At 39.5% G+C, this 60,948-nt stretch overlaps 1 protein-coding gene across 1 annotated transcript; it reads right to left on the reverse strand.

The window, feature by feature from the left end:
• Positions 1-8,772: 8,772 nt before the first annotated feature.
• gabra1 (gamma-aminobutyric acid type A receptor subunit alpha1) lies at positions 8,773-60,659 on the reverse strand. Its single transcript, XM_036588093.1, has 10 exons — positions 60,459-60,659; positions 58,191-58,287; positions 51,611-51,720; positions 40,911-40,978; positions 33,634-33,854; positions 29,726-29,808; positions 27,030-27,173; positions 23,479-23,631; positions 9,309-9,511; positions 8,773-9,102 (listed from the first exon to the last, which is right to left on the reverse strand). Exons 2-10 carry the CDS (start codon positions 58,262-58,264, stop codon positions 8,785-8,787), a joined length of 1,374 nt encoding a protein of 457 aa, XP_036443986.1. The 5' UTR covers positions 58,265-58,287; positions 60,459-60,659; the 3' UTR covers positions 8,773-8,784.
• Positions 60,660-60,948: the final 289 nt, after the last annotated feature.

The following is a 60,948-nucleotide window of genomic DNA, read 5'->3' on the forward strand; positions in this document are numbered from 1 at the left end:
CGGCGCCACCGTGCCGCCCTGTTAATGGACATATTAAGATTATTTGGTTTGATGATGAAAGATATAGATTTTGTAAAAATGTATCCACTTGAATTCACCCTCCAAATAGACAACGAGCCAAATAACAGTTAATATGTTTACTCAGACCTGCACATGTACAGATATTCACACTTCTCTTAAGCTCTTTCATGTTGGCTCTTTATTCTTTATTGTATTCATTGTATTTTTATGTTATTTGTCTCTTAGTTAAATGTTTATTATCACTCTGTGTCTGTCTGGTCTGTTCAGTGTGTTAATGTCATACATTGTGTGACTCACCAAGACTGATTCCTTGTATGTGTAGGTGAAATAAAGTGATTGTGATTCTGATTATTGAAGGGTGGGACTGTAATGCGAACATCTTGTGGAGCATTATGGGATATCTCACCCACCTTCGATAGTGCTTTTCTATGCATCCAGTAAGAAGATGTGTTAGCACTGTTACACTAGTGTGTATTTGCATGAATTGTGTACACAGTGAAGGGTTCCTGCTCTAAATCTGATGAGATCAATCTGTGTTTTAGTGTCTCTCAAACTGTGTTTGAGCAGGAAAATCAGCAAACTGTGAAGGAATCCAGCCTATCAGGACTGGAGTTCTCGACACCTGCTTTAAAGGAATGTGCTGAGCAATTTATGGAATGTTTATAATGCTAATAGTTCATATTCTAACTATCATTTATTGTTGAACCACTGAAAACATTGCTAAACTTACGGTGTAGTGACTGATGGTTACTAAAATACATAACATCTGATTATTGCATTAGAAAATATTGGAAAATGCAGTACAAAATGGTAAATCATGACTGTACAGTACTGGGCAAAAGTCAAAGACCTTAATTTTTCATTAAGTACAAGTACTTCATTGTTCAGATGTTTCTGATGAGATTAAATATAAGACAACCTACTTGCATAATGAAGGAGAAAGTCAAAGTGAGAAAAAAACAGGAGTTAAAGCTAATCTTAACAACCACCTGGAAGAGCTGGTAGATCCCAAAACTGCAGTTCAAAAACTGATTGAAAGCTACAGAGAAAATGTGTCTCCTAACAACCACCTGGAAGAGCTGGTCGACCCCAAAACTGGCCCCATCAGATAAACAGCACTTAAAGCTTTCATCTCTGAGAGAGAGGAGAAAATCAAGCTGCTTCAGATCTGAAAACATCCACAGGTGTTTCTGTCCATCCTTCCACTGTGAGAAGACGACTCAGCGCTGTGGGTCTGAAAGGATGTTTAGCTGTCAAGAAGAACCTCACTGAGAAAAGGAGACGGACACATCAAACAAAGAAGCTGAACGATGGACTGACCACCCCAGAGTCCAGACCTCAACACCACTGAATGTGTTTGATTACTTCAGAAAATGATCAACCAGCTTCTAAGACTGAACTTTGGAGGTGTGTCTGCAGATTCTTTGAGGAGCTGAAAGTGAGTCTCCTGAAAAGAATGGAAACTGGAATAAAGGGAAAGAGTGACTCACTGACTCACACAGCTGAGAGTAGATTTAGCTGTTGAGGCTTCTGGGTAATTGCATGTTATGTTGTCTGCTTTTTGTTCCTGATGTTGAAAAATGAAAAAGGTGTGCTTAATGGTGTGATGTCCTGTCATGCCGTGTCCTTGTCTTCCTTTGTTTCCTTGTTTTCCTGTGTCATGTGCTTTTGTTTTGGTTTCCTTAGTCACACCCCTCACCTTTTTGTTCTTAGCTCCACCCCTGTCATGTCTCTCATCTTGAGTGTTTGTATATACACCGATCAGGCATAACATTCTGACCACCTCCTTGTTTCTACACTCATTGTCCATTTTATCAGCTCCACTTACTATATAGGTGCACTTTGTAGTTCTACAGTTACAGACTGTAGTCCATCTGTTTCTCTGATACTTTGTTAGCCCCCTTTTACCCTGTTCTTCAGTTGTCAGGACCCCATGGACCCTCACAGAGCAGGTACTATTTGGGTGGTGGATCATTCTCAGCACTGCAGTAACACTGACGTGGTGGTGGTGTGTTAGGGTGTGTTGTGCTGGTATGAGTGGATCAGACACAGCAGTGCTGCTGGAGTTTTTAAACACCTCAGTGTCGCTGCTGGACTGAGAATAGTCCACCAACCAAAAATATCCAGACAACAGCGTCCTGTGGGCAGCGTCCTGTGACCACTGATGAAGGACTAGAGGATGACCAACACAAACTGTGCAGCAGCAGATGAGCTATCGTCTCTGACTTTACATCTACAAGGTGGACTGACAAGGTAGGAGTGTCTGATAGAGTGGACAGTGAGTGGACACAGTGTTTAAAAACTCCAGCAGCACTGCTGTGTCTGATCCACTCGCACCAGCGCAACACACACTAACACACCACCACCACGTCAGTGTTACTGCAGTGCTGAGAATGATCCACCACCCAAATAGTACCTGCTCTGTGAGGGTCCATGGGGGTCCTGACCACTGAAGAACAGGGTAAAAGAGGGCTAACAAAGTATCAGAGAAACAGATGGACTACAGTCTGTAACTGTAGAACTACAAAGTGCACCTATATAGTAAGTGGAGCTGATAAAATGGACAATGAGCGTAGAAACAAGGAGGTGGTCAGAATGTTATGCCTGACCGGTGTATATATAGCCCTTGTTTCAGTCTTGTCTTTGCTTGGCGTTGAATGTGAATGTGTGTTTGTTTGTTCTGTGTTGTTCATAGCTTTTCTGTTGTGTTTTAGTTTTGCCTTGTGGTTCTGTTTCATTTCTTGTTTGTTTTTTTCTTGTGTTCTTGTTTTTCCTGCTTATTGCTCCTGTTTCTACTATCATACTTGCATCCAGCCTCATCTCCTGCTCTCCCAACATTACAAAAGGCTGTTTTGACTGGAAATTAAATAAGTGAAGTCTGGTCTCTCTGACTTTTGCGCAGTGTTGTATACAGTCCAACTGTAATAATAATGGATAAAATGAACATCATGTACTTTTATCTGTTTTATTCAGTGACTAATGCAGAGAATCAGATTCTACAGGGCCACATCATAACAAAAATCAAACATTTACAGAAAACGCATTAAATCGCCAACATCAGCAAACAAGCCGGACTCTCATGTATCCTCCAGAGTCAAACAAGCCTTCGTGTCAGAGATTCCTGTGTTTGTCTGCTAAGGTAAAGCTGTGTTCGCTGGTGTGAATGAGTGTCTGCATCTACCCTGTTTAAGATGATCAGCTATCGATGTGGCGGGACATTTGGAAACCTGTTTAAACATTTGTGCTTCAGACGTAAATTAAAATAATTAGATAACACATCAATAAACATAGAAATTAAAATGTTTATATAATATGTTCTGTTAAAGAATGTGTCTATTAGATAATGTTGAGTTTCTAAATCCACCTGTTTTCCCCAAAATATACTACGTGTAGGCTGTGTATTAAAGTCTGCAAATATTATTAGGTGACTTCACATGATACATTATGAAGTACATAATAAACTCAAATCTACACTTAAGTGGGAATTCCACTGATTTTTCTGGTTAATTATATGGTTAAGATGTAAACAGAGTGATTCAGAGTGGTTTGGTTTCTAGAGAAACTTACCGAGTCAGAACTGTTCACAGTGGTGGTGATAGGAACCAGACGTCCACCTCTAAAAGCTCCCTCACAGAAAGTTCCTACATGAAATGGTTATGAATTCACTGCCTGATGACTGAGACATTGTTTTATGATAGTTTAGAGAACTTAAACTCCATTCATGGTGGAGGGATACATGCAGGATGCTGTGAGGCAAAATAGTCCCCAAAGAAAACTTATTATTTCAGATTTTCCACTATTTTCATCATCAACATTCCATATAAACTCAGAAGACTCGTGTAGGTTCACTGGTGGTTCTGGATAGTAAATAAAATGTCTATATTTGTGTTGTAGTCATGGCGACCCCTGGTTCCTATCACCACCACTGTAAAGACATCTGAACCATCTCACACCAAACCACTCTGAACCTCTCTGTTTACATTTCACACACTGAGTTATGGAGAAATTAGTGAATTTTCTTTGTGACGTTTCTATGGAAACTCAATCTTCCATCAAAAGTCATCCTTGCAGACTCTGCACAGCTAGTCCTGCGATCAGAAATAAAGAGAATTGTATTTGTTTATTTATTTATATCTCTTTTTTATTATTGACTGGCAAAAAATATCCACAGCTAAATAGGGTGCATGGTTCATAAAAGAGTTGAGCTCCTTTTCCTTTACAGTATTTTTGTTCATTTGAAAGACAATGAGTAAGGGGGAGAGAAAGCTAATTAGCATGGTTCAAAGCTATCCTTGCATAGCACAAAGCTCACTACATAAATGTAAATTATGCCTCTAATGTGCAAAATGCATAACAATAGGTTGGTACAAACAATATTTATTATCTTTAGAACAAGTATCATCATGGAGTATTTATATATGCAGTGTGTTCTATATTTATATATATAATATTTTCCCCGTATGAACCACCTTTTGTTCTTTAGGCATAACTCTCTTTTCATATATATATATATATATATATATATATACTCATGTTTATAAAGCATTTCAGAAGAGTCTGGCTCCAAAAAGCAGTCTCTGATGATGGAATATGTTGTCACTGTCCACTTGCATACGGATCATCCTACAAATCCCAGAGTGCATTTCATCGCCAGTCACGAGTCCCGCCCTTTTTTTCCCATTTTGCTCAAAAATAATCCTTCAGCAAACATCTACAGCAAATTATACAGTGGGTTTGGGTGTCGTTTAACTGTTTAACTCATCCAAAACATCCCATACATAAACCATTTCATTATTTCAATAATAATATTAGCATATATTTAGCATATATACTATAGCTACTGAAACTCGGAGCACAAAAAAACAAAAATATTGACCAAAAAAATGTTTTTTTTTAAAGCTACTACATAAACTGACCCCAAATGAACAGAATGACCATAGTCTAAAGTTTGATCGTGAAAAGCCCTTACTATTCTGATATTGCTACATCAAAGTAATTGAAATAAGATATGATAACATCAGTGTTTCTTGCAGGAGACAAAACAACAACAAAAAAAGAGCTTTTACATGTTTGTTTTTGATTCATAAGTGCTTGTTAAAAAGGGACTGACATCATGCTACAGAAAAACAAAGGTAACACTTTACTGTAGGACAGTGTTAATAAGGCTGAACAAAGCCTACATAAGCTTGTCATGACAACTGACATAAACCTATATGAATATTCATAAACACTTCCAGTATGTGTTGTTTGTTATAAAGGTAGCATTTGTTAACTTTCGATGCCAAGTTGACATAACATTATATCGGGTCAGTTATGGCCAAAAGTATGTGGACACTTCTCCTAGTTATTGAGCTCAGGTGTTTCAGCCACACCCATTGCGAACAGGTGTATAAAATCAAGCACATAGCCTTGCGGTCTCAATAGACAAACACCAGCAGTAGAATGGGTCATACTGAAGAGCTCTTTGACCATAAATATGGCACTGTCATAGGATGCCACCTTTGCTACAAGTCTTCATGCTAGACCTGCCCAACTGTAAGTATGATTATTGTGAAACAGAACTGTTTAGGATCAACAACAGCTCAAACACGAAAGCAGTAGACCATTCAAACTCACAGAGTGGGGTAAAAATCATCTATCCTCTGTTGCATCACTCACTACAGAGCTCCAAACTGCCTCTGGAAGCAACATCAGCACAAGAACTGAGCATCAGGAGCTTCATGAAATCAGTTGCACACAAGCCTAAGATCACTATGCGCAATGCCAAGTGTCGGCTGGAGGGGTGTAAAGCTCCGCCACTGGACTCTGGAGCAGTGGAACCGTGTTCTCTGGAGTGATGAATCAGCTTCTCTATCTGTCGGTCTGAGGATGAATCTGGGTTTGGTGGATGCCAGGAGAACGTTACCTACCGGAGTGAACAACAGTAGAGTTTGGTGGAGGAGGGATGATGGGCTGGGCTGTTTTTCAGGGTTTGGGCCCCTCAGTTCCAGTGAAGGGTGATGTTGATGCTGCAGCACAAAGACATTTTACACAGTTATCTGCTTCCAGTTTTGTGTCAGCAGTTTGGGGAAGAGCCTTTCCTGTTCCAGCATGACTGAGACCCTGAGCACAAAGCAGCTCCATAAAGACATGGAGTGACCAGTTTGGTGTGGAGGAACTCCAGTGGCCTTCACAGAGCCCTGACCTCAACCCCACTGAACACCTTTGGGATGAACTAGAAGATTGTGAGCCAGAACCTCTCGTCCAACATCAGTGTCTGACCTCACAAATGCTCTTCTGGATGAATGGACACAAATTCCCACAGACTCTCTCCAACATCTTGTAGAAGCTTCCCAGAAGAGTGGAAGCTGTTAGAGCTGCCAATGGGGACCAACTCCATATTAATGCCTACGGATTTAGAATCTGACGTCCAACAAGTTATATAGGTGTGATGGTCGAGTGTCTACATACTTTTGGCCATATAGCATACACTCAAAGATGGTTCTTTAAGAGGTCTTTAGTAAAGACTGTGATTCTGTATAGAACTATGAACACTCAAAGACAGTTTGCATGCTTAAAGCGTTCTTTGCATGATGAAATGGTTCTTCAGATTGATGGAGAATGTGTTGTATATGGTTCTACATAGAACCTTTTTGGAAAGGGTTCTATATAGCATCCAAAACAGTTCTGCTATTGTTACAATGTCAAGCTTGTAACAACAGAAGAACTCTTTTGGTGCTATACAGAAACATATACAACACATTGTCCATCAGTCTGAAGAACCACTTCATGTAAAAAAACTTTTTAATCATGATTAAAGTGGTCTTTGCATGTTTACGGTTCCATATAGAACCATTTTCTTTACTAAAGAACACTTGAAGAACCATAAAGAGTGTAGTTGTTACATACACTTGGCATCAAAGTCTTTATGACAAATGATGCCTATTGGAACAAACTTTGGTAACATTTTACTATAGTGTACAGTTCATAAGACTACACGACACCTACATAAGCTTCTCATGTGAACTGACATAACCCTACATAAATGTTTATTAATGCATATTCGAATAGACGTCATCTGTCACAAAGGCTACTTTGATCACAATTGGCAAATGTAACATTTAGGGCAAATAATGTCTATTGGAATAAGCATTAATAAACGTTTATGTAGTGTTATGTCAGTTGTCGTGACAAGCTTATGTAGGTGTCTTGTAGCCTTATGAATTGTACCCTACAGTAAAGTGTTACGCAAACTTTTATAAATGTTTACGAAGGTTTATGTCATTTGTCATGATGAGTTCATATAGGTGTTATGTAGCCTTATGAACACTGTCCTACAGTAAAGTGTTTATTGAAAGAAATGACAGATTTGCCACTATGGTACAGCCTGTAAAAACACTGCACTAGCCTGCATGGCTAATGGTTCACCACGGATAGCATCCAGAACAGAACAGAACAGGCTCATCTTCAAACGGCATGTGAGACAAAAGGCAGTGTAGCTGGTACTTTCTGAGTAATGTTTTCGAAAGGTCAACCAGAGACAACCAACGCACAAAAACCTGAAAGTAGAGCGCCACCTAGGAAGTACCCTTTCAGCGAGTATCGAAAAGGCACTGCTCTTAACGTCCAGTGCATTCTCTCTAATGTAGCGCTAGCGGCTAGCAGCAAGAAACAGCAGAACGCAATGTCGTCTTCGCAATCTTACGTGTCCCTAACGTGCAACTGTGCCATGAAAACCATAAACCAACATAAAGAACTGTGATTTAATACTTAATATAAAATGCATTCCCACAATATTACAGTTTTACATTCTTTCTTAAAGTCTAGCCCGTCCTGAACACGCCTTCGAGAGGACATCTCGCTAATTTACACTTCCATACTAGACCTAAACTGGCATTTAACGGGTCACCAACTCGTTTACTTAAAAAAAAGTCACTTAAATGCTTCTTTATTTTTACACAAACATCCCTCAACGCAAAATACAAAGGCTCTCTTCGTCCACTTTCTGAGGTTAGTCACAACTTAATACTGACATCTCTAACTTTTGTAATATTTACATTAGAACTAAATAAATAGTCTTATACATAACAGCGGATGGTTCTACGTCTTTAATATCTTTAAAATGAGTGACTTCTTGTCCACTGAGACATGTTTGTTTTTATTGCTATTGAAACCCTATTTGAATATAAAACATAAGTGGGTTAAGCTCTGGTCTACTACAGAGAATGGAAGAACACTCAACCGTGATTGAAGGTAGCATCGTTTTTTAGTCGATTGCCAGACGGTAGCTGGTCACAGAAACAGAAAAAAACAAAATAAAAGTTCAGCCCATGCAAAAAACTCTGTACAGGACGAAAGCGTAATGCGACGACGTTGAGATAAACGAGTAACCAAAAGTAGAAGGATCCCCTTTTCCATTGTAACTCTACTGTATGTGCGTTTGTAGAATGATCTCTTGCGCAAGATATATACTGCTTATATACAGTATATATACACAGGTATACGTTATTTTTTTCCTTTTTTAATAGCACATGTTCAAAGTGAAATATTCATGTATTTTCTTTTTAAAAAAGCACGTTTAGCACATATTGCAGATTGAGTCTTTTTTCCAATCTGTTTTTTTCTTTCTTTTTTTAAACTAGGAAGATATGTTACACAGGAGCAAAGTGGAGACTGGGGGACTCGACCACTACTGACACAGTTTGTTTTTGTTTTACTTGTAAAGAGACATTCAGAAAAAGAAGAAAGAGAAAGAAAGAAAGAGAACAAAAGGATGGACGAGGATTAGTGGGGCTGCAGGGCGCCTTGCAGTTTGGGCTTTTTATTCAAGTAGGTTGCCCAGTAGACCAGGTTAAAGGTTCCGAAGAGCAAAGGGAAAGCTATTCTGGCGATCCTGTCGATCTTGCTCACGCTGTTGAAGGTTTTCTTCGCCTCCGGCGGCTTTGGCTTGGGCTCCTCCTTGGGTTCGGTGGGTGGTGGGGGTGCGCTTTTGGCAATGGTGGCCAAACCAGGGTCCCTGGCGATGTTGGGGGCGAAGGCTGTTGCCGTGGCAGCAGTGTAGGTGTTGTTTTTCTTCAGCAGGGACTCCTTCTTCTTCTTTTGCTGTAACGAGGGTTAGTGGTGGGCAGGTTAGCTTAGCAAGAAGATGGTTTTTACTGAAAAATATGTTTTCTTGGTGAGTGAAATCATCTTAAATCAAGCCAAGGTGCCTGAGATTACTCATTATGAGATGTTGGACACTCTTAAAGTGCTTCAGGGGTTCTTTAGTAGAGAATTATTCTGTTGGACTAAGTAACTGAGTGACGTACCTTCTCTGGCACCACGCTTTTCCCGTCCCAGGCATAGCCCCTTTTCGTGAAGTAGTTGACGGTGGCGAACTCGATGAGGGCAGAGAAGACGAAGGCGTAGCAGACGGCAATGAACCAGTCCATGGCGGTGGCGTAGGCCACCTTGGGCAGAGAGTTCCTGGCGCTGATACTGAGGGTGGTCATGGTCAGTACAGTGGTCACTCCTGCAAGTGGGGGAAAAAAACATTCACTTTTTAAGACTTTGTATTTTATTTTTAACCCAATGTTCAATCCCAACTACCTCCACCTGTCTAACTCTCTGCTACTGTATGAAAGCTGTCAACAAGGGTCTGGCCGAAGTGTCGTTTAGTCAATAAAATGAGCTGAAATTAAGATTCATCTGCAGTGTTGGCTGAAATCTCTGTGTTTTGTCTTGAGGATTTGTAAGTGTGCAAACATCAGATAGAGGAATAAATTTAAACACATTTGCAAGAAACATTTTTGCAAAATTATATATATATATATATATATATATATATATATACATATTAGCACTGCTGTCAGAACAAAACCTCGTATCTGCATTGTTTTTCAGTTCTTGACATTATTTGAAAACACCTGTTGCTCTTTACATTGTGTGTAAATTTCATGAAGAATGGACCAAAAGAAATGACTCAAAATTACTTGGGAAGAATTTGGTTCCATTGACTTACACTATATATATATATATATATATATATATATATATATATATATATATATATATATATATATATATATATATATCAGAAAATATTTCAATGCATCATGAAATAGATTTTTTTTTTAAATAACTTGGTATGATTTAGAGTTGTTTTCCTGAAGTTGTTCATAAAATACTGCAAAATAAATGACTCTTTCGAACAAGTATTGGGAGATATGGAGGTCTGTCATTGTTTACCTTGTTCCTCAGCAGACAGCTGAAGGGCCAACAGCCTTCTTCAATAATACCGTTAGTCTTTACTAAAATAATCACATGAAATAAGTTTGTGTTTCAAGCTCTAAATGCTTCAGATGTCTCAGTATAATTAGAGCTGGCCTAAGCAGTATTAAACTCTGTGGAGGAAGGGGATGTAGAAAACCATAGCATGTTTTCATGCACATGTGTGTAAAAACTACCAAAACATGAGCTGTTTTAAACGTATATGGGGGCATATAATATACACACTTCTGATTTGTTTATTTTGGGGGTCTTAGTTGTAGCAGTGTGTTAAACTAACCCCCTCGTGTGGAGGCTGTACCTTAGTCTGTCTGTGACTTTATGATGAAAACATTTACAATAAATACAGTTACTATAATGGCTCCAATACAGTCGTCACAGTGAATCTGGACAAATATCTGCACAACTCCTGTCAATATTCACAGATAATGCTGGTGTAGGAACACAAAACATGACCATAAACATGTTCTACTTGAACCTATTTAACTCCATAAAACATCCATGTTATTTTTAACAAGTATCTGATCATAAATATCCTTTATGCTAAATCTGTCCTGTTCAAAAAGCCAGATCCCACTGATTGAGGCATATGTGTGCCACATTGCACCTAATCACAACAAGCGTGACTGGTCAATGAGTGAAATCCATTAAATGGGTAAAGCATCAGTTGCCATCTCGCCGGCAGTCTGTGCATTAAAGTTTAATTAGATGGTGGAAGGCTTGCCAGTGCTGGAGGCCCACCAGATTTCCACTCCTCCTTTCCATTTACAGAGACCAAACCTCTCTCTGCCAGCTCTCTCAGGAGCACACAGAGAAGGTACGCAGCAGAATGGAGCTATTAATAAGTCTTTACGTTTAAGACTTTAGATAAAGTATGCGGTCAGAAGATAAAAAATATAGCACATAGTGAAGAATTATTCATGCGTCTAAAGCTGCCAGCAAGACGTATCTGGGTTGGCTAAATTAATTTACACCAAGCAGGATGATAAGCACAGCTAATTACGAGATTGTTCATGTTTTTTACAGCGCAGATGGTGACGCTTGAAGAAACAGTAAAAATACAGCTGGAAAAACCTTCAGTAAACTGGGCCCGTATTCCAGAAACGTCCTAACTCTGAAATCTGATCTGTTTAGTCTCCATGACGACTGAATTCAGGACAGTAGCTATTCCACAATAACAGTTCCTAACTTCATAATCTCATCATGAACTCCAGATAAGAAAACAGCATCACACAAACATCCTAACTAGACTAAACCTCCTAAATCCTGTCCTAACTTTAGGATGAACCCCAACAGGGTCCTCACTTCTGTTTAAGGTCCGTTTCTATGGTTTTTAGGCAGCTGAGTCAGCAGCATAGTTCACTACCAGCATAATGAGCTCCATTTATTTCTACTGTAAAACGCTGCTTTCACTGTGAGATGATTTTCTTTTCTAACTCTGCGTTTTAAAGATCTCAGACGCTGCAGACTCGATCTCCACCGCCCCTCTGATCACCTTCGTGTGTTAATGTTGATGATGAAATATTACAGTGATGGTGGTGAATAATGAGGAGACGGAGCTGAACGTGTGTCTGTTTATTAGGAGGAGTAACGTTAGCGCGCTCGGCTAAAGCGTTTGGGAAATGGAGACTGAAACTGTGGAGCGGTGACGCTCTGATAAACAGCAGTTTATCACACTTTAGTTTTGTTTGACCTTCTTTACATCAGTAACGGTAGCTGTGACTCACACTTTTAACATTATTTTGATTACGTGTTTACGTTTCAGCTGTGTGTGTATGGTCAGTTGCTCGGAAACAGATACAACTTCGGTCGAGTAGGTTAAGATTTCCTAACTTGAGATTTTTCATAAATACTCAAGTATTCCTTTATAAATATGTTATTCAGTGCTTATGCATGTGTTATGAAGTCCCTATTTTAGGCTCAAATAAAGCGCTACCTTACGTTCAAGATTACAAAAACAACCCCTCTCATGTTCCACTTGGTTCTCCTGCTGGATTGCTGTTGTCTTCTCCAGAGGATTTATTTACAGAAGTGTTGATGCCTCATTAGGATTATTACCATTTGAGCTCATGCATATTCAACGCTGCCTCAACAAAGCTTCGTGAAGTGCGAAGAACAATCGAGAGACGATGCCGCTTTCTCCGTGTCACGGCTTTTCCCGAGCGGCTCAGTGATTAGACGGCTGGCGTGAAAACCTGTGGAGGACCGGTATCGATTCCCTCCAGGCCGGCGGGCGTCTCCATCCACAGAAGGTCATGCTTCTGTAAACATGCTCTTGAGCGTGAGCAGTATGGCTCCGAATGACTTAATCTCCCTGTACAGGCGAACAGAGTGGACTGAATCACGCTGAAAATGCAGCTCGCTTTCGATTACCATCACTGCACCCCCGCCCACCGACTCTCCCTCCCCACTCTCCCACTCCGAGAAGCGCCAGGCAGTCAAGACTCAAGCGGAGGAACATGGCTGATATCTATTTTCTGGCTAAGTCTCTTAGCTGAGGCTGTGAAGTGATGGAGTGGGCTGGCAGTGTGCCGACAACACATCATCTCTAAGGAAACTGGGGGGAAAAATATGGGGGCTAATGTATTGGATTGACTTTCACTGCGAATATAATCCAAAACCAGGACTTCAATCAAGAACACACAGCACTCCATTCAGCCACTTAATAAACACCTGCTTAATAAAGCATAAAATTGTCCAAAACAAATAAATTACTGGGGAACAATTTACAGTAAGAGTACATCAATAAACAGAACGCTTAACCAGTAACCATTACCAAATGGTTAAGTAATGTCTTAATGAATCAATAACTAATGATAATAGTGATCAATACCATATTATACGTTTTTTAAGGGTGCTTGTAAAGACCAATGGTTCTATTAAGAACCATTAACACTCAAAGAACTATTTGCATGATTAAATGGTTCTCTGCATGATGAAATCTTCAGACTGATGGAGAATGTGTTGTGTATGGTTCTATATAGCACCAAAAAGGGTTCTTCTATTGTTACGAGCTTGACATTGTCACAACAGCACAACCCTTGGTGCTATATGGGACCATTTTTACTATATTTATCTATATAGAACCATATACAGCACATTCTCAGCCAATCCGGAGAACCATTTCGCCATGCAAAGAACCATTTAAGCATGAAATGGTTCTATACAGAGCTCATGGTTCTAAACAGAACCATTGTCTTTAATAAAGAACCCTTGAAGAACCATCTTTCTAAGTTTGTACTATGGGTAAGACAATGGCGATAAATCAAAACTGCCATTCATTTTTCTCAGAGAGACAACCAGCTTAGACCCAGAGTTCCTACTATGGAATTTTCTTTGAGTGTTCATGGTTCTAAAAAGAACCACTCTCTTTATTAAAGAACGCCTGAAGAACCATCTTTTTAAATTAATTTTTAAATGAATGTGACTAAACATTTGGGACAGTAGGAACTAAGCATTACTGAACAATTTACTGAAGTCTATAATAATGTCACCTAAGGTCTTAATTAAGTCTTAAATATCTACTGTATGAACACAGAGTATCAGTAGTTAATGGTTAATTGAGATATTACTTAAGCATTTAGTAATGACCATAAACGACTTAATACGATCTAAAATGACATTAGCTCCTATTTCTATGATAAATTGTTACATTGCTTAACCATTTAATACATTTAGTACTGTTTATTACTTTCTTAAGTACCGACAACTGATGTACTCATTTTATTATGAAGTATTATGAATTTTTGTTTTGATCCTTGTGGAAAATGAAAAAGCAGGCTGTGGAATAGAAACTCTAAATGTGAGTTATGTTCACTTTTGGAGCTACTTTGCGTCTGATTACATATTACAGCTCAGTTTACTAAGAGCTGTTTGCAGCGACTGGTTTTGGAATTGTTTCCTTTGTTTTAAAGCGGGTATAAATTTGAGAACAAATTATGGTCACATTAAGGCACATTTTGTGCTGTGCCTGCCCTTGTACATACATCTGACCCACACTTCCTTAGTAAGTCAAAAAGTATCAGAAAATGTGTGCTTGGTTACCAAATCTACCAGTGTATGCAGGCGTTTAAACACCTACAGTCAATGACATGATTTGCTGATTTTTTAAGTGAAAATAACACATCCTCTAACAGATTTAACGCATAATTTCTATTAATATTCTATATGTGTAAGACATAAAATATGTCGCTGCTATTGGGACAAAACCTTGCATCTCCATTTTTTTAATTTGAAAATGCCTGTTGCCTTTTACATTGTGTGTAAATGTCATGATGAATGGATCAAAAGAAATGGCCTAAAATGATTTGGAAAAAAGTCTGGTTCCATTGACTTACATTGACAAAAGTAAAGTAGGGTTTTCCTTTTTCCTGTAAAGATATTAATTAGGAGATACGAGGTTTTGTTCCGACAACAGTGATATACACCATAACTTTTCCACAGGCAACAGTTTATTTATTAATTTATTTATTTTTTTACATACCAATATGTTAAATTCAGCAAATAAACAGTAATTTAGCACTGAAATGTGCAGAAGTGTGTCTCTGTAGAGGATGTGTTACTTATTTACACTTCAAAAATCAACAGTACGTGACATTTCCAGCGTTTCTCCTGCAATGAAGGTGTTAATAGTGAGTCTGTGCTGCAGTAACAGCCTCTACTCTTCTGGGAAGGCTTTACACTAGATGTTGGAACATTGCTGTGAGGATTTGATTGAGCATTAGTGAGGTCAGGTACTGATGTTGGATGGTCAGTTCTGGATCACTCCAACTCATCCCAAAGGTACAGGATGGAGCTCCATCAGTCCAGAGAACACAGTTACACTGCTCCACAGCCCAATGCTGGGGGGCTTTATACCCCTCTAGCCCACGCTTGGCATTGGACATGGAGACCTTAGGATCATGTAGAGCTGATCCAGAGTGTCCCGTTCTATTGATCAGTGTGAGATTATGGAGCCTGTATTAGTAATAGGTGACCTTAAAGTAGCCTTAAAAGTGACCTTAAATTCACCCTTTAAAAAGTCTGCCTTGATACTTTTGGACAAGGTCCAAATAAACAATTTTTGCATCGTTAAGCAAATCAGCATTTTTCAAAAACTTTTCTCATGTGATGAATTGTTGACAATTACAATCCATGTCATTTAACAGAGTTTCTTTTACAAACGCAACAGGATACAGAACTAATTACACCACTAAGAGAGCACACAGCGCACAGCAATGCAATTAGCTAACAGCTAACGGACTCAGGTGGGCAGGAACCCATGGAGCTAATGGCGTCAGTGGACAAGGGCTATTATTCAGCTCACTGTGACAAGATGACAAGTTCAGACTATGTAAAGTGAAGACTGAAAAGGTAAAACGGCATTAACTGGGGGCTCAGCTGAGAACAGCAATTAAATCAATCACAGGACTGTTGGCTTTAGCTCACTTATTCAATGTAGAGATACTTATGTATAGCCTTGCCCCCTGTATGTAAGCAGGAACATAACAGAAGTGTGGAATACATGACTTTATAAGCTTTTGTTTTGTAAAAAAGATAAGTTTCATGAATATGACACCCTCCGCTAGCCTGCCATTTAACCATTATAGTTCACACTTGTCAAATTCAGACTTGTCAGAAATTGCAGGCGATCCTGACAGGTTTCGCATCCATCCGTTTCACAGCTCTGCCCGTCTCTGCCGAGTCTCTCTCCGTGTTGCTAAACTGTCAGAGTTGGTATTTTGAGTACTTTAGTTCATGCTGTGAAACCTACTGTCATTTTAAAGAATCTGGCAGCTTTTCCGTGAAGCAGAAAAAGGAAAACTTTTCCATATGTCAAATCATCGCTGTCCCAAAAAAATCCTCCACTTTTTGTTCTTTTTTAGTTTTCTGCATAATTTGAGCTCAGCGTTGTGTGAAAATGTGGCTGTTTGTTATGTATAAATGCACCGTCAGGATTGCTACTCTATTTCATTGTACTCTGAAATGACAATCAAGGATTCTACAGCTGTGGGTTCATAACACGACTTCTAAAGTCTTAACAGATTATAAAAGACTGGGCGTCTCACACTGTCACACTGTTTTTTGCAGATTTTTTGGGTAACTGAAATATTGGGGATCCACACTAAACCTTTAGGGATCACACACTAATCAACTTTTAAGCTGTTGTTAAGCTGAATGGTGCTCAATGAACTCAGGGGAAATCTTGCATTCTCCCATTTCTAGGATATGCAGGTAAACAAACATGTAGCGGCTGCTGCTGTTTTCTCTGCTGTTTGCACCGACACAGTTAAGAAGCAGCAGTAAACATGTTTGAGGATCATTAATCTAAACATGTAATCAGTGTGGGTTTTTTAGAGTTTTAAATGTACATAATTCAATCAATAATAACTCGATTGTGCTCGTGCCTTAAACTCAGCTCATTAAAAAGCTTCACTCCACACGTGAGGAACTTTTTGCCATTTTTCAATCAATCAATCAACCCAATCAATACATTGAGGGAGACCCTCATTTACAATGTAGCTGAGATTGAGAAGTTGTACAGTAAAAAATTAAATCAAATGCTATAATTAAATAATAAAAATCATAAAAGTAAAATTTAATAATAAGAAGGTACCAATAAATTGTAAAATCAATAAACGATTAAAATTACAATACAGTAACTTATCAAGTAACAGAGCAGACAAGGGTAAAATAAATAAGAACTTCCTGTATTTTCTTCTTTTGTGCCCTCAGTTTTCATTGGTTGTTGCAGGAATTCATTCAGATCAAGACTCTGGCCAGTTTACACTAGATTACACTCAGGCAGGTCGAAAAAATCAAACGTTTGATCAATTCTGACTGGCTGAAATGCGATTGGGAAGCAATAAATCTGAGTCTGTGCTGCTCACACACGACTCAACTCTCTCTCCAACTGTCACCTCTGACTGATCCAAAAATCTGCAGACTAGAGCAGCTCAGACTCAGCCAGACTGAGAATCGGGGCTAAAATCGGGGTAAAAGTCATGTAGTGTAACTCCGGCTTCAGTCTAAATCTAAATTTCATGATTAATGGACCATTAGAAATGTTCCAACATTGCTTTGAACAAAATTTCTTTACATTAATTTTCTCCTGTAAAGCTGCCATTTTGGAGATACTTGTTTTTCTTTGGACAGCAACAGTATTTAAAAATGTTATCACAACCCTTTATTCTGATAACATCAGGATGCATAACTACTGGGTGGGGCTTACAGCAGTATTAGGGTGGGGAGAATGATTGAGGATCTGTATCGCTGAGTGGTCAAATGCCAGAAGACAAATTGCATGAACCACCGTTTTAAGCACCGCCATTTAGCAAAATGGTTAGCTAGACTGCTACTTGGTCACAATACATAACAGTGTTAGGGGTAAAACTAGCAGTGCTGAATGTAGATGTTCCACAAAGTTAACTGAAGTTCTCACCCATTGTTCAACAAATACCCACAGATTATTTCACACAACATCCATTTCAGCTATTATTCTACACAAAATAGTGGTGAAGAAGCCAAATTGAAATGCAACATTGCTTAATCCTTTCTCATCATTGGTCTGGACTAAAGGAACCAGCAGTTATTTTCTGCTTTTTATTTTATTTTATTTCATTTAATTAAAGTATTTTATCGCAACTTTAATTTGATGTTAGCTCTTTTACCGTTATATTGTATTTTACTCTCTTATTGAATCATTATATTCTAAAATGTTTTTTTTTTCTTATAACCTATTATTATAGTTGGTTCTTTTACATACTTTTAATTTGTTTTCATGCATATTTTATCACAATTTTATGCTTATTTCATATTTGAGCCTTAATTTTTATTTCTTTACAAATCATCTTATCCATTTCATTTTATTTTTAGTTGATAAATTTCATTTTTAAATCTTTTTTTGGTTCTTCCTTAACCCCTGTTTAACTTGCTCGGCTACACTGTAAATGAGGGTCATCCTCATTGTACTTCTGAGTTGAAATAAAGGCTGATTGATTGACAAATGTCTCCTCAACAAGACTCAGAAACAGTGACTGTGCGTAAATCAGCAGATCCATCAGGCAGCAGCTTCGCACGACTCGGTAAACAAAGAGCTTTAAAGAGAGCTAATCTTTCCAAAGTCACAGAGCGTTGGGAAAAGAGGATCGGGGTCCTACTTTTACAAAATAAACTGGAACAGAACATTTTTAATTCACAATGCCTTTCATAACCACTGCGCTGTCATTGAAGGGCTTCATAATGGACAAATATATTCCAAATAGGTTTTACACAACAATGATTAAGCACTCAAATGCATATCCTCTTTAATCAGAACAATGTCTGAGGGATAAGCGTATCCAGAGTGGGATTTTAAATTGCCTATTTATCTAATGCGCAAACCTCCCCTTTAGAACCTATTGTTGAGTCTTCCTGCCTCAAATGAGAGCCAAGCGCCGGATTGTTTTCGGCTTTGTGCTGTGCTGCTAGATTCATTTGAGTCATCTGATTGAACAAAAGACTATTAATTTTTCTGACAAAAACTAACAATCGACTGCTCATCCATATAACTGCAGATAACAACATGTAGAAGGGCATGACAGACCAAGCAGGCCGAATCAGGCTGTTCATGCTAAGTCATGCTATGAGGTAGGGCTGGGCGATACGGCCAAATACATATGTGTACATCATTCAACACTGATTCATGCTTTTCCTAAAGCTTAGTTCTAAATGTGAAGTGTTTTTGAACCCTAAAGAAAACAAAAGCCTTATTATGGTGCAATATGTCAGCAACAGAACTCTAGATAGAGTGTGGTATTGTAAATAATATCACGACTGTGTATTGGACGAGCCATGATTTTGTGTCACCCTCAAATTTTATATTCCTTTTATGCAAGAGTTTTGCAAAAGTAGCGAAAGAAGTAAAACAACGAAATCCCTACTATGACTTTAAATATCCCCAATTTAGATGTATTCAATTCCACCCACTAGTTAGGACTCCCACAATCACACAAGACTACCAGCGCTAGGAGGGTGAGAGCTAGCACAGGCTTCCTCTGAGACCTGTGAAAAGCCACCACATATTTTCAGACTGCTGCTAACGCGGCGTCATTGGACAGCTGAACGCACTCGTAGGAAAGCGCTAACCACCAGTTCTGTTATGTCACACTTCTTGGCCTCCCGGCTACAGATGGCGGTAGCATCACCGGGGATCAAACTCTCCATCTCCTGATGACAGGACCAAATATATACTTTTAATATCAGCAGTGTCTTCCAACAAAAAACGTTCTAGCAGCTTAGAGAAAAGTGACTATTGTTATTGCTTACCAACCTTTCTTCAGTGGAGTGATAAAATAGAGTGGAAAAAGACTTTTATCAGATATATCGAAAAACTGATCTGTAAAATGTTCATTATCGTTTTCACCCGGGCTTATTATGAGGTTTCTTCAGTGAATATGATATATGACCACATGGACTGAATGTGATATTAATATATGGTAATGTCTTCTAAGAAAGATGCAGATTGTTCACTAGCAGTAAGAATGTAAGAGGAACAAGAGAAATTACTGATGACAACTGGAAAACGTTCAAGAAGAAATTCAACACGTTTCACTGATTACAGTAAAGCCTTCTACTATATCGACCAATTAAAATTATGGAATATCCTCCGGAGAATGGGTACACCAGATTATCTTACTGTTCTGATGAGGAACCTCTACACAGATCAACAAACCAGCCAGAAAATGGACACACAGGTTCCAAATTGGCAAAGGCGTCAGACAGGGTTGCCCCATATCCCCATACCTGTTCAACCCGTATGCTGCACATATAATAAAAGAAGCAGAATCCAGAATTCAAGATTGGTGGAAGAAACACCAATAACCTTTAATATGTAGAAATGTCATTCGTAGTTGAAACTCTGCTTGATTTGGGACCTAAAAGCCCTTAAAGAACAGAGTGAAAAGACGGGAGCTCAGTATGAAGAAAACAAAGATAATGACAACCTTAAAGGTCACTAGCTTCACCACTGGCGATGAAGATGTAGAAGTGGTGGACAGCTTTTACCTACTTGAATCAATTTTCAACAACAATCTAGCAGTCAAGAAATATGACACTTGGCAGAGAATGAAGGAGCTTGAAAAGATCTTCAAGTGGAATGATGTTCCTCTGCAAAGAAAGATCAGAAGTGACCAGGCTGTGGTCTTTTCTGTGGTTCTTTGTGGATGTGAAAGCTGGACAGTAAAAAGTGGGACAGGAAGGATTGATGCCTTTGAACTTTGGTGGTGGTGAGGACTTTTGGGAGAACCTTGCATGGCTGAATGACTGGGCTTTTATTCTGAGGTCACTCATAAATTCTAGTGGTTGCAAATTTTGAGGCTTAATTTGTTATCGAGCTGAATCTTGACTTCAGAATTGAAAATATAGGTATTTTTTACTCCTCTAAGCAGTAGTGAAGAATATGTTAGCTATTTAGAATGATGTTCTTAACAGAATGTAAAAACACTTACTACATGAAGCCTTATGACTGCTTCACGGATGTCTTAGAGCACTCTAGCTAACGCATCTGAGGGCTGCAGAGGTACTATCTTCTGTAAAGCAGCAGTTTGGGATACGACATCATCAGGAAGTAGAGAGGGAGGTAAAGTGAGGACAGAACAGCTCAGCCAGAGCTAAATCCCTCCTCTATGGAACGTGTTACATAATACATCACACATACACACAGGCCTTCAGACTTTAAATATCACTGTGTGCTCTTCGGAATTATGAATTATTTTGCATGCATTCTCTTCATATTTTCAAATTAGACCTAATTATAGCCTGATTATAATTAATTGCCACTAACAATGACATTAAAACTGCTTGGTAAGACTTTACTGTAGGCCAGTGGTCCTAAGGCTACATTCATTGCAGTTGACATAATCCTATTTAAATGTTTATAAACATTTCTTCAATAGGCATTTGCCAATTTTGAAGTCACAGTGACGTAATTGTGATCATCCGATATAGCCTGCCAGGTCACTGGATGAAAGATATGCCCACTAGATGAAAAATAAAAGCAAGAAGGTCTGAATAATGTATACCCTGCTCCTCTTAAGCATATTAAACAGCTCATAGATCATATAGGAACACATCTGGTATTTCATTTTCCAGATTCACTGCCAGTTTTTCACTGGCGGAAAAGGTCGCATTGTATTCTGACACAGCATACAAATACATTCAGCTCATTACGGACACATTAATAAATGTCATTAATATTTATTTGGACATGTCTTAATTAGATTTGTTTGGATCTGTGTGGTCAGCTTGCTAAATAGGTTATCTCTGCGCTCTCATCGTAATGATTACCGGGACTTCAACGGGAAATAGCCAGTCAAGAGTAACAGTTTTTTGTATGGTGATGCACCAAAATGTAAATCCTTGGCTGAAACCAAAATTCAGGACACACAGGAGCATAAAACAAAAACAGTTTGCTTAAAGTAAGAATACTAAGATAACCACAGTACATCTTTAGCTACATCATGTGCCAAAAAGGTCCTTGACAACAGAGAACAGTTGATCATCCAGGTCACTGAACTCCATTATTGTTAGTGATTCTTTGCTATTTCTCTGTGGTTTGTGAGTGTTTTCATCATGTATAAATGGCGCTGGAGGGATACTCTCCTTTCTGGTTCTGTTGTTGTGCTGTGTTCTGCGTATCAGGTCATGTTTTCAGGTCAAACCTGCAGTGGAGAAGGTATTGCTGTCTTGATGCTCCACAGAAGCAGAGATTACAAATCTCTTGTCAGATGTTCCTTGTAGAAAAGTATTTGCATATGGCTGATATTCTCACTGTTGATCTTCTGTCAAACTGTTTCAGCGCATTTCAAAAAATCAAAAAAGAGATCTTCTGAATATCTCTATAGGTTCTTCTAGACAATGAAATCTGCCGCTGAGGTGTTTCTTTAAAGGAAAACAGCTTAGTAATCTCCTATGTCTCCTCTAAAGGTTTAGAGATCTCAATAAAGTTACACATTGTGCTCAGGTGTGAAGATAATAATTCAAATTAAACTGTCATTTCTCCTTTGTCTCTCCTGAATGTCCTCTCATGTCTCCTGTTTGTCCTTTAAGTGCATTTTACAGTGGTTGAAATTTCTGTGCACCCCCAATTTTTAACGTTTGAAGTTGCTTGTAGCTCGCTGCAAGCGGTAAAAATATACTTGAAGCTTTGAGCATGGCGAGTGCGCACCTCTTCCATCGTTGTTCACACATGACAATGAATGCGCTTAATGCACATGGCAGGAATAAGAGGCCACATTAAAGAAACAGACACACCACCTGAGCTGCAGTAAAGTGTTTGTTAGGAAAGCTGCTCTGAATGATGTCCTCTTAGGTTGTTTTCACGTTACAGCTTTTTCCAAACCAAGCACAGCTCTGCGAGTTCGGTACACTTAGTCGAGTGTGAAAGCTGTTTTTGAGTTCGAGAGTGGTCCTGAGAACCAATCTCTTTTCCTCCTGAAATTGGTGGTCTGGGTTTCACTTCGTGCCAACTCTGGTGTGGCCCACTGTGCATGTGGAAGCTATCTGCTCTCAGTATCATGACTTAACAATTTATTGCATTATTTCCTTTTTTAGGTTTTGTGATGGCGGAAGGAGGACGATTATGGCCAAAAAGCGCTGTTCGTCACTGCTTGAGCGTTCATATCCAAGGAAAATAATAAAAAGCAGCAAACAGATGAAGCTAGAGCTGACCATTTTGCACACCTGCACACCTAAAAGTAATGTATGGAATTGCACAAGCAATCCACGATCCAGCAATAATGAGACCCTCCGCTAAACGAGCCCAGAATCATTCCTGGGTGCAGACTCAAGTATACAGGACAAGTGTGAAAATGCTCTTAAAAAACAAAACACAATGCAACAAAGCAGTTTGCACAATGCTAACTGCTTCCAATACCTGTTAGCTACATTAACCTCGCAGCTCCAGTTCTAAAACTAAAGAGGTAAACTTCAGACACCAAACATGTCTTGGCTGATCAATTACATTCAGGTTATATAAGGAAAACTTACTAATTAATTTTTGTTTTAAAAGATAAAACATATCAAACCTTCCATCTAGGATTTATTCAACATAAACAGAACTTGGTTAGCATTCAGTCATCAGACTAACTGGCCCCCTGACCACGTCTCTGTGAGGCTGAACGAGCTCTAAAGAGCGAGACACAGTTAAAAGCTTATTGATCTGTCTTTTCCCCAGAGATCAATTAGAACACTCACCGAACACAGTCCTGGCGGGGACCGACTCTCTGTTTAGCCAGAAAGACACCTGCGATAGAATCACCGTCATGATGCATGGCAGGTACGTCTGGATCACGAAGTAGCCGATCTTTCTCTTCAGGTGAAAGTGTGTCGTCATGACAACATACTCTCCTGGAGCGTGGATGAGAAGAGAGAGCACATTATATGTAGCAGTTTGCTAATTAGGATCTGTTAGAACTGTTAACAGAGATCAGAATCTGACTGTAATCAATTAGCAAATCCAGCACAGACAGTTTAATCGGGCAGCCTTTAAATACAGCTTAACTTTATTTCATTTTTATTTGCGACTGGACAAATCCAATCAAAAACAATGCTTGAATTGATTGATTTGAGGGCTGTGCTGACGTTGACTCTCAAATCTAGTTGCTATGTTCTTAAGCAACCAATACACTGAGATTTTAGGCTGGTTTCAAGGTTACAGTTAGATTTAGATTTAATTGCATTCAACTTAACCTTCTGTTACAGTTAAAACAAATTCAGTTGCATGTTACTAAAAGAAAAGTTGAAGATTTACAGATCATTTATAAATCATCTAAATTATCTTTCATTTGTTTTAATTTACATATCGCTGCTGTTGGAAGAAAACCTCCATTTTTGCTGCTTTTCAGTTTTTGACAGAATTTAAAAATGCCTGTTACCCTTTGCGTTGTGTGTATTGTGTGTCTGATATTTACATATTCACAATAGATATCAAATTATGTATTTATTTATGTATTTATTTAGCTGGAAGGGACAAATGTATCAGCAGAACAACAGAGCCACATTTTTAAAATGTTATTTTTCTTCAAATCTTATTTTTATTCATTATATAAAAAAATAATAAAAAGTGATGTGGACTCTCAAATGTAGTTGCTATGTTCTTCATCAACCAATGTACTTAGATTTTAGGCTAGTTCCAGGTGCAAATCATACACACCAAAAAAACATAACTATTAGATTTTCAGTTTGAGCCATAAATGTCAAAATTCTGTCAAACTATGAGGACAAAAAACACCCATTCTGGTATTATGATGGTGCTAAACTAATGCCAATTCTTATAAACAGTAACATTTAATGCTTGTGAAAGTCATTCTGTGTGTTTTCTTTGAATCTTGTAACAGTCATTATTATATATCTGAGCTTGTGTGTATCAGTGTTACAGTGACTCTTTCAGTAAAGGGTTCTGACACAGAGCTGCCGCTGTTTTACATTCCTAACAACTAACTGGAACACTGCTTAGACTTCCAGAAGGACTACAGGGATGTTTTTTCTCATAGTTCCACAGTTTGATTGGTTCTTTATTCTGTCACTTCCTAAAATTTGTGGATAGTTAATCTAACATGAAGTCCTAACCAATGGGAGAGCAGCTCAGCTGAATCTACCTAGATACCACAGAAAGAACAGTCCTGATTGGATAATTTTCTGTGGGGCGTTTTAAGAATTTACCCCTTTTGCTTTCAACTAAAACTGAAGTATTACTACATCACTTACCAGTTTAAATACAACAAGCAACAAACCTTTATATAAACTTCTTGTTTTTTATTTACATTTTTATTTATGTTGTTAATTCCATGATGGAATTCATGTTTTTGAAAGTGACTGTCCTCAAAGCACAACTGTAATCTGTCATTATAGCAATCTCTCAAATTATTCTCTGATGAGTCGTCTATCTTTTATCTGAGTCGACGGCTTGTTGAACACAAATTCTCTTGCACAGTAATGGCCACCAATTAATTGAGCACCGCGACTCAGAACTCTTACCACAAACCATTTCCAATTGATCCGTAATAAATAGCCTTTCTCGCTTTGACAGCTACAGACACGGTAATCAATATGTACTTATTCAACAGCCATGCAAAATTGATTGTTCACCTTCCAATCGATAAATATTGCAGGAAATCTCTCCGAGGGCAGGCACCCGCACTTGAAACAACACCAGCCAATAGACAACTTCAAACAGTACCGTCCTGCGCTTAACCTTCAGAAACTGCATAAATCTCATTAGCATGTTAATTAATCCTGCTATAGCTGGAATACAGCACTGCACAGAATCTACACAGCACCTGCCTCTCAGAGTCCAGACCCTCAAAATCCCCCAGTTACTGTAGTTTGTACAAATGGCTAAATCTGTACTTGTTAAAGAGGTGAAATCACCATAATGACAGCTATACACAATATTCACAAAGCTCTTTTCATACATAATACAATAATCAGAACTTACTGTATATCTTTACCATTTTCATGAGTTTGTTTTAAATTGTTTTATTGTATTTTGGATCATCTTTCATTTTGAACGTCCATTATAGGTCCTCTATAGGAGCTCAAATTATTAACAACCTATCAAACTCAGCTGATTTTGTACAACATCAGGATTAGATTTAGGTTTAAAGTTGAAGTTAAGGTTACAGTTAGATTTAGATTTAATTGCATGCAGCTTAATGTTCAGTTACGGTTAAAACATATTCAGTTGCATGTTATTGTTGAATGTTGAATGTTCAAAAATATCATATGATACCTGAAGACATGTTCACATTTCACCATAAATATCAAAATATTTATATTTATTTTCTTTTTTGTTTGTTTTTTTTGTGTTGTTTTGTTTTTTGCTGGAAAGGATGAAATGTACCAGCAAAACAGCAGAGCCACATTTTAAAATAAATTTTGACTGATATTATATTTTTATTAATTGAATAAATTATAAATATAAAAGACAATCTACAAATCATCTACAGTGGACTACAGTACAATTTTTGTTTGTTTGTTTTAATTATATGTACAAAATGCTATGTATAAGTAAAGGTTGGGAAAATGGCACAAACATAACATCATGACACATGAAGACTTTCACATTTTAATTTATATATATATATATATATATATATATATATATATATATATATATATATAAAACTTATTTTTTTTAGCTGGAGATTTAACACTGACTGATGGAGAAGACAAAGTAAGATCAGTAACCAGCAACATCTGAGCTTTAACAGTGTAGATGAATGTGGGCTCACTATTTGGCAAGCATCAGGTCATGGTTGTCATTTTGTTGATGTGTTAAAACTGCTTATTACTGATTTTTAAGGTGTTAATGACCTAAGTAATGACCATTAATAAAGTCATTTTAGACCATTGTAAATGGTTTATGAGGCCAGTTTTATTTTACAGTGGTAATAATTTTAGCAAAAGTAAAAATGTGTCTTTAAATGTGTCCTCTTTTCTGTTTATTTGCTTGTTTTAGATACACATTAATTGTAAGTGATTTCTTACTTGGCCAGTAAAACGGATTCGTGGGTTCTCTGTTTTAATATTCCACTCTGATAAACAGGGTCAGCCATTTGCTACAGTCTGCTGCCCGTATCAATCAGCCCACAGTAGGAGGAGGAGGGAGGAGGGAGGAGGGAGCGCTCTGCACATCCACGAGGGAAACGACCGAATCTGGGGCATCTGCTTCTGCAGATGAACTCACTAACGCGCAGCAGCTCTGTGTGCATCTGAGTAGTGAGTGTGAGACGTAATGGACTCACCAGTGCTGGACTGGACCACCCCCGAGTCCACCGTCTGCCCCATCAGGTCGTACTGGTTCAGACGGGATCCGTCTTCGGCCACCACCACCGACTGAGCCGCACCGCGCGTCCACACATATACGACCTCAGCCCGCGTGTACGCATCTAATCAACAGACAAACACGTTTTCATTTTATTACGTACAAAAATGACACATATTTGCCAGTTAAAGGGCTCAACAGGTAGAAAAACACTAAAAAAAGACTTTTTGCTGTTGCCTGCTGCATTGCTTGCTCTATCATTGTGTATATAGATCAGTTTCATCTGTCTGTGTTGTTGTCTGGATGGAGTGATGATATTTTTTAATCACTTGGCTTTATAAATGAGAATACATTTTTCTACAATTCTGTGTGCACTGCAAAATATGATATCTTAGTGAGTGAAATCATTTTAAATCTTGTCAATAAAAGTAATATTTCCAGTTGTGACATTGTTGTAAAAATTAATGAACACATTTGAGATTAAACATTTCGAGCAATCCACTGAAATCATCCCAATTTCCATTTACTCTATTTTTTTTTAGCTAATATTGATAATTTGGCTTGAATTAAGCATTCACTGAAACAAGTAAAATGATCTACCATTGCAATCATTATACTAGATGACTAGATAAAATGACTTAAAATGACTAAAAATGACTAGAATTCTATTAATAATCTTACAACATTCTTACAGTAATCTCAAATTGAGAAACAGTATATATATTTATTACTTTTAAGAACTACTAAATAACATGTGGTGACTGAAAGTGTTATATCCAGAATAGGGATGTGTGCAAACATTAGTAATCTGTTATTTTTTTCTTTCAATAGTCATTTTATATTAACATATTGACAATATGGAGTTACAAATATGCAAATAGAAAGCTCAGCATTTGAAAACTGCCATGTGAAACAGTAACGCAAGTACTCTAATACATTATATGGCCAAAACTGTCACATCTCTATGAGAATGGTATGATGTCTCATTCCAAAATCATGAGCATTAATATGGAGTTGCCCCCATTTACGGCTATAACATCCTCCACTCTTCTGGGAAGCTTTCTAGAAGATGTTGGAGAGTCTGTGGGAATTTGTGTCCATTCAGTCAAAAGATCATTTGTGAGGTCAGACACTGATGTTGGACGAAACAGTCTGGCTCACAATCTCCATTCCAGTTCATCCCAAAGGTGTTCAGTGGGGTTGAGGTCAGGGCTCTGTGAGGCCACTGGAGTTCCTCCACACCAAACTGGTCACTCCATGTCTTTATGGAGCTGCTTTGTGCTCAGGGTCTCAGTCATGCTGGAACAGGAAAGGCTCTTCCCCAAACTGCTGACACAAAGCTGGAAGCAGATAACTGTGTAAAATGTCTTTGTGCTGCAGCATCAACATCACCCTTCACTGGAACTGAGAGCCCAAACCCTGAAAAACAGCCCCGCCCATCATCCCTCCTCCACCAAACTCTACTGTTGTGCATTCCAGTAGGTAACGTTCTCCTGGTATCCACCAAACCCAGATTCATCATCAGACTGACAGACAGAGAAGCTGATTCATCACTCCAGAGAACACGGTTCCACTGCTCCAGAGTCCAGTGGCGGCACTTTACACCCCTCCAGCCGACACTTGGCATAGTGCATAGTGATCTTAGGCTTGTGTGCAGCTGATCAGCCATGGAAACCCATTTCTTGAAGCTCCTGATACACAGTTCTTGTGCTGATGTTGTTTCCAGAGGCAGTTTGGAGCTCTGCAGTGAGTGATGCAACAGAGGATCGGCGATTTTTAAGTGCTTTGTGCTTCAGTGGTCCACCACTTCGAGGCTGAGCTGTTGTTGCTCCTAGGGCAGATCTAGCATGAACTGACTTGTGGCAGGGGCAGCATCCTATGATAGTGCCAAGCTTAAAGTCACTGAGATCTTCATTTCGACCCATTCTGCTGCAGAGATGTGCCATGTGCTTGACTTTATACACCTGTTAGCAATGGGTGTGGCGGAAACACCTGAACTCAATCATTAGGAAAGGTGTCCACATACTGTTGGCCATGTTTTGCAATTATATGCACCCCTAATCCCAGCCATATTCTATGCTAGATTCTTCAAAGTAGCCACTCTTTACTTTTATGCAGAAATGACATTTTGTTTTGGAAATAAATTCAACGTATTTATCTTGGAAACAAATTTCAAGCATTTAAGCTTAAGCTTTTAGATCTTCAGACGGCTCCAAACGTTTGCCTGAAAGTGCAGTCAGTGCTGTAAAGCACACAGTGAAAGTCCTGAAGCTGTGCTCTGGTCTGTCAGGACACTCTGCTGCAGTACGGTCCTCTACTGCTGCAGAGGCGCTTGAGAAGCTGAAATATTTAAAGCCACGGTTTTGGAGTCACTGGCTTATTTTCTTATTCATAGAGGGTACGTGTCTTTTTCCAGAGCAGACGCAGCTGTGCTTTCTTTTCCAGGATGAAGTGAGGTCAGACAAGAGCGAGACAAACACACCCGGCCGAAATAGGCGGGGTTTGGGGCTGAGTGACGAGGGAGACAGAAAGAGGAAGACAGAGAGACAGAGGAGGGCATGAAATGGCCTTTGGGCGTCGAACACCTACGAGGAAAGCTCCTGTCTGCTGAAACTTAGCAGCGCGGACATGATCGAAGTGGATGAGGAGGGGAAAAAAGGGAAAGCCGTTACTCACAGCTGCCAAATTTGAGGGGGCAGGCATGGGCATCCATGGGAAAATCCTCTAAATGCATGGGGCACTCCGCTCTCACTGTCAGCCTGGGAGACAGACAGACAGACAGAACGACAAGAAAGAGAAAGTGCAGAGACAGAGAGAGAGACAAGAGAGTTCAGCGTGAAACGCGAGGTGACGAGAGGATAGAGAGCCAGACAAAAAACAATTTGCAATATTTACACCTCCTGCCAGCCAGACTTAGCTTATTTTAAGAGATAGTCCAGTAGCGACGGTTCTGGGTCTGTATAGATGAGGTGGCTGTTGGGTGACCAACTTTAAACCCAGAAATATGAAATTATTCAAAAACAACCCAGAGAACAAATCTTGGTATCTGACTAATGGTATCTAGTCAAGTGAAATAATCTTATATGTAGTTATTATATCTAATATTTCTCATTTTGAGTTTATAAGATGATGCAACTTATTTCTAAACAATTTTACTTGTTTTAAGTAATTTATTAAGTCAATTATCTCACAGTATTGGCAGATAATTTTGCTTGTTGTATGAAATATGCTTGAAATAAGCCAAAATATCTGCTAATATAGTGAGATCATATAGTCAAATCACATAAAACAAGTAATAAATGTCTATTTAAACAATCTTATAAGCTTACAACAATCCTAACATGGGAAATATTGGATATGTCAACTAGATTTAGGATAATTTTACAAGTTTTCATGTGAACCAAAATTGCACTGAATGAATGTGCTTTTGTGATTAAAAATAGTTTTACAAAGTCATTGACCAAAAACATCTTTCTGCATTTGATATTTACTAAATGAAATGTTAGTAGTTTAATTTTTTTTAATATATTAAAACTGTTTGTAATAAATAAAAAAAAAATCATCCAATTTTTTTTGCAATGCGAAAAAATGATATATTGGCAAGTGAAATGATCTTAAATCTTCTCATTTTGACATGTTTTTAGTGATTCTAATAAGTCAGATCATTATATTAGCAGATGATTTTACTTGTTTAAAGTATATTTTTTACAAAACGCAAAAATGATCTGCTATTTACAGTGAGATTAGACTTTCTAAAATCACTTACAACAAGTAAAACAGGTCTAGAAATAAGTTACATAATCTTATAATAAGCTTACAACAACCCCAAATTAGGAACTATTAGATATTTCATCTTCAACACAAAGAAACAGAAAAGTCTGAGACCACACAAAAAATCTGAGATTGTTTGCCTTTAATCATGGAAACAGAACATTTCATAATAAAAATAAATAAATAAATAAATAAGCAAACAAAGAAAAGTTATCACAATTAAAATGAAAATATTAGAAATATTAGAAATTTTGCAATATTTCTAGATCACTATTCAAACCTGAAGCGAATATGTGAAATTGTCTATGTGGAGATGTTTTGTATTAAAAGGTCAGAGTTATTTTTTAGTCTGATCTCCTCCAGTGAAGCTCATGTTCAGACGCCTCTCAGGTGGACTTGATCTGCTGATCAGACGATTTTGTCACAGTTAGTGGCCAAAGTCATGAAGTCAAGAAATGAGGACAAACAAAAGAAATTCTGAAATTCATGATAAAAACTTCAAAGACTGTACCTTTTACTTAGATGGTTATGCTAATAATATAATTTGTAATTAAATATTTTGTATTAAATATGAAAAGAATGCAAAATAGAAGCATTTTCACTGGTGGTCTCAGACTTTTAGACCCCACTGTATATAATTCAGTAGATATAGTTTACAAGTGATATTTATTATTATTTTTGAGTTTGTAGTGTTTATCCTGATTTCGATGAGTTTAGTCTCTCAATCCAGCCGTTTTTTGGTGTTGAAGCACAAACAAACACTCTTTCAGGAAAACATCACAGTAACTTTCTATACTGCAAATGAAACTGGTGAATTTCTAGAACTTTCTGAATAGCAATGAACGATACCCAACTATCAGGATTGATTACCTAAGAACCAATCATTTACCAGCTTCAGTGGGGGGGCACCTGTACCGGCCAGTCAAATTTCTGATAGGGGGTCAGTGCCAGCCTAGACCCACCTAGACACATCACTGCTGGTGATGCAGTTGACACAATGCTGACTATATAACTATGCTAATTTGTGGGCTTCCACTACTTGTTAGCTATGTTAGTCTCACAGCTCCAGGGCTAAAACTAAAGAATCAAACTTCAGACCCCAAACCCGTCTTGGCTGACTGACCACCTCTGAAGTGTGTGTGTGTCTTTTAAGTCCAACTGTGTTGCACAAAAGTGAAAGAACCTGCACAAACCACTCAAGGCTACATTCACACCAGCCTGAGTTTGACAGAATGATGAAGCGGAGGACGTCAGCCCACTCAGGACGTTTCTCCCATTTGTCTTATCCGTGACACAAATATGAACTCCCCCCATCCCCCTAATCTCCTAATAAACACTCTAAAGAATGCTTTACGGCTCTGAGCGTCCTGACCCGCGCATTAAGAGCCTCTCCCGCCAGCCACGAGTTCACATCTCGGCTTTATTTATGACGTGGTAACTCAGACGCACGGTGACACTGTTCCCCCGCGCAGTAGCACAGCCTTATCTCCCCCTTCCTTATGCAGCATGGAGGCCTGTTCCCTTCACATCACTTTTGAGGCAATAATCCATGTTTTCTGGAGGGTGGAAAGAGCTAGAATGGCTATGTTGTGTGTTTTTGAAACTGGTCCCAAACCTGAGAATCCAATGTTTTGCTATAGACTGATTTGAGGTTAGCAACTTAAATCTACTTTACCACAGTCATAGTAGCTTGAAGCTAACAGTTTGAGCGAATGTGCCACATGTTCAGGAGTAAATGGTTTGTTTTGGAAGTTTAACCCTCTATTTCACGGTGTTGCCATATGGCAACAATTACTTTATCTTAATTTTACTAAAAAGCAGTGATATAAAATCTGTGTTTTCTTATTTAATTGTGGAAAAGGGGTCTTTTACTTTGAAAGGACAAATACTTCATGACATCGCATGACCAGGATTTTTTATTATGGTGTTGTCATTACCATACTTTCCAAATACCAATTGAAATTGTATTCATTTCCAATATTTGTAAATATTGGGTCATACAATTCACTAAGTATAAGTCTGATTTGTTTGTTCTTGTTTTCAATAAAAGGATAATTATTCAATAAATATAATATATGATAGAATTCAATAAAAAGGATGTTTTTAGAGAAAAAATTAATTTTATGGTCCTTGTTTTTTATTTTTATTTTTTATTTTATGATGCTATGGTACAATTGCGCATTGTTGCCAAATGACAACAATTTACCAAGTAACCCACTAAATTTTTAGAAATAAATATATACATTTTTTTAATTTCATTATTTAAGCAATTTCAAACAACAAAAACACATTAAAACATGTTATCACATTTAAGTAATATTCATGCAGTAGAGGATTAAGATTTGATGAAAATAAATAAACGTTTTCATTAACAAGTGAAATTAAGTAACTATATCTTTTGCAAACTTGTGAGACAGTAAATCTACAAAAGATTACAAGATTCCAGCAAATTTTTAAGAAGTCATGGTTTGGCTAGCAGCAGGTTTAGCAGTCACAGATTGTCTTGTAACCTTTTTTTATACAAAATCCAAGAAAATAATTTGTACACATTATAATTCCTCCAAACTCCTTGTGAGATTGATGGTAGAGCAGCATCAACTCAGCGTGTGGAGCAACCAGATGCCTCACGCTAGCGCTCGTTAACCTGCACTAGCTTCTCTTTACAGTGTATCGCTCTAGCTCCTGCTAGCCCCACTTTAAGGTGTAGTTTGCTATCTCCTGCTAGCCTCATAGTGCAATAGCTCCTGCCAGCTTGCGCTAGCCTCACCTAATGGTGTAGTATGCTAGGTCCTGTTAGCCTGCGCTAGCCTTACCTCATGGTGTAGAGTAGGGTGCCCTCCTCTGTGATCCGCAGCAGTTTGTTGGGCATCGTCATGTTGTGCGCCACTGATTTCTTCCCGTTGTGGAAGAAAGTGTCTGGCGTCCAGATCTTGCTGGCCATCAGGTTGTTCAGACGCAGCACGGCCATCGGACCTTTGAATTTGAGACGCTCGTCTTTCCAGCTCTGTCTGAAGAACACGTCTATGGTGTACTCCTGCATGAACAGGGAGAGATATCAGCCTGGACCAGCCTGGACTAGCCTGCCACAATGGAATGGCTGGTATAAACAAGGTAGAGCTAAGAACTTGTGAGCCCAGGTGTGAAAAACTGGGGGGAACATGGACTTATTAAGTGGGAACAAGCTGAATGTGAAATCCAACACCAATCCAAGGAGGCAAAATTCCTGTCGTTAGCACATGGATGGAATGTAAGTTAGCACGGCTGAAAAGTCCCCCAACAAACTCCCTTTAGGCATATACAGATGTGCTGCATGTGCAGCAAAATAAGCGTTACCTCTATAAGAGATTCACTAGTTAGCTTGTTTTGCTTGTATTATCAATTTTAATCCAGATGTTAAAAAAGCATGAAAAGGGCTGGGAGTCAATCCCAAAAAGAATCAGTTCCTTGATACCCAGGGATTAAGAGCTTTGGACTCGATTCCACATAGAGACATTCAAATTTGCCTGTACCTGTGTGCTTACAGAAAGTGAAATATTAAAAAATACATAGTTTAGATTGCTTTTACTTTAAACAAAGTGGAAAACCAAGTAAAATATACAGTAATAAAAAAACTTGCACAATTTAATGACGTTACCAGTGCCAAAACATCTACTCTACCTATAGGAGTTGACAAAAGAAAACCAGGTACAACTTAGCCAGCACTCGTTAGTCAGCTAAATTAATTTAGCCTGCATTAACATAAGGTCAACTATAATTAATACTGTACTCTTTTTTGATAGATATCCTTCTCTATGTCTTGTTTTTTTGGGATTGAGAAAATTTCTGTAATCAAACAGCCCTAGAGATTAGAGGAATTTGGGGGCGGGGTTTAGGGAGCACATATTTCTGTTAGCAGATAATCCAACATCAAAAGTTGTTCCTAGATGTATTTTCTCGTTACGAGATCAAACAAGATAACAACGTATAAATATCTTTTGAAAATGTAAATTTCAAAACTTTCAATTTATACCACATTTGTGTTTTTCCTATTTCTGTAGAAGTACCATATGAGCCCGATTCCCTATTTCAGTAAAAGTACTGTTACTGTAGTGATATTTTACTTAAATATTAATTAAAGGAAATTTCTCAGGTAAGAGATAAATAAGTTATTAAAAAGTTTAATAAGATAGATAGATCACTTTATTAATCCCAGAGGGAAAGTCATCTAATACAGCAGCACAAAGTGCAGTAAAGAGCAAAACAAGAGCAGAAGTATTGCTGTACCCTATTATACAGATACACAAATAGAAAAAGTAAAGATATATAATAAAATATACTAAAACAACCATAAATTATAGTGTGCAGTAAGTAAATTTGCATAAATATAATGCAGGTGACAGTGCAGTGGTGCATGTCATGTCCAGTGAATAAACTAAATGACTATAAACTGTAAATGATACCGTATGTTTATAGTTGTACTTGCCTGGGTGTATAAAAAGTGGCAGTGCAATATGTAATATTTATGGATGTATAAACAAAATGGCAAATTCTTGAGTGATTCAGTTTGTTTCCGAATATCTGCAATCACAAAGTGAAAATACATCTGCGCTCTCTTGGTTACATTATTGGAAACTACTTCTACAAACAAAACTAAACTCTGTACTTTTACTCTGTAATGGTTACTAATTATTAACGTAGTGGAATAAAAGTAGTTTAGTATGAATTATGATAGAATTCTACTCAGACAAGCACTGTTTGTGGGAAAAAGTCGGTATTTGCTGTAATTTGTTATTCCCCACCTCTGATTATGATTGCAGTGTTTTGCAAAGCAAAGCATGTGAACGTGATTCATTATTAATGATGCACTCAAACTGTCACATATGAACGATTACGTAATGTAAACCAAATGCACAGCACAAAAATAATAACTCTAGCATTCTAAAGGTTAATCCCAGGATTGTTTGTTCTGCTCTGATGTTCCTTCACTCTCTGTGTGAGTTTATTCAGACGTGGGTCCAGCTGAGAGGCCAATGAAGTGCCGGCAGCCAAAAGCAGCAACACACGTGACGCTAATTCATGCTGACCGTCGCAGCCGCGAGCGTCTTTTCTGGCTTGCGTGCAATCGGCTCCGACAGAGCGGGTAAGAAAAAAGCACAAGATCGTTTCGCTGTGGTTTCACTCCAGCAGGATTTTAGTCAGACGTAGACACGTAATCTCCAGCTCACGTCTCGCTGAGAAAGAGGAGTCGACAAGGCGGGACTGGACAATACAGTTTATCAGTTTAGTTGTCAATAGCGATAATGCAGAGAGAGTGAGTAAACATACTGTTAGCCCAGCTCTCACCAACTATAAACAACACAAAGTTGTCGTTTATACCTGGGGTGGAAAAGACTTACAGTTAGCTCCAGAATTACTAGGACCTTTCATGAAAATGGTGTCAAATCAATAAATTAAATAAATCACACATGCAGTGAGTGATATTTTAGGATTAAACAGATGTCATAAGTTGCACATTAATATTTTTACACTGTTTGGGGGGAGGGGGGGATTTTCATTTGTAACTTTTTTTTAAGTTTCAAAAACATTGGCACCACATTAGCAATATATATCAATACGTTTCTATGTGTTTTTGACGTGTGTTTCGTGTCATTATCTTTCTAAAAAATCCATCTATGGCCAAGTATCAGCATTCCAGCTAAGGTGGACAGATTTAGAAGAAAAAAATTAATTGTTCCTGCTTTTCAAACTGTTTTATTATCATCTTGATTAAGCATAAAGGTAAAGTCAATTGACTGAATCTTCACAGACAAGTCTTCACTGCCTTATTTGAAATGACAGCTCTTTGGTTTTGCCCTGTTGATGGACGTCAGAGGGATTTTCCCTGTTTGTAACCACATATTTATACCCCAGGTGAACAAGAAGTGGTCATAGAGACCATTGGAATTCATGGAGACTAGGAGAAATTTAGTTATTTTTCCCCAAAGATACTTATTTCTTTTATTTTATTTAAAATATTATTTAGGGGTGTCAATAATTTTGCCCCATATGTTTGAAAGAATACCTTTAAAATAAAACCACACTCTTATAGCAATAATTTCTATTAGACTAATGTTCAGCAATTTCTCAAAACGTTTTTGAGGAGCACTTGAGTCGTTATCTTAATATTTTATTTATTTTATTTATTATTTAATATTTTGTATAAATGTTTTTTGAGGGGTTGTGGAGTTGATTGTAAGTGACTGTATTGTACATTTTCATTCTTCAAAGTGCTCATTTCAAATCTCAGCAGATTTTACTCCTTGTGTCTCGTTTATCAGTTGAGTTTTTACTGTAATCATTTGTCTTCATGTCTTTGTGTGAAGAGCCAGATCACTGGTCACTTATATCCATTGGTGCAAATTTAGAGGGGACGGGTCACTCCCACTTTTTAATATAATGTGCGATCGTTTTTGTGGGGTAGCAGGATGGTTGTCGAACAAAATACATAGCTTATATTACTGGTAATATTTCCCATTAAATCTCCCACACCAGTCATATTAGAGTCTGCAGCAGCGCTTAGTGAAGCAGCTAGCCTATCAGATAACTTGCTCATGAGAATATGGCAGCTCGGCTATAGCTTTTCAATGTTGCCCCCTTTACCCCCAACTTCTCAGACCAAACTGGGACCTCTGCTTTATAAATAATAGAATTTATAAGCACAGTCATTTGAGCATGGGTGAAAGCCCCACCCACTTTACTCTGATGGGTGGAAAAATTAGGTGTTTTTTCTTGGTTGGGGGGGCACCATTGATGTATTTCTTGAAGGCTGCTCTTGTCCCTGTTGCTAAGCAACAGCTAGTGATAACTACCAGGCTGTCAAAATTAGCCAAACATTTAGCTTATTAATTATATTACAGAACATAATAAAACAATAAAACAAATAATTATAATTACAGACAATGCAATCGGATATAAAATAACAAAACAATGTAAAAAAAAAAACAATTAAATGAAATCTCAAGCACTGCAGTGAAAAGACCCCAGCTGTGCTACCAAGCTATACATTCAATATGTACAGGCAAAAAATAGAACTACTACTGTTAACTAAGCAACATAGTACAATTAGCAAAAACAAGCTAAACTTAAAAAGCTGCTTTTTGTCTTTGTTATGATTTAGATCAGTGGAAGACTGCAATCACTAACGCCTCCTCCAGAGCAGCTGCAGATTATCTGTGATCGGACTGGTCAGCACAGAAAAACACTGTAGATTCAGCTGAACAAAACATAAAAATAAAGAGGCGCAAAAAAATTCTCTCCAATTAGAAACAACAGGATTAAGACATCTCAGCAGCACCCAGATGTCTCGATTTGATCATCGGCAGGGGTTCAAAGGGAAGGTGGTAAATGAAAGATGATGGAGAGTGAAGGATGTATCATCCACACAGTTTCACGTTTTATTTAATGTATTCTATTTTCTTACTGCATATTTTTGTATATTTCTAGTTGTAAATATGCCTGTAGATCGGTTTTCTGTATATATTCTTCTTTTCATATTGTACCACCCTTATTATTATAACCGTGCTGTGTTGTGTGACTGATACTGACGGCTAAATTTCCTTCGGGATCAATAAAGTATCTATCTATCTATCTATCTATCTATCTATCTATTTCATTGTTACATGCATAAAAAGTTCTGTATTAATAAATTTCCCTTCAGAACTCAACCAAACATGTCATCGCCAAAGACACACCAAGCAGTTTCACAGGCAAAACTGAATTGTTAGCCATTGTTGAATTGTTGTTGAACTGAATCTGAAGCCAGTATGAACCCCTGATTGTGACGATTTCCACTGAAATGAATGTAATTTCACTGTAAAAAACGAATGTAACTGGGCCTTTACGGTGACGGAGCTGCAGCAAAACAAAGAACAGCTGCATGACGCTGGAGCGCGCCCATATGCCGGAGAAGTAATTAAGTGAAATTATGTGGAAACGGCGATCACTCAAAGCAGCGGTTTCATACGCAAGACAAGGGCGTCTCTCTCAGCTGCTGGAGGACCATCTGACTCCTCTCTGTGAACTCATATGTAAAGACCACAGTAATTCATCTTAATTCAGGCATTAAAGACCATTAAAGCGGACACTGGAATCGGTCACTAAACAGTGACTAATGAGAAACTGTGGCATCTCACTGAAACAGCAGCCTGTTTTAGCTCTCTTAGCGCGTTATTTTCACCTGCTCAATTTGTTTCAGTGGAAATGTGTATGATTTATGTGGATATTAATGTGTGTACTGTGTATGTATTTTGAGTCTAATGGGTTTATATTTTTTTCTTATATGTTTTTGTATATAAGTACTTTAAGGGGGCTACACCTCCAAGATTTTCACTCACCTTCACACCTGTGTAAATGTGATTTGACAATAAACATGATTTGAGGATTTACAAAAATGCACTCATCTTCATAGGTGAGCAATGCTGTGTTTATTGTGTTAGTAGTGCAGGATTGTTTGACATGAATAAAGCTGAAGCTGTCTGTTTATCTCCACACGGCTGTCTTTGTGGAGAGGTGTGAAAAGTTTTTCACAGCAGGGGTTCTCACCCCTCCCCTCTCACTCCTCATTGCTCGCTAGCAGCTCAACAACATTTCACACTCAGAGAGATGACGGAGTCCCAGTTCATCTGATGACAGAGTTACAGGAAACAAATATTTATTTAATTATATTAACTAAAAGTATTTGAGTTGAGGTCCAGTCTACAGGTGGAATGGCCACTAGGGGGCACTGCAAAACTACAGTAGAACTTAAATTAAGGTCAGTTCGCACTGAATCCATGTCTTGTACAGACAGAAAAGCACAACAATTGGTGTGAAGTTTCCACTATGTCAAAAATTGCATTGTTTCTGGAAAAAACGAATGGTATGATTAGGCTTTGGCACACTTTAATAATAATAATAAAAAGTATTACATGGTAAAAATTGTGCTTTAACTAAAAATTAACTGGGATTTTTTTTAGGATTTTAAATTAAAAATATCAATTAAATTAAACTTTTTCAAGTTAAAACCATTTTTTATAATGCATGCTCTTAAATATCATGGTTCTTTAAGAGTTCCTTAGGAAAAAGAATGGTTTTATTCAGAACTATGGGTTCTATATAAAACCATTTTATGCTTAAATGGTTCTCTGCATTGATTGAGAATGTTTTGTTCTACATAGCACCAAAAAGGTTTCTTCCACTGTTCCAAACTTGACATCGTAACAACATCAGAACCCTTTTTGGTGCTACCTACAAACATATACAACACATTATCCATCAAACTGAAGAACCATTTCACCATGCAGAGAACCATATAAGCATAACATGGTTCTATATAGAGAACCTTTTGAAGAACCATCTTTTTTTAAGAAAGTAGAGATGTGAAACTACTGTTTATTTGCTGTGTGTAACATTGGAACATAATAAAACATGAAATGTAGCCTGTGCGAAAGTTTTGGCATAATTTATGTTTTATGTTTTACTTTTTTCCAATATATTAAACTTATTTCACATATTTTCACTTAGAAAATTGACAAATGTGCAGTTTTCAAACTTCACAGCTACAACATCCACGAACAGGTTAAACTGTTACTGTCCAAAGAAAAAGAAGTATCTCCAAAATAGTAAGTTTACAGGAGAGACCAAAAACACTCTCACTTTATAATGTACGTTAATGTAATGAGGTTTTATTCCAAGTGATTTTGGAGCATTTCTATTTGTCCAATCATCATGAAATTTTTACACACCAGAAAGGATGGCTAGTGTGTTGAACTGATGTAGTAATAGAAATATGCAAAAATGGAGGTACATGGTTTTCTTAGGACAGCAACGTAAATAATGTTACAACATTCGTACAAAGGTTTCATTATGAGAAATATTAGATGTGTTAGCCGGGTGTAAAATGATTTCCCTCCAAGGCTGCATTTCTTTGCCGTGTGAAATGAAAGGATTCCTCCTTTCTTTCTCTCTTTCCGTCACTGCCTGAGCCAGACAGGAGGAATGATTCCATAACAAAGCACATTTCATCAGCGGCGCCGTGTGTCTGGCGTGTGGAAGGGCAGAAAGCAGGTGACATTTAGAGAAGGTAAAGGCTTACCATGTCGTGATCCGAAACGGGGCCAATGCTGGTCACGAAAATGTCAGTCTTCACTTCCGTTACACGCTCTGTTGGAGCAAGAAATTAGCAGTGTGAGTGTCAATCAGTGTCGGCCATTAGCTCTAACAAACCTCTTAATACCGCGGTTCAACCGCCGTCACCTCGCCAGCTAATCACCACAACCATTCTACTCAACGCTTCCCTAAAAAGGGGCTCAAAGTTCAAGATCAGTGGCAAACAACGATTCCGATGACATCTGAGTGTTTGTGTTAGTCAACAGTCAACAGTACACAATAAACAATTATACAACAGTTAGTTCCGGTCACAAAGCTGATTGGTTGAGAGGCTTTCTAACTGTGCTGTTATTTCGCCATAACATCGCAGGTTTTTCACAAACATTTTGCCACAAACATTTGATCAGACTCTGAAGATGAGACTACTCATGAGTCTCCGATGTGGACTGAATGAAGAATGAAGGGCTTCCGGCGTGATGGTCAGTCCTTTCCTGAGTGTCCATTGGTCAGTTTCACACAGAATGTAGACGGACACACGAATCCACCAGTTCCACACGGTGAGAGGCAGATGACGTGTATCTCAGCCCCTCTTCATAGGCTCATAACTCCGGATGTGAGTCTCATATGATCTCGTGATAAGATGGAATGGAAAGGGCGACTCTACAGATTCAGGAAGTGTTTGAACTGGATTTCTGAGCTGGATCATCACAAAGATACAGACACAGATATAGAAACAGAGAATTTGACGCACAGGTGAGTTTGTGGACCCCAGAACATTAACTAAACTGTGTTCTCCAACAACCTCTTTGTGTTTGAGTAGGAGAAACTTGCAGAGAGAAAGCTAACCACCAAGCAAAAGCTAACCAATGATATAAAACTGAGCATCTTGTTTGTTTGTCCATCTATCCATCTGGCTGTTCATTCAATCGGCCATGCCAGTGTTCCCCAGATGCAGAACCAGAAGTAAAGTGAATAAGAACCATCTTTAAGGCATTTTTAGCGAGTGGACACAGCGAAGTCTACAGCACCGCTTTTATACGTAGAGCCCATTTCACACGTTTAATTCTGCTTTAGTGACACAGCAGACTGGAAGTGTTGGACTGAGGGACGTCAATCACGGGTGCTCATTAGAGTATCAGACCACGCCCATACTGTTCTCAGATAAATCGGATTTAAAAATTGTTGTTTGTTTCTTTAAAACTCTTTAAAACATTTAGGAAAAATCTATTTTAAGTATCATATGAACAGTTTTAATGTTCGCTGAGGCTTTAAAGACTGATATAAGTTCAGTAGCTGCTGCAATGTGATAAAACTGATAAACAACTGTGAAAAATAGTGTTATTGCTCTCTTAGCTATGTAACAATAAGCAAGAATGTTCAACCATAAGAAACAGAGCCTGATGGACATGCATTTTATTTATATATGAAGTCTTTTCAAAGACTTTTCTCAGCAAATGATTCTGCAATCTACACCAAACACTGTCGGAAAAAAAAACTACTGAGCATCAGAGCTCTGGGCAGGACTGTTTTTTCAGTCCCACATGATTTCATCCCACTCCCGCCCACTCTCGCAGAAAACCATTTCATTTGTCCCGCATGAAACATTTTGGCCCGCACAGTACAGTGAAGGCAAACTGGCATCCAGTATCTGACGCAGTCTGTTCACAAACTCATTATTCTCTGCTGAAATAACACGGCAGTCGTGGTCATCAGGCTCAGTGTGAGTAACTTTACCAAACGTCATTTATTCCCAGTAAACACGAAGCAGGAATTCAACCACACAGAGGTTATTTTGGGTGTTTTGCTTCGCAGCTCTTTAGAATGACATTTTATTTCATATTCATTGTTTATATGTATGATTTAGCGATTGTGCTGGGATTGTTCATTAGGTAACACTTTATTTGGATCACTTTAGATACTTAATTTACTTTCAAGTTACATTCAACTAAATATCTACTAACCCTAACCCTGGTCCAAATCTTAACCCGGACCTTAACCTCAACCCAAAACCTAAACCCAAGCCTCACCCTGGTCCTAGCCCTAACCCTGGTCCAAATCCCAACCCAGACCTTAACCTCAACCCAAAACCTAAACCCAAGCCTCACCCTGGTCCTAGCCCTAACCCTGGTCCAAATCCTAACCCTGACTTTAACCTCAACCCAAAACCTAAATCGAAGCCTCACCCTGGTCCTAGCCCTAACCCTGGTCCAAATCCCAACCCTGACCTTAACCTCAACCCAAAACCTAAACCCAACCCTCACCCTGGTCCAACCCTAACCCTGGTCCAAATCCTAACCCTGACCTTAACCTCAACCCAAAACCTAAACCCAACCCTCACCCTGGTCCTAGCCCTAACCCTGGTCCAAATCCCAACCCAGACCTTAACCTCAACCCAAAACCTAAACCCAAGCCTCACCCTGGTCCTAACCCTAACCCTGGTCCAAATCCTAACCCTGACCTTAACCTCAACCCAAAACCTAAATCGAAGCCTTACCCTGGTCCTAGCCCTAACCCTGGTCTAAATCCTAACCCTGACCTTAACCTAAACCCAAAACCTAAACCCAAGCCTCACCCTGGTCCTAGCCCTAATCCTGGTCCAAATCCCAACCCAGACCTTAACCTCAACCCAAAACCTAAACCCAAGCCTCACCCTGGTCCTAGCCCAAACCCTGGTCCAAATCCTAACCCTGACCTTAACCTCAACCCAAAACCTAAATCGAAGCCTCACCCTGGTCCTAGCCCTAACCCTGGTCTAAATCCTAACCCTGACCTTAACCTAAACCCAAAACCTAAACCCAAGCCTCACCCTGGTCCTAGCCCTAACCCTGGTCCAAATCCCAACCCAGACCTTAACCTCAACCCAAAACCTAAACCCAAGCCTCACCCTGGTCCTAGCCCTAACCCTGGTCCAAATCCTAACCCTGATCTTAACCTCAACCCAAAACCTAAACCCAACCCTCACCCTGGTCCTAGCCCTAACCCTGGTCCAAATCCCAACCCAGACCTTAACCTCAACCCAAAACCTAAACCCACGCCTCACCCTGGTCCTAACCCTAACCCTGGTCCAAATCCTAACCCTGACCTTAACCTCAACCCAAAACCTAAACCCAAGCCTCACCCTGGTCCTAGCCCTAACCCTGGTCCAAATCCTAACCCTGACCTTAACCTCAACCCAAAACCTAAACCCAACCCTCACCCTGGTCCTAACCCTAACCCTGGTCCAAATCCTAACCCTGACCTTAACCTCAACCCAAAACCTAAACCCAACCCTCACCCTGGTCCTAGCCCTAACCCTGGTCCAAATCCCAACCCTGACCTTAACCTCAACCCAAAACCTAAACCCAACCCTCACCCTGGTCCAACCCTAACCCTGGTCCAAATCCTAACCCTGACCTTAACCTCAACCCAAAACCTAAACCCAACCCTCACCCTGGTCCTAGCCCTAACCCTGGTCCAAATCCCAACCCAGACCTTAACCTCAACCCAAAACCTAAACCCAACCCTCACCCTGGTCCTAGCCCTAACCCTGGTCCAAATCCCAACCCAGACCTTAACCTCAACCCAAAACCTAAACCCAAGCCTCACCCTGGTCCTAGCCCTAACCCTGGCCCAAATCCTAACCCTGACCTTAACCTCAACCCAAAACCTAAATCGAAGCCTTACCCTAGTCCTAGCCCTAACCCTGGTCTAAATCCTAACCCTGACCTTAACCTAAACCCAAAACCTAAACCCAAGCCTCACCCTGGTCCTAGCCCTAATCCTGGTCCAAATCCCAACCCAGACCTTAATCTCAACCCAAAACCTAAACCCAAGCCTCACCCTGGTCCTAGCCCAAACCCTGGTCCAAATCCTAACCCTGACCTTAACCTCAACCCAAAACCTAAATCGAAGCCTCACCCTGGTCCTAGCCCTAACCCTGGTCTAAATCCTAACCCTGACCTTAACCTAAACCCAAAACCTAAACCCAACCCTCACCCTGGTCCTAGCCCTAACCCTGGTCCAAATCCCAACCCAGACCTTAACCTCAACCCAAAACCTAAACCCAAGCCTCACCCTGGTCCTAACCCTAACCCTGGTCCAAATCCTAACCCTGACCTTAACCTCAACCCAAAACCTAAACCCAAGCCTCACCCTGGTCCTAACCCTAACCCTGGTCCAAATCCTAACCCTGATCTTAACCTCAACCCAAAACCTAAACCCAAGCCTCACCCTGGTCCTAGCCCTAACCCTGGTCCAAATCCTAACCCTGATCTTAACCTCAACCCAAAACCTAAACCCAACCCTCACCCTGGTCCTAGCCCTAACCCTGGTCCAAATCCTAACCCTGGCCCTAACCTCAACCCAAAACCTAAACCCAACACTCACCCTGGTCCTAACCCTAACCCTGGTCCAAATCCTAACCCTGATCCAAAACCTAAACCCAAAACCTAAACCCAAGCCTCACCCTGGTCCTAGCCCTAATCCTGGTCCAAATCCCAACCCAGACCTTAACCTCAACCCAAAACCTAAACCCAAGCCTCACCCTGGTCCTAACCCTAACCCTGGTCCAAATCCTAACCCAGACCTTAACCTCAACCCAAAACCTAAACCCAAGCCTCACCCTGGTCCTAGCCCTAACCCTGGTCTAAATCCTAACCCTGACCTTAACCTCAACCCAAAACCTAAACCCAACCCTCACCCTGGTCCTAGCCCTAACCCTGGTCCAAATCCCAACCCAGACCTTAACCTCAACCCAAAACCTAAACCCAAGCCTCACCCTGGTCCTAACCCTAACCCTGGTCCAAATCCTAACCCTGACCTTAACCTCAACCCAAAACCTAAACCCAAGCCTCACCCTGGTCCTAACCCTAACCCTGGTCCAAATCCTAACCCTGACCCTAACCTCAACCCAAAACCTAAACCCAACACTCACCCTGGTCCTAACCCTAACCCTGGTCCAAATCCTAACCCTGATCTTAACCTCAACCTAAAACCTAAACCCAAGCCTCACCCTGGTCCTAGCCCTAACCCTGGTCCAAATCCCAACCCAGACCTTAACCTAAACCCAAGCCTCACCCTGGTCCTAGCCCTAACCCTGGTCCAAATCCTAACCCTGACCTTAACCTAAACCCAAAACCTAAACCCAAGCCTCACCCTGGTCCTAGCCCTAACCCTGGTCCAAATCCCAACCCAGACCTTAACCTCAGCCCAAAACCTAAACCCAAGCCTCACCCTGGTCCTAGCCCTAACCCTGGTCCAAATCCTAACCCTGACCTTAACCTCAACCCAAAACCTAAACCCAACCCTCACCCTGGTCCTAGCCCTAACCCTGGTCCAAATCCTAACCCCACCACTGTTTGTTTTAACCACCTGACGTTCTAAAGCAGAACAGTAAAATAAAAGCCTGAAGACGAGACGGTTCTGTGGAGTCAGTACAAGTTAAAAATGACTAAAATGGAATATGGTGTAATTACATCTCCTAACTAAAGGTACTAAAGATGTTCCTTTGAGGGTTCCACCCCAGTTACGGTTTAGCACCATTTGTTTCTGAGAATGTATGTTATTGTCCACTTAAGCCCATTTTTATCGTTTTATTGTTTAAAGAAAAGTGGAAGAAAAACACCATCATACTCCATTAAATGATTGACTCAGACTCTGAGTTTAGAAATTTACAGCTAAATACAGATGTTAACTACACAAACAGTCAGACTGAGGCACATATGAGATCATGTGTTCTCCACATGCTCTGAGCTGTTTCTCTCAAAGAGAGTAAAACACATTTTAACAAATAAATAACAATAAATATGATAGAAATGACTATACAATTAATACTATTTAGCTCTGTTTTCCCATTTCTATTGATTTTGAGGATTAAAAACAGCTCATAATAAATATGCAACTCAATTTTAAATGAAAAATAAAGCCTGTCTTGCTGTGTATCAGAGTTTTATCACTCAGCCTGAATCCAAGAGGACAGAAAATCAATAAAAAATATGGCCGCCTTATGCTAATTATTCATTTTTGCTCAATTATAAGCCATAGAATGAAACACCTTCCAAATTCTTGCATTTTCAGCTCAAAGACACTGTGGGCCAACGATTTCTGAATTTATTTATTTATTTATAAGCAAATTTTTTTTTTTGCAGGCGCTAAATACATTTTTGATCAAAATTTATAAACATATCAAATTCTGTTAGCATGGCAAATAATGGCATATCTGAGGTCTAACGTACGGCATGTGTGACTGTCTCGTAAATACTTTATAGTTGGAATTGACCAAAATACCAAAAAATAACACAAAATTACCCAAAGGCTCTAAAAGTTAAATTAGAAAATAACTGATATATTACATTATTTCTCATATAACTGATAGTGACAGCCCTAAATGCAATGAAGTTAAAGCACTTAAGAACTCATTTAAGGTTTTGAGGACACAATATATGACTTTATGTCACTGGAATGAATGTTGACACCAGGAAGACTTTCCTTATATGCCTTGCAGTTGTCAAATAAAAGGTTCTGGTCGTGATTCTGATATTTTTGGGCTTTGTTTGTGGAGAGCGGCGTCTCTCGGCCTCGGGCTCAGTACCGTCACTCCTGAACATGAGCGGTGATTGATGTCGAGTCAAAGCTGCCAGTCAAAATCACTGTCAGCTCATCATATGCTGTAAATTTTCTGTTACGTTAGCGGTTGGCAAGCGATATATGATGCTCGAATGAGGTCAGGAGCGCAGAATGGAAAACATAAACGGTAAACAACAACAACAATGTGCCGCTCTGATGAATCATGGCGGGTCTGCTCAGCTCTAATTCAGGTTAAGTGTTAAATGATGTGTGTTGATGGTATAAACAACAGTTACTCAACGTGCTTTTCAGTCCTGCTACCCAGACGTGGAGTTTTCATGTCTACATGCAGATGAAGAGCCACAGAATCCACTTGTTTGCTGCTCGGTCCTGCGTTTGTTTGATGATTCGCTTAAACTGAATGGTTGATCTGTCAAGTTCGTTGCTGTTGTCTGTCTCTTGTTAGTTCACAAGTGTTGTTAGTTTTGTCCAGTGGTTTTGTCTATTTATTGTGACAGTGCTGTTGGCTCTGTCTAGTGCTTCTCTCTTCCTTTCTCTCTCATTTTTCTCATGCTTATGTCCTCAGACTGAGAACAGCACTGTTAAAAATCAGAGCAGCTCAACTCAAAATGATATAGTAACTGATTACGTTGTTCACACAACTCAAACTTAGTTGAGTCAAAAATTCTCTCAGAATAGGTAAATAAGATAGATTTGCTTTTTATACTCAATTTCTCCACCAGCCAGGACGCTTTCCATCACACGATCCTAGTACCTTTTTTCCTCTTGGGTACTCACTTATGGATGGCTATGGCATCACTGGGGTTCAAACTCACAACCTCCTGTTGGGGTGATAGTCCATTGCACCACTCAGGAACATGTATAACAACTCAGATTTTGTGTCTACAAATGTTTAATACACTGGAGAAAATATTTGTTGTTTTAACTTTAAAGTGTGTCATCATCTCACATGGTGCAGCTGTCTAATAGATCATCCCAACATCAGGAGACTGTGAGTTTGAATCCCAGCTCTACCACAGCTGTCCATGTCTGGAATCCCAAAAAAGAAAAAAAAATGCCAGATGGGACTGTGTGATAGACGGAGCGCCAGCTAGTGGGGAAACGGAGTAAAGAATGCAAAATGGATTTTGTTTATCTAACTGAGATGCAGACCTAGAAACAGTAGCTGGGCTCTAAATAAATTTCTGATCAAAATTCATAAACATATCAAATTCTTTTAGCATTTATGTGGCAAATAACGGCATTTATGAGGTCTAACATATGGCATGTGTGACTGTCTCATGTAAATACTTAAGAATTGGAATTAGATTTTTGACTAAGAAGTTTGAGCTGGGTGAACTCAAAGTTGAGTCAACTCAAGAAAAGCCCTGTAATCAGTTACTAAATCATTTTAAGTTGAGCTGATTTATTACAGTGAGGTGAGTTTGTGCTCACACCTACATTCTACCACGTAGGTAAACTCTGCTGTCCAGGCACACTAGGTTAGAGAGTGGCTGCCATCCCTTGTATTTTTGGGAAGATTCGCCAAGTGTAGTTGGCTAGTTCTGCTTCCTGTGGTGGTAGTTAGGCTAGACTTCTAAAACAATACAGCTCTGGGTAGTTTCTGTTTTATTCTGTTCGCTTCTTTGGTACCGTACATGTTCTGTCTCTGAGGTAAGACCAGCTCAGCCTCAGAACTGGTGTGTTGTCCTGCTTGTTTATGTCTGTTTGTGCTACACCATTGTGTGCAGTCATGGTCTTGAATAAATTCTATTTTGCCATAACCCCCCCTCCCCCCCCCACCAGTCACTCCACACTCACCAGTACTCTAACCATCCCTCCAGTTCTACATCAATCTATCTAATTTGTTTTCATCTCTGCTTACCGCCCTAAACCGTGGCCCTTTAGTGGGGACGTACCAAGTATGTACCAGTTTGCTTGCTCACTTTAAATTGTTTCTATTAACTATGTAGTTACATATTAACAATACATGCAACAACAATGTGTTCATTGTTACGTAATGTGTAACACAGAGAACTCAAGATTATCCTGATAATAGTACATAAGCATAGTAGTACGCTTGTGTTGTGACATGGTAACCAAAGTTCTGGCTTTAAACCATTTTATAATGTGACAGAATTTACACGGCAACAGTAGATGCCCATTTATGTTCAAAAGGTTCGTCCAATCATATCTTATCTTTGTCTTTATTTAATCACATGACCACATCACAAATATTCCAAAGTAACCATGTAAACATTTAAGCAGTTCCTTTGTACTCATTAACAGTGGAATTATACACACAGATACACAGATATATAGAACCATGAACACTCAAAGGACCTTTCGCATACTTAAAGGATTCTCTGCATGGTTAAATGGTTCTTCATTCATTCGCTCAGGTTGATGGAGAATGTCTTGTATATGAACCTTTTTGAAAACAGTTCTAAATAGCAAGGCAAGGCAATTTTATTCACATAGCACCTTTCATACACATTCAAAGTGCTTTACAGATGAGGAAATACAGTCAATTTAAAAAGTGAAAGAGAATAGAAATTAAAAACATGATTAAAACATGATTAACATCTGAAAGAGAAAATCATTAAACTAAAAATCAAATTAGAAATTAGATTATGATAATCAAGAGCTTAATAATAGCACCAAAAGGGTTCCTCTATTGTTTCAAGCTTGGCATCATAACAACAGTAGAACCCTTTATAATGCTACACAGAACCATATACAACATGTTCTCCATCAACCTGAAGAACCATTTCACCATGAAAAGCATAGAGCAAACATTTATTTCAGCATAAAATGCTTCTCTGAGTGTTTCTGGTTCTTTATAGAACCATTGTCTTTACTTAAGAACCTTTGAAGAACCATCATTTTTAAGAGTAAACACTCCTGGGCCAAAAAAATGGGCCAGGCTCACTATGGTTCTGTATAGAACCTTTTTGAAAATGGGTCTATATAGCACCAAAAAGGGTTCTTCTACTGTTACAAGCTTGACATCATAAAAATAGTAGAACTCTTCCTGATGCTACATAGAACAACATACAACACATTCACCATCAAACTAAAGAACTGCTTTACTATGCAAAGAACCATGGATATGGAACCATGGATCTCTGAGTGTTTACGGTTCCATATAGAACCAATGTCTTTAGTATAGAACCCTTGAAAAAACATCTTTTTTTTAAGAGTGAACACTCCTGCACAAAAAACTGACCAAGCCCAAAATATAATGTTTTAACTGAAGGTTCTGGCTGGAGTCCAGATTTAAACCCTATAGTGAATATTTGGTCTCACATTAAACCCAAACCAGCTCAACAGTGTTTTCAGCTGTTTGAAGTCATCAGTGCTGAGTGGATCAATACTCACTCTTCTTTCTGTAAAAGACTGCCTGCACATTTACATACTTGGCCCATTTTTTTGCCCAGGAGTGTACAGGACACTAGATTCAATTTTAAAGGACTTATATCATGGAATAATGAATTTTCTGAAGTTTTTAAAGGTTTTTTGATGATAGAAAATGTATTACTAGTTTTCCAGCCCTGAAACAGCCTGTTTTAATTGAGCTGTGTGTGGTCAAATCTGATCGTAAAATGAGTGTTTGAAAATTTTACCATTTTATTATTCATCAGTTTCATCTTTGCCATATCTGTATGATCACTGTAACAATAGCAGAACCCTTTTTGGTGCTATATAGAACCATATTGCTGCTGTCAGAACAAAACCTCGTATCCCGATTTTTGTTTTTCAGTTTTTGACATATTTTGAAAATGCCTGTTGCCCCTTACATTATGTTTATGTTTAATGATGAATGGACCAAAAGAAATGGCCCAAAATGAATTGAAAAAAATTCTGGTTCCATTGACTTACATTAAAACTAAAGCATGTTTTTTCCTTCTCCTGTAAAGTTACCATTTTGGAGATACGAGGTTTTGTTCCAAAAGCAGCGAAATACAACACATTCTCCCTCAATCTGCAGGACTGTTTCACCATGCAAAGAACCTTTTAGGCATGCAAAAGGTTCTCTGGGGGTTTATGGTTCTATATATAACCACTGTCTTTACCAAAGAACCCTTGAAGAACCATCTTTTTTTTTTAAGAGTTGTGAAAGGTGCTCTAAACAACACGAACCTCCGAGTCCAGGCCTGAGACGGTTGTCGTAGCCGTCCAGAAGACTGTCCAGGATCCTGGTGAAGACAGTGGTGTTGTCCTTCTGCTCGTCCGAGCCATTCTGGTTGGAGCTGACGAGGCAAAAGAGTGAAAGAAGTTAGAGTTAAACAGCAGAAGAGCACGCTAAAGAGATGAAGAACCCAATCAGCAAAGAGGAAAACGGCAACGACCCCCTTTGGGACGAACCTCCCGATGAAAGAGAATTCAGGATTCAGCGCCGAAGAACATCACATCGTCTTTCATCTACATGAGGATACACAGCAACGATGCATAATTAATGTGCTAATACAGCCTTTTAACCGCGAGGAAAGAAGCAACTGGACACATGCAGCACATTTTAGCCACGTAAAACAAAACGAGGGGAAAACAAAAGCCCAAACGGTCTCTAATGGCACGAAGCGTGTTACCATCTACGCTCATAAATATTTCAGCCGAGCGATCAGGACTAAAGAGAGATTTAATCAGCTCTGGATAAATTGGTGGTGTTGTAGTGGGGGGGGGGCAGTGGGGGGGACGAGCTCTCCTCCACTAAAAACAATCACTGGCTAATGTTATTGTTTATTTGCTGTTTGTTTATTGTTTATTTGTTGGTGCAGACCAGACCGGACAGAGTAAACACTGGAGAGCATTTGGAGAACGTAGAGACATGACTGCAAGGAGACGAGGAGGTCATCAAGATTAGAGAGAGAGAGAGAGAGAGAGAGAGAGAGAGAGAGAGAGAGAAGGAGGAAGATATAGGAGATGAAAGAGAGGAAGAGAATGAGAAAAGGAGTGAGAAAAAAAAGAAAGAGAGAAGAAAGAGCGAGAGGCCAAAAGGGACAGAAAAAGCAAAATGAAGAGAGAAGGGAAAGAATGGGAGAGAAGGAGAGAAAAGAGACTGAGAAGAAAGAAGAGAGAAAATAAAGAGAGAGAAGGGCAGAGAGGGAGAACGAGAAGATAAAGAGAGGGTAAAAGAAAGAGAGAGAAAGAAAAAGAAAAGAGTGACAAAGAAGGAAGAGAGAGATTAAAAAAACAGAAAGAACAAGAAACTGTAAAAGAAAAAAAGAACAGAAAGAAAGAAATAGTGAGAAGGAGGGAGAGAGAAAATGAGAGAGGAAGGAGGAAGATAGGGAAAGACAGAGGGGAGACAGAGAAGAGAGAGGGGAGAGGAAGAGAGCGACAGAGAGAGGAGAGATAAATAGAGAGAAAGAGAGGAGAAAGAGGGGAGAGAGAGAAAGAGAGAGGAAAGAGAAAGAGAAACAGGGAGAAATCAAGAGAGGAGAGAGAAAGAAATAGAAAAGAGAGAGAGAAAGAGAAGAGAAAAAGAGAAAGAGAAAAATAGGAGAGAAACAGAAACAGGGAGAGAGGAGAAAAAGAGAGAGGAGGGTGAAAGAGAAAGAGAGAGAGGAGTGAGACAGCAGAGAGAGAAATAGAGAGAGGAAAGAGAGAGAAGAGTGAAAGAGAAAGAGAGAGGACAGAAAGAAATGGAGAGAGAGAGAGAGAGAGAGAGAGAGAGAGAGAGAGAGAGGAGAGAGAGATAAAGAGAGGAAAAAGAGAAACAGAAATAGAGATAGGAGAGAGAGGTAAAGAGAGGAAAAAGAGAAACAGAAATAGAGAGAGGAGAGAGAGGTAAAGAGAGGAAAAAGAGAAACAGAAATAGAGAGAGGAGAGAGAGAAATAGAGAGAGAGAGAGGGAGAGAGAGACAGAGAGAGGAGAGAGAGTGAGAGAAATAGAAAGAAATAGACAGAGGAGAGGAAGAAATGGAGAGAGAGAGCAATAGAGAGAGGAGAGAGAGAGAGATAGAGAGAGAGTCACATGGCAGTGAGTGTGAGCTGCTGAATAACTGAGTTAGCGCTGGATGCTGACACATACGCTGCGATACACAACCACACGTCACGTTACACAGAGAAACACACGAAACTATCTATCAGGAACGGACAGAGTGATGAAGGGAGCGATGCTGCGCTGTAATTGGGGAATGAGAGATGTGTTCAGAGTGGCAGGAGGAGGAGTGACACTCGTTTATCCAGAAAGAACGTAATACAGCTCAGCAAAGCCTCATTACATCAGCCTCACAGACTGACACCAACACCAGCAGTAACACACACACACCTGTTTGTTTTTATACCTTATCAGGACGTGGGGTCAGATTTGTGCCCAATATGTATATATATATATATATATATATATATGTAAGATCTTACATGTGACAATAGCATTTAGAACAGTGTATTAATAGTATGTCCTATATTTATTTATATGTAAGCATAAATATGTCATAATAATATGTCCTAAATAATTTTCTATGTAAACACCTATATGTGATAACATACTCCGTATATTTTGTACATATGTAAGTATGTACGTAATGGTAATTACATATAGTAATTATATATACTAGTAAGACATCCAATATGTATATATGTAAGCACCTCTCCACAGTAATAATGTATAATATATAAATATTTATATGTAGTACAAATAATGTTCCATATGTAAAATATATATCATCACTGTCCAAAAAACATTTTTCCCTTTTTTGTGTATTTTTTTTTTTCTACACCATTTGAGCATTGAGAATGAACATTTCATGATGAACGCTTCACATTTGCTTGGAATAAAACCTCTTTACATTAACTTATATTAAAAGTAAACAATGTTTTTGACCTCTGCTGTAAAATTACTATTTTGGTGTTTTGGGGAGGCATGTTTTTCTTTAGAAAGCAACTATCTTAAGTATATGTAGTAACAATTGTGTTACATGTATATTATCAATATGTAAAACCTTGTATCCCCAAAATGGTAACTTTGCAGGAGAAGGAAAAAACATACTTTACTTTTAATGTAAGACAATGGAACCAGAATTTTTTCCAAGGCATTTTGGGCCGTTTCTTTTGGCCCACTCACCATGAAATTTACACACAATGTAAAGGGCAACAGGCATTTCGAAATTATGTCAATGTGAAATTATGACAACAGTGAGATATACATACATATATATATATATATATATATATATATATATATTTAGTTTACATATATGTATTTTCCGATGGTTCTGGCTGGTCAGAGTCCAGATTTAAACCCTATAGAGAATATTTGGTCTAATTTAAACACAAACCAGCTCAGCAGTGTTTTCAGCTGTTTGAAGCCGCCAATGCTGAGAGGATCAATACTGACTCTTCTTTCTGTAAAAGACTGCCTGCACATTTATCAAGCGCCTCAGAGTAAGAGCACTGATCAAAGATCAGGTCATGGAGTTTTATTCAGCGAGATAAAAAGCATAAGCTGATCCTAGATCAGTATTTTTACTCTAAGACGATAAAAGTGGGTCACTGTCTGCAGATTTACACTCAAAACTTCAACATTTAAAGAAATCAAAGTGAAAATCTCCCCCATATTAAGTTATTTTATCTGTTTGTTTCATGATTTGTTGTTCACACCATTAACAACAATGTTTTGCCATTTTGGGCTCGGCGCATTTTCTTTTCTCAGGTGTGTATTGGACATTAGATTATACTCTAAAGGTCTCATATCATGGAAAAATGAATTTTACAAAGTTTGTATAGTTTTTGATGATATAGAAGGTATCACTAGTTTTCCAGCCCTAAACAGCCTGTGTTTAATTGATTGATCCTTATTTGTCAAAGTTGCGTATGGTTAAATAGGATCGTGTATGCAAATTTGACCATTATTCATCATTTTCATCTTTGCCGTATCTGTATGATCACTATATACAACACATTGTCCATCACAGAACCCTTTTTTGGCCCAGGAGTATGTATGTATATATATATATATGGCTGTTGTCGGAAGAAAACCCTGTATCTCCAAAATGGTAACTTTACAGGAGAAGGAAAAACTTACTTCACTTTTAATGTAAGTCAATGGAACCAGACTTTTTTCCATGTCATTTTGGGCCGTTTCTTTTGGTCCATTCATCATGATATTTACACACAATGTAAAGAGCAATAGGCATTTTCAAATTATGTCAAAAACTGAAAAATGACAAAAATGGAGATACAAGGTTTTCTTCAACAATAGCGATATATATGCAGTTAAGTATATCCATATGTCACAATGAAACAATAAAATCCTTGCGCATCAAAGGTGACTTTAAAACAGAGATATACCAAATAAACCCTCCAAAACCACAACCAGAGGAGGATGGGTTTCCCTTTTGAGTCTTGGTTCCTCTCAAAGTTTCTTCCACTTGCTTTTAGGGGGTTTTCCTGCTACTGTCGGCATCGGCGCCACTCATGGCCGCTCAGACCCGTTTTCTCTATAAAGCCGCTTTGTGACAACACCTGCTGTAAAAAGCGCTACATAAATAAACCCTGATTGACTCAACTCTTCTTACTCTCTGTGGAACTATTTCTGACCTGGAGTTCACTGAAACAAGAGGAGAAACTGTGTGGAAAGTACAGATTATACACTTTCAATCCAGACCACATCAGCGTCTGTGAGCAGAAGAGAACAGATTTTATTATGAGTTGAATTTGATGAGAAGTTACTGTTGTGTGTTCAGTCCTGTGTCACAGAAAGAAAATAAACGCTTCATATTTATTGCCGTTTTTGTCATTTCCAGTTGAAAACAAGTCCCGAATCAAACCCATCGCATGTAAACATAATTCTATGTTACTAACTATGTATTCAATCACATAAATGCCATTACGCAGAAATACTGATGAAAATGTGATGTGTATCAGACTGACAGCTCTGGCCTGGCAGGGGTTAAACGCCGCAGCAGGCACAGAGTACATTTTGGATAGAGGGAATGGCTGGGGGGGTGCGGAGGGGGGTGGATGAGCGAGGGATGGAGGGATGAATAAAGCAGAAAGCCATGCAGCGCACGTGTTTCTGAGCTGCGGACACTTCCCCCAATAAAAGATTGTGCAGCAACCCCATCTACAGGTCAGCCGCACAGCAACAGTGTGCAGCTCAGAGGAAAAAACACAGACCCCTCAGAGAGTTCTGCACTGTTTCTGCAGAGTTCAGCTCTATCCACTGTTCTTCTTTCATAACAGCGCTTATAACACTGTTAATAACCTGCTTATTACACTACAGCGGAACGTTAATATCGCAAATAAACATATCTTTCTATAATGTGATCCGACAAGCTGTTTATTTATTTATTTAATGTTATGTATATATGAGAGATGATGCACATCAATTAATTAACTCTTAATTAATCTTAATTAACTCTTAATTAAATGCGCCAGTGTTGGCCAATCTATCTATCTATCTATCTATCTATCAGGAATGTCTGTTTTATTCTGGTCTTATTTTTAACTAAATGTCAGTTTTTATTCTTTTTATCTATCTATCCATCCTTTAGGAATGCACATTAATCACATTTTATCTATCTATTTTATCTATCTATCTATCCATCCATCCATCCATCCATCAGGAACACACCTTAATGACCTCAAAGGTAAATGCGTATATGTCCCGTATGTATGTTCTTGGCTTATTTTCAGCCATTTGTCAGCATCTAATTTTTCAAATAAACAAAATAAGACAGTTTACATACAAACTGGGTAAATTACTACAACACAGCTGCCCAAATTGTACCCCATGCACCAAAACTGGCCCGTGAGACGCAACAGAAAGTTACTCCAGCATAGTATTATTCTATATCAAGCTTAATTACATCTAATAATTCTTGTTTCATTTGAAAATTCTGATTTTTAAAAGGTTTTAGTAACAAAACACAGTGTCACATTACAAAATGCATTTTAAAAACGTGATAAAAACCTGATTTGAGCTCTGCCTACCTTCTTTGTTTGCTTACTGTTTGTTTTTTGACCCTCTGCCCACCACGACCGATGCTTTAGGCTGTTCTAACAACAGATTATAAAACAGATCTGGTTTAGCTGCAGTGATCTTAGCAGAAAAAAATGAAATTATGAGCACATTTGATTAGGAGATCTGATGCCACAAACTGGTTTAATGCATGACCAGTGCTGCCTTTAGTTTCTCACGTTATATGCAAATCCAATACACATCCAAATCACATGCATTCTCTTATTAATTTGAATAAATGCATCATTATTGTAACAAATGACTCCTCAGTGTCTTCATTCAGTCTCTCTTTACACATCGCACCCAAAACACAGATGTGAAAGCGGGTCTTCCAACTCCTCCATCCTCCTTCGCTCCTTCCTCTTTGACCTTGTTTGAACTTCCTAGCAGTGATACAGTGTGATGACTGAGGATTCTTACCTCCATTTGAGCCAATTAAGCATTAACGAGTGGCACTTTTCAGTGGGTTGTTTATCTTTATTGTCTTTGTCTTTGCATGCGTCTCATTTCCTACGGACACGTTAAAATCGATCAAATCCTCCACCATTCAGAAACACCACTACTCCTTGTTTTTTGCGGGGACAGTCACCGGCATGCTGTCTTTAATTCCGCACTGGTGGCTTCCCGTCCCGGTCTGAAGGGGATTACCAGCCGCAGATTATTTTTTTTGAGACCGTGGAAGCAACTGACTTCGGTTTGAACTGCCTAAAGCCACAGAATCCTCATTACAATCCCAAGTAAAAAAAAAACACGTACCTTTTGCTACTGCTCAAAACGTTGGCCACCAGCAGAGAGGCCCAAATCCAGGCGGCTCCCAGCCGACCCCACATCCTTCCAGAAGAGCGATTCCTCACTGGAAAAGAGGAGAAAATGAGAGGAGGTTAGAGGAAAGCATTGAGGTGTTGCTCTGAAACCTCTGAGCTGGGTTTCTTGCAATGCAACCACATTTTAGGGCGCATTTCGAGCCGCTGCAGACCAAAAGTGCAGGTCATTAGAAGCAAGCCATGCTGCAAAAGCATCTGCACTGAAACTCCTCCAGATTTAGCACACGCACGTGCGTTTCTGACCCAATCTATTCCGCGAAGCGTGGCTCGTGCAGCCCTGCGTGCAATCGCACCCACAGGAAAGGCAGCAGAAAGTGCATTATGTATTCCAACGTGAGCAGCCGAGTGTTAAAGCCGGCGTTGCTCCAGTAAATAACCTTTACTGCTCAAACATCTGAAGGCAAGCACGCCTTCTCCGCGAGCCAGCCGCGTTCGGGGAGCCGAACTGCACGCGCTCTGTTTTTAAATGGACGGCGAGAAACCTATATACACATATATATGCATATATACTGTAAACAGAGGCTGCAAATATCACAATTAGCCCAGCAAACGCGGCGCCTCGCGCGCTCGCGCACGTGCCGAGACGCATTTCGGCACGCGATCCGCATCCGGATCTTCCAAAGCCTTTATTTAAAAATATAATATCTATGCATGCACTCGCGCGCTCCTCTGAGCCTTTTTTTACGCATAGGCACGAGGACCTCTTAAATCTTGCACGAGACAAGGCAGGAAAAAAAAAACCCTCACCCGTTGCTGTGGAGGTCGGTGTGAAAAAGTAAATGCACCCCCGTTCGCCTCTCAAGTGCGCGCGGAGCGAAGCTGGCTTTGCTCGCGAGCCGGATGTGTTTTAATAGAATTTTTATTTTGGCGCACGCACCAAAACGCTTGAGTGACGTAGCGGCCCAGCGTTCACCAAAAAACTGTGCGTTTTTTCGCAATGCACGAGCGATTTCCCAACCCCCTGTTAGCCTCGCGGGTTTGCAGCTCGCGCACCTTCAGGAAGTTGCACTCGGTCGCGATGAAGACCAAAGCCGAAAAGGGTGACGAACAAACAAACAAACAAACAACAAACACGCGCGTCCACTTTATATTTCAGCCCATGCATGCAGGCACGCACGCGCAGCCTATGGAATGGATGGAGGAGATGCGGTCCGAAAGTGCACCCCCCCACCCCCCCACTGCATCATTCACTCCCCAACGCACGCGCATGCAAACGCACCTGATCGTGCACTCGCACTCGCACGCGATGTAAACTTGCCGGACACAAATGAACCACAGAAGAAAAGCAAAGCACCAAAGCACCCCTCTCTTCCCGGTGCACGAGCTGATCTGTGCGGCCACTAGTAGCTCGAGGCTCCAGCAGAGGATGCTGACGACGCTGAGCGTGCGCAGCCTTACTTAAAAAAAAAAAAATCTCCACTATAAATGATGCCTGGCTCGATACTTCAAATATATGACATGTATCGCGATATTTAGTTTCGGTAAGTTTAAACAGACACCAAATTCGCGCTACGCTCATCCAAACCAGCAATGCGCGCGGGTGCTGCTTCAGAGCTGACGATAACCGCAACGTGCTCAGCAAAGCGTATCGTGACGTTTCAATCGCGATGATGACAGCATACCGTCCTATCGCCCAGCCCCAAAATCTCAGCGGCGCTGAAACTGGGGCTAGAGCTCGATTTTTATATCAGAATGGAAGGTGGTCCCCAAGATCGCCCTCTCTAAAGCCCCCCAGAGCCCCCAAAAACCCCCCAAAACCCACCCAGTTCATTTCCTGTCCTTTTTTTTTTTTAACATGCTGCACAATTTCGCTCGCACTGCTGTCGACTTAATCTCTTTGCAGTGGCTGGAGGAGAGAGAGAGAAATCAAATCCTCTTACATTTTCCCTCGCTGCCTCTCTCTCTCTCTATCTCTCTTTCTCTCCCCCATCCCTCTCTCTATCTCTCCCTCTATCCATCGCAATTTTTCATGCACCGGCCGTCAAAACAGCGCGCTCGCGCCTACATGCATGTACACACACATATACACACACACACACTAATGCAGCAGCGTCCCCCCCAAAAAAGATACGGCATCCGTCACTTGATGCATATGGCTACCTAACTGCACTGCATCTATCTCTCTCTATCTCTGTCTCTATCTCTCTCTCTCCATCTCTCCATCATCATAGCGGCGCGACGTGCTCGCGCGCAAACTCACCGTCTTTTACAGATACAGAAGATTTTTCCTCACTGATTTTTTTTCCTCCGAAAAGCAGAACAAAATCAAAAAGACGGACCTCCCAAAAAAACAAATATTCGTCCTGAGATGAAATATCACGCGCCCTCTTCTCCTCCTCCTCCTCCTCCTGCGCTGCAAAGGCTCGAGCGAAAGAGGCTCCTCCGCGAGCTGCCGAGCGTGTGTGTGTGTGTGTGTGTGTGTGTGCGTGTGTGCGCGCGCGCGCGAGCGAGCTTGTGTGTGCGTGCTTGCGCGCGTGCGCGTGCGTGCGTGAGGGTTTTTTTGGACTCATTTACGCATTAGGGAACCCAGATGGCATTTTAAAGGGGAAAACACGCGACACACAAAGCGCGCGCGCTCCATCTTTATCTGTGGCAGATTGGTGCTGTCTGGAGCTTGGCGCATAATGACACGACGTGGCACGTGAGATGGAAACACAGCAACAACAGCAACAACAACAACAACAACAAAC

The sequence above is a fragment of the Colossoma macropomum genome, unplaced genomic scaffold, assembly GCF_904425465.1.
Source record: "Colossoma macropomum unplaced genomic scaffold, Colossoma_macropomum, whole genome shotgun sequence".
In the NCBI taxonomy this organism is placed as follows: Eukaryota; Metazoa; Chordata; class Actinopteri; order Characiformes; family Serrasalmidae; genus Colossoma; species Colossoma macropomum.

What these genes read in the sequence shown, in the direction of transcription:
- gabra1 (XM_036588093.1), bottom strand. Translation starts at nt 58,264, where the DNA reads ATGTGGGGTCGGCTGGGAGCCGCCTGGATTTGGGCCTCTCTGCTGGTG. An exon ending in CCGTTTCGGATCACGACATG is followed by an intron (nt 33,855 to 40,910) that starts GTAAGCCTTTAC and finishes CTGTTCATGCAG; the next exon opens with GAGTACACCATAGACGTGTT. An exon ending in GGTGGTCCAGTCCAGCACTG is followed by an intron (nt 23,632 to 27,029) that starts GTGAGTCCATTA and finishes TCCACGCTCCAG; the next exon opens with GAGAGTATGTTGTCATGACG.